Genomic DNA, 72,089 nt, shown 5'->3' with positions numbered 1-72,089 from the left:
AACTATCTGCCCATGCTTTCAGTAAGCAAATGGTTTCTGAATGAAGTCTTCAGAAGAAATACAAGAGAGGCAGCTGTGCAAGGAAGCTGTTTGACTCTCCAGCAGGAGCACCCAGCACACAGAGCCCTGTTCTGGCTGAACAAGATTTATTCCAGAGGCACACACGGCCGCTCAGAAAAGCAAAGTGTGTGTGCACGTACACACTCACACGTATGCACACACACACACACACACACACGCACACACACACATCCCCCCTGGGTACTTTTTAGATCCACCCTCTTCTGTTACTGCATTACTGTTGGGATTATAAACAGGAAAAGATTACAGCATTAACCCCTCGCAAGATTGCGTCTACTCATGTCTCTGCATTATTTCTCAGAGTCAGCCTGTTAGGTCACAGCCTATAAATGAGACTCATCAAGTGAGGAGAGTGATAAATCTGTCTCTCAATTAACATTTAAAATGGTAACAGTTGCTTAATAAAAGGGCAGAGAAGAGAAAAACATAATGAAGATTTTGCATTCCTTACATGGAAATGATTCTTGTCTTCATATTTTTCAGAGTAAACGGAAGATAGGGTAGACTCAGAAAAATAAAAGCAGCTACATTTATCTCAATTGGCGAAGTGCTAGTTTCCTGTGAAAATCCTGTACGTGTCTGACCCAAACCCCAGCAAGTAAATAGAAAAACTCACTAATTTCACTTAGTGGATCAAATCTTATGAAAGTATATTAGAATTGTCAGTTAATATAAGCAGAAGTCTATACATTTCCTCTGTGCAAGAACTTGACAAACTTGATAAACCTGATAAATCGTGGCACATTAGTTATACACCAGAAAAAGAAAAACACAAAGATCTTGATGGCTTAGAAGTTCTGCTTTTTAAATAAACATCAGCCTCACTGGTCTTTTCACAAAGTCATGGGCTTTTACTTTCCAGTATATAGCTTGTTTATGGCCAGAAATATAAATTAATATTAGAAATTAATCTCTACTATAACTGAATGAAAAACTAATTTCACATTTTTAAATCCCTTCTGCTTAAAAGCAGAGCAGTAACAGGTTCTTTATAACAAATCCTGACCCCTCAAAGCTGATACACACAGATTGGAAAGCCTGGCTTTCTTTTCCAGTCTTGCCAGCTTTGCTTTATAGAATGAATAATGGGAATAGGTATGTAGGAAAGTAGACTGAAAAGTCAGGTTGAAAGTTCTAATTTCTCAATTATACTTTGCACCTCTGGGAGTCCTGGATGCAGCTGGCCATCAGTGGCCCACAGCACTGCATGGTCCCACTGACCACCCTGCTCTCAGGGTGTGAGAGGCTGGCCAGGGCTGAGATTAACACTGGGAAGACAGTGCAGGTCTCTCGTGTCAGTCTCAAAGATATGTTGGACAGGACGAAGCACCAGCTTCCCCAGGACAGCAGGAGCCCCTCACTGAGCCCCAGCCCAAGGCAAGGGCCCACTTCAGTGTCAAGATATGCTTGCTAAGCACATGCAAGATGGGTGAAGCCAATGAGGCCAGCAGCCACAATTGGAGGCTTCACGGAGTCGGCAAAAAGGCAAACTGACCCAGGCTGCACTGGACACAGCTCTCCTTGTGTGCTGTGCAGGCAGCAAAGGAGCTGGATCACAGTGGTAGGAGACAGCAGGTGCAGCACAGGCTTGAAGAGCTGAAGGATAAGTAGTGAGCCATGACTAACTCTAGGAGGTACTAATTTCAACCAAAAGTAAGAGCAGAATGTGTGAGGGAATGACATTCTGTGCAAATCCCAGCAACTGTGGAGTTAGTGTTCAAAACAAAGTGGATCACCTTGTTCACATACTCAGGACTCCGAATGTATAAGGTGAAGCTTTCCGCTACAAATTTGTCCAGAGATTTTTATCTGTTATTAGAGTTCTCATTAGTTTTCCATCTCTGAAAGCCAGACTTACAGACTGGCTCACAATTCCAAGGGTTTAGTTCCCCTGGAGTCCTTTTTAAACATTGGCATCCCATTTACACAATTTTTTTTTCCTGGCAACAACATATTTCTAAACAATAGATTGCACATCATAGTTAATAATTTTACTATTTCCTTTAGAAGTTCTGGATGGATACCATCTGGTCCTGGGCTGAGCTTGATTCAGCATCTGCTAGTTAAATTGCCAGAGCAAATGAGGAAGAATTTGCTATGAACTCTTGACTCCCATTTTGGAGTGGATTTCTGCATGAAATGTATCGAGATCAAAGAGTTTTGTTTTTCTAGGCTTTTATTTTGCATAGATTTACTCAAATGTACAGCCAATAGTCCTCATGTTTGAACAGTTCTGAGTTGCCTTTATAATATAATTTCTCTCCACTACATTTAGCTAACTGCTTCATAGATCACTCTCCATGCAGATCAGTCTCATCTCATTCTCTCCCTGCAAGTTTCAGGAGAGACAAAAAAGGAGGCTTTAACAAAATGCTTGCTCATTGCAGATGTAATGTTATCATTTAGGAGAAACAAAAACCCTGTCTGTCTGTCCACTTGTACTTAATCATGCATTATTTGGGATGTTGAAAGTTTTAGGCAAGAACTTCTCTGGAGCTGGCTGTTTTATTACCAACACTGATTTATTAATAAAATTGGTTTTTAATTAAGAAATAATTTAGGTATCTTAATATGATTGCATTGATAGTTTGGAAAAAAGTATACCAAAATATTTTTCCATATATTGGAAGGAGGTTTGCTAATCCATGATAACAAAAGAATCTGCCTCTTTTAATTCTAGTCTTAATCCTTTACTCCCCTGTAATGTCATATACTGAACACACTGCCCTTGCAGCCAAAACAGTTGTTGTGCTCTGCCATTTCCTGCTATCTATATGTATATTTTCTCATCCAAAATGAAACCACATCAATTTACAGTCACCACAATCTTTTTTTTCCCTGAAGAATACTCTGTTCTGTTTTTTCATTAATTTGACAAAGATCTTAAATAGAAAATGCACTTGTAAAATGATTAATTTGGAAAAGCATATTTGTATCTGGTGTCAAATTACAAATAGGTTTAGGTTTACCTTAGGTTAGACCTTACCAGGTCTTTTTTGTCCTGACAAGTGAAATTAAATAAAACAATTAGAAAAAAACATATATGGAAAATCATGGTCTACTTCTGTTCAGATCATATTGATTTGAACTAAATAATATAAGGATGAAATTTACTTCTGAGCATCTTGTTGTACTATTAGTGATTTCTAAAATGCCATTCAGCAACCACAGATAGGATCAAAGGCAAACAAGGTGCTCCTGCTGCCCCTGCAGTGCTTCTGCAAAGTAATAGGTATTACATGGTACGTTCTTTAATTAATCTCTGGAAGATTCCACAGGTCTTCAATAATGAAATTCTTGTATTTGGGTCACGTTATTATCAAGACACATCTCAAGGTATCTTTTAAATTATTTGGGGGTGACCACTTTTCATCGTTTTGAAGTGCAAATTCATAGTGTTTGAACTTCCTGGATATTTGCAGTACCATTGACCTGACCTACCTGTGAGATGCAACACAGGTGGTCCTGACGCCTTCATGGGCATCCAGGCAGCCTGTCCTACCACCTTCCTCAGAAGGGAGGAAATGAGACCTCCGAGGGGATGGCTGTGAGTTCTGTACGGTGTTCAAGGCTCTCTGATGAATGGGATGAATAAAGCATATTGTCTCTGTAAATCCTCAGGTCCAATTTCATAATCATGGTAAAGTTTCTACGGGCTTCTAGGGTGCAAAAGGGATTTCTGCTCCAGAGATTTCTATGCAAGTTCTATCTACAATTTAGGGAAACTGCTTCAAAAAAATATGCATAAATCACTTGTCCAGTGTAACATAAGTTCTTGTAACAATCCTTCTGACACCCTGTGATATTACTCAAGTCTGGGATCAGTCATGTTCCACTCATTCCACCCAAATGGTTCACCATGCATGCTGCTACTCATGTTGGCACTTCTCAGAGTGTCACTGAGCTCAGCTGCATCTCCACTCCCCACACACCTGGCCCCCTAACTATTAAAAACTGAGGGCAATGCTCTCTGAACAGCTGAAGATGATACTTTTCCTTTTTGTGTCTTATCATAAAGGATTCATAAGTGCTATAAGGAATGAATACACACCCAAGAAAGAGGAATACAGATATTTTTTAAAGGTGTTTGTTTCTTTTGCAGGCTATACATGATGTAGTATAACCCTTTTTGTCCCTTCACCCTGTGAATATTAATTAGTTCAGGATTTAAGCTAGAGATGTAAGTGAATAGCCCTGCACACCCTTATACTGTGGGTATATTATGTGCTAGAGCTGCATGCCAAGTAAACTGCACCAACACATGGCCCAGGAGATCACTTTTTTGAATTATATTAGCACTATCAAATATTGGTACCATTAATGTTCTCGTTTGAGCCAACCTTTGCATATTAGACCAACATCAGTCAAAGCCAAAATCCATCACATGTTCTAAGGTACTGGTCACTGAGGTACAGTCATGGCATGGTTTGTAAAAAACAGATAAAAGATCAGGGATTGCCACCAGAAACAACCCCAATAGGTTATAACATCAGCAACAAAATGGTACAACTGTTCTTGACAGTACTCAACTCCCTAAGAAAGCTCAAAACAGCAACAGGCTGCTAAATAAAGCCCCACCTGTAACAACTGAGAACCATCGTCTTTGATTTTAAGATTTCAGTTAGGCACATAATAAAGAGTCACAACTATTTTCCCACAAGAGATTTTCATTTGCATATCTAAGAGAGGTATATTGATGAAATTAGTTATGTTAACTGCAGCTGCTATGAGTTTCAATTTAAAGACGAAAAAACAAAGCAAGTATTTGGCACAGGCCACTCCGTGGGGGAGTGGAAGACTTGGGAAAAGCAAGGAAGTCTTTTCAGACTGCTGCTGTCTGATACTTTGCTCTCAAAAGAAGCCACGGTATCCTCATGATGTTAAGATCAAATGGATTTCCACATTTCCACAGAATTAGATACAGAGATGTTAGTTTCACAACACCAACTAAGTAATTTAGAGAGTGGCTGTGCAATTAGCAGGGAGGAAATGGAGAAGGTCAGCTGATGTATTATTGGGTGAATTGGTACCAGCATGTCTGAAGCCAGGGCTTCAGTTTGTGTGTCTTACTATGTACAGAGAGAAATTAGTGTTCCATAGCATCTCATCTAACATCAACATTTTTAGAGGAGTATCAGTGTCTGTTGATAATAAATTCCCTTAAGGTAATACTACTGAACTTTGTTTACTGACATCTGAGTTCCCAGGAGTCTTCTAATCCTTGTTTGTAGAGAACCCAAGATATGGGAATCAAGAGAGGTATTGTCTCTATTAGAAAAATACTGAAAATTACACTTACACAAAATGAATCAATTTAATCAGCAATAGTCATTCTTTAAAGTTTCAGGTTTTTTATAGGAAACATAAACTTCCTATGAGCAGTCATCTGACTTGACATAAATTTGCACAAGTCTGCACAAGAAATAGAACATACAATTTATAATATTTTGATGAATTCTCTGTTATTCAGTACCGAAGAGGGGCACATAGCCTCAGATTTTAAAGAGTAACTAACTGGCTAAAACTTTTCTCAACAACCGATATCTGAGTATGCATTTTAGTAATTTGAAACAATTCAAACCATGAAGTGAGGGTAAAGAGCAAAAATTTTAGAAGATATTGCAAAATGCCTCTCCGCTAAAAGACCTATCATTACTGCTGGTACAACACAGACAGCTACTGTACTCTATAAAACCCTGTCAGCAAAGCCCACAAGGAAAGGACACTCCTTGAAAGTATGTAACCAATGTAGGATTCTGATCTAATAAATAGAAAAGCAGAAGACTGTGGGTTGTCTAGAATTTTGCTGGTTTCCCATTGCCATGATTTTGTATTGAAAGGTAGTCAGACAGCAAGATGACAGGTTGTCCCCTTCAAATTATGGGCTTATATAATGAAAGTAAGATTTCAAATTAGGCTCATGGCCTGTGTTCTGTTGTACACAATTAAGTATTTTATCGTTTGACTCTTGCTCTCTTACTGTGATAATCTCCAGGCCATTTTTTCAGTTAAATGGAACTCTGATAGCTGGCACTTTGGACTAATTATTGAACACAATAAGAGGAGGCACAGGGAGACCCTCAGGAGCAAAGACAGTTTACCCCAGCTGAAGTTTTCTTCCAGGTCTTAATTTCTGGGAAGTTTAGCTTTATTTGTAAATTAGCTAAATGCTCTTTGCATTTTGGACTTTGATTGGTATAATGCCATCCAATAACTGTTCAAGGAAAGTTGTCAGTTATAATTTTCTGAGAAACTGGGGGAGGCAGGTCAAGTCCATAGTGACAAAAAATACTCTAATTTATTTCAATTATTGTGCTAAGCAGTCCTGGAAGTATTTGATAGCAATTTCAAAACTCTATTAAAATACTGAAACACTGAAAAGAATACTTTCCAGAGTTTCAGCACAGATGAGCTGTTAAATGATGGTATTGTTGGCCTTACTTGCCAGGCTTTTGTCTATATAATCCTTAAGAAAATATATTCTGAGGAACAATTGCTGTAGTTAGTTTGGACTATTTGCTCATGTTTATATGGTATTACATAGTGCAGGGAGTTAATGTGACTGAAAGTATGTAAGTTTTAAATTAACTTTCATTGTTTAGTCTTTGCTTACATTACAAAACTGTTTTAAATCTGCCAAGAAGTCTCAGCTCTCAAAAGAAGGGAGAATCAAAACTCCAAGGACAAACTCAGCTCTGAATTCTCTACACTCACTTTTTGACAGAATCAGATTCAGTCAGGCTGCTGTGGTGTGTCCAAATATCCAAGATTTATAAATTAAGCATATCAGAAGTTGGATCTTGTGGATGTAATCCTTATATATAGAAAAGTTATGTGCCACACTCTTGGTTTTGGTTGTTTTTATTTTATGGGCATTTAAAAATTTGCAGTATATTAACTGCAATTAACTGGGTGATTTTTTTTCCTAATATTTTTGTGTGTGTGCCTGAAGCCATTATCTCATATTTGCAATTTCATGCCATTCTGCTTTGGCCCTTTCCGGAACCAACTGCTGTGGTGTTAAGTGTGCTCTGTACAGAAAAATCAGTGCAAAGGAGTCACAGATCACACCCACATTCTGGCTACTGTGTCTCTTCTTGGATACCTTACCTCTTCACAATGTTCTCAATGCATTCATTTTGCAATCCTGCAATGTGGGAAAAATGAATAAATTGAAGAAAGAAAAGTATTTCTGATTAGATAATGACAAAAGATCAGTGACATTTTGTGTTTTGCATTTACAAGCTTTGCTGACTCAAGTTCCTGGAGCAAGCAAAGAGTTTTCAAAATATTCTAAGCAATACACGAGTTAAATACTCCCAGTTTACACTGTCACCCACTCTGGTTTTAAACCCAGTGGTACTTAAAGTATAATCCTGCTCAAACCATAGTCTAACAGTGATCTTATCTCTTTAATTTCAATTTACATTTCTGTTAGAAAGTTAGAATTGCCAGCTGCGATTTTATACTTTGTAGAGACAGACGTCCCCACAGTCTTCACTTAATTCTCAAAGACTGTTCATGAATGTTATTAGGTGTCAAATGGGAATGCTCTGGCAAAAAAATAAATCATTATTTCATTAGCTGTTAAACTGAGCCATTTCATACCAGAATATCTTTTTCACAAGACCTTATAAAGAGAATAATAAAAATTTAAAATTGGATTCTGTGAGAAATATTCAAATAAATTCTAAAAAATCAGATCATTATATAAATTGGTAAATAAGTTTTCATCTTCTGTTTCAAGAGGAGTAGATGGTAGGTGACATACCATATTATCCAACCTAAAATAATTGGAAACTTTTATTCCTGTAGTCTGAAGTGTTACTAAACAGCCAAGGCCTTACAGATTTAACACTGTTTGAGAAGAAACTGGAAGTACAAATTGCTAGTTTTTGATGAAATCCAGCCTAATTATTTATTGTCAAGAAGACAATAAATTTCATTTCCCTTAATAGTACAGGGGAATGAGAAAAAAACCCCAGGATTTTTCATTGCTTACACTTTTCCCATCACCCTGACACAGTGGCTCATTTAGTTAAGTGACATGATAACAACTTCTTCTGTTCCTTCTTCAGTGCATCCTCATCAGTGGTTCTTTACTTATTGCTCATCCTATTTGTGTGTAGTTTTCTCCTGCGTTAGGCCAGCTTAACCAAAACTGTGAATTTGAGAATGACACCTTGAGTCTGGAGTGTTCATCCCTTAGGCAATCCAGGTGAGCTGGGTTCAGTACCTCCAACTGGTGTTATTTCCAGTTCTAAGGAGGAAATAAATGGTTAAGTCTCAAAGACTTGTGCCTCTCAGATAAGATTATGAAAGCTAGTAGTATCTATTTTAAATATTTATCCCATCCATAGTCTTGCTGCAAACCTCACAGATATATCTGGAAACAGAAAAACAACCCTTCATTTTAAAAGTAGCTTCCTTGAAAGAGTCAGTGCCATGAATGTGTCAGAGGAGCTTTAAGTTGGATATCAGGAAGAGGTGCCTCACCCAGAGGGAGGTTGGGCACTGGAACAGGCTCCCCAGGGAAGTGGCACATCCCCAACCTGGCGGAGTTCAAGGAAGTGTTTGGACAACAGTCCCAGGCACAAGGTGTGACTCTTGGGGATTGTGCTGTGCAGGGTCTGGAGCTGGAGCTGATGATCCTGAGGTCCCTTCCAACTCAGGATATTCTCTGCTTCTGTGATGATCTCATGCTCTTATCTCCCTGTATGCCAATACATACGTGGGGGCCAAGCTTATGTAGCACACCTTTGATCTAAAATATTATTATGCTGCTTTTGTTATGAGCCTAATTTTGCCAAAATGAAAAGCCCTTCTGCTGTTGAACAACTCCAATAAGGTATTTTAATTCCATATTTTAGGTTGATGCTATACGTTATCCAGCAGGAATCCACACAGCTCTACTCTCTGTGACTGCAAGCCTCAATTCAGTCTCAGATAAAGACCAGGAAATATGTATTTTTATTTAAGCTCATAGCACATTTTATCCCATCTGCTGTGGAAAATGTGTCCTTTGCTTAACAGTGGGTAGGAATGTTGGGTACCGGAGTCCTTCCTATGAAGAACAAAAGTGATCAGTGATAAATTGCATTGCTATAGGACTGCTTATTCATATTAATGACTGATAGTCTCAGACAGGCTGTACAGTTTTTGGTTTATCAGTTTCATACCTTGTCTCTGTTTTTTTTTTTTTTTTTTTTGCAATAAATACAATTTATTTCAACCCTTCCTGAGCCCTTTAGCACATTCACTTTTGTGCATGTTTTCTAATTTTCCTTCCTGGTCTTTCTGGGAGCATGCTGCAATATAGATTGTAAGATTCAAGCCTGTATCCTGTAATTAACAAAATAATACAATTTTTTAGGTACTACCTCTGTCCTTTTTTTGATTTAGCAAATTTGTTGTGCATTTGAAAGATTTCTTTACAGACCTCTAAACAGTGATGCAAAACAGAAAACCTAACTGCATTTTTATATTTAAAATTTTTGGTTTCAATGTGCAGAGCTTCATCTGAAATCAAATCATTTGGGTTTGTTTGTGCTCCCTAGAGCTGTGTATAATATTTTGGTGTAATTTTTCCTTTAAGCAGATCCGTATATTAATTTGTATGTTTTGGGTTAGTGAAAGCAGGGTAGTCTGCTGCTCAGTGGCTCTGAATCCAGCCTGCAGAGCTGTGCTTCTCATATGTGTGTTCTTCCACTGTTCCACTCTTTTTTGGGTGAATTTTTGAGCATGTTGTTGTAATGAACTTATTTCCACAGTAAAAGTTTGATCATCTAGTTGTGCTTCATATATGCACAACAATTCCTGTAACAGGCAGTATTAGAAATCAATGTTTCAGACAAATTTCTGCAATAATGCATTCCTGTATATGAACAGAGAAACAGTAGAAATTTAGAAATTAGGGTTCAGTTTTTCATTTTGACTTAATCTCTTTTGAACTAATACAGGACAACTCCAACTGTTTCAACATAGGATTCTTTAGGCCCCCACTTATGGCCTGAGATGTGTCAGAGAAGATTCTTTTCCATAGTTGGTGATGATATTTAATCAGTGCACGGTGCTCCCTTTCAATGATACATGGCATTTATTTGTCCATGCAGGGAAAGGAAAGCATCATCACCGAAGAAAAAAACTATGAGAAACTTATGAAGGTTTGCCTGCTATCCTCTGCTCATCCAGGATTTCCTTTTTGCTGCACTTCCAACTGTCTTTCCAACCAGAGCAGACATCAAGTTAAGGAAGCGGAAATCAAGGTAAAGGATATGTGAAAAATCCTTGTAACGGAAGTAAAAATCTCCCTGACTGAAACTAGATTGTTTTTTTGAACAGCTACAGTAGCTGGTGAACCATAACTGTGGTTGTTTCTGGGGTCCCCATCGAAGGAAGGAAATTGATTTATCTGACTCCATGTTCTTAGAAGGCTAATTTATTATTTTATGACATTATTATATTAAAGAATACTTAAACTAAAACTGTACTATACTACAGAATACAAAAAGGATACAAACAAAAGGCTACAAAGAATGATAATGAAAACTTGTGACTTCTTCCAAAGTCCTGACATAGCCTGACCATGTTTGGTCATTAAGTCAAAGCAATTCACATGAAACCAATCAAACATGCACCTGTTGGTAAAAAAATGTCCAAACCACATTCTAAAGCAACAAAGCACAGGAGAAGCAAAATCAGATAATTATTGTTTTCCTTTTCCTCTGAGGCTTCTCAGCCTCCCAGGAGAAAATCCCGGGCAAAGAGATTTTTTCAGAAAATATGACAATGACACCATAACTATTACAAAAACCCTTCAAGAGTTTCTAGTTCCTTTTGGTTTATTCTCCACTTTTGATTCTTCTATTTGAAAATTTATCAAACAAGGAAATGAAACAATGGAATAATCCTTCACATAAAAAAGGCAGAGAAGAGAAAGGATTAATCAACTTTGTCATCAAATCTTAATCAGAAAAATAAAGTGCACTCAAGAAGAGATCCTTGCTCTGCCAGCTGAAGTTTATGATTACCTCTTAATGATTAAGGAGAAGGCAGCTATGATCTAGACACCACATAATGTATCCAAGGTGGTCTGCTGGTTGTTGAAGGCTTGCAACACGCACTGATATGACTCTGTAGTAAATTGTATATATTCCAGACAGTGAACAGACGTATAACAGACTACCTTAAAACATTTATTACACTTTCCACAGAAGACAAAATTCGCCTACTGCAATAAGGAGGATATAGCATCAAGAAGCTATTTCAGTGGAGTAATGCTCAATATTGTGTAACAAACAGAGAATGAGAGGGTTTGATATTTTTCAAAAGTAGATATTAAAATATCATCACGGATATGTTTTTAGATATTTTCATAGCATCATGGAAAGGTTTGGATTGGAAGGAACCTTAAAGATCATCTAGTTCCAATCCCCCCCCTCCAAGGCAGGGATGCCAGCCACTAGATCAGATTGTTTCTATTTTTAAAAACAGCATAGTTCTTGTGACAGACAGGACCCAAGTCCTGCTTGTATTTACATCACATAGACTCACTGGAGTCAATGGGCTTGAAAAGAACATAAAATCTCACCCTAGCACACCCACACACCAGCAAACTCTGACATGGAGATGTTAACTAGGAATCCACTGACACAGTTCTTTTTACTGCTTTTCTCCCTTATAGACCAATTGGTTAAAGAGAGAAAAAGGTTTGTAAAAACTTTAAAAGAAATAGCTAAAGTAAGCTGCTATGTATGACCTGAGAAAATGCTTGTTCATGAATGCTGAATCATGTCTTTTAAAAGGTTTGGCTAAGTACAATAGTTGTATTTTCCAATAGACTTGCTCTCAGGTGAATATACAATTTAAAGAAACAAAATATACATGCCATGTGTGAAGTGCATAAACTACTCAGTGTATCAACTGTATTTGTGATTCAGCATGTGTTTCTCTTCAGTGTGTACCCAGATGGACTCCATTTCTGCCTTAAATCCATTAAATCCTGCATTGGCATTATTACATCTTCATGCATGGCAAGTGCACACATGGGATTTTACCAACCAGAAGATACAGAATATTACTGCTAAAACCCATGTCACTTGACTAATAATAGAACATATGAAAAATTGACTAAATCTAATAACACAATAAAAACTAGGGACTGTGTGCTTGTTAGTTTTGTTACATATCCGATAACTCACAGTTCCGGCTATGACTCAGAAATGCTACAAAAAAGTACCACTAACAGATATTATGATCTGAAATACATGGTCCTCTCTAGGGAGGCTTACACTATCTAAAGCCAAGGTTTGGCAAGAAATTACCTAAAATCAAGAACTGGAGCAACATGAAACTCCTAAGACTAGACTGATAATCCTTGACTGGTAGTCTAAGTCTAGCTCTCAAGTTCAGCCACATATTAGAGAAAATATATTACTTCTCATGGACAACATTCTGCAATAAGAGATGTTTTCTGCTCTGATAAGTGAAGATACACCATCTAAACTTCCTACATTCTTCAGATTGCATCAGTGGTATTGGGGCAAAAAAAAAATCTCATTACTCCACAGGAACTGATTATTTTGAAGAAAGTATTGAAACTTGTCAAAATACACACTGTCACTTTTTGGTAATTTGAATAAAGTTTGAAAGTCAGAAGGGTGAGTCACTGACAGATCTTTCTTCTTTTGTCATACATCTGTTATCAGCTCCAAACAATATATCATGATTCAGACTGCACAAGGAAACCAGTGGATGTTATAAAGAGGAGCTTGCAGGATTGGCCCATAATAGAGATTAAAGTTTAATATACATTTGTCTAATATAAAGAGTGAGCACACTGAATAAAAGACTGAATATGATGTTCTCTGAAAGTATCTGCTTGGATGAGAAATCTATTGGAACTTGACACTTTAGTTCACAGGTGAAGTTCTGATAATGGCTTGAAATGAAGGAGTGGGGTAATGGATTTTAAGCCCCCATGAATTAAAGTGGTTCCAAGTGGAGAAAGAAGAAATGAAATTTTGTACAGGAGTAGCTCTTTAGATGAAAAAAACCCACTAACTAACTACACAAAAAATCCAATTTATCTGAGTAAGGTTAAAAGTACCCTGTCTGAAGAAAGGTGAATTTGGAGTTTTGGGGGTTAAGGGAGGATGTGTGTGGCTTTTGTTTGAGTTTGTTACGGTTTTTTCCTCTAATGTCTTATCCTTTTGTTTTGGCAGAAAATAGAAAGTTGTTTCGTTGGGTTGCTGTTGGTTTTTTGGTTTTTTTTTTTTTGTTTGTTTGTTTGTTTTTGTTTTTTTTCCTAAACCTGGGTTTCTGTGGCACTTGGCTGATTTGGGACAATGCCATCCTTACACCTGATCCAGACTGCCACTGGGGTTTGCCTACACTGTCATCCTTCTGGTAGCACAAAGGAAAAAGGGAATAACCTAGAGAGCTACACAGCACTTACGATGCATTATCAGGCTGGATGCATTATGTAGCTCTGCCTGGATAGCATTAACCCCCTTGGCACTCAGGATGCAAAGGAAAGGGAAGTGGCTCGCCCACAGCAGTCAGTCCCAGTGATTGCACACTTAGTCCTGCTCTGCACCACACCTTGCTCCCTTTTCCTGCCAGCACTGAGTGCAGCAAGGCACCCACCCTCAGCACAGGTAAGGGGGCAGTGCTCCCACTCCAGCCCCTCTGCACCCCTGTTCCCCCAGCAGGGACAGCAGCCCTAAGAGGAGACTTCATGATCTGGCATTTCCCACAGCCACAGAATGAAAGGTGAAGGTGGGATCAGGGCAGCGTGGGTGTTGTGAATGGCTGAGGCAGAGTGTCTGAGGAGCAGCTGACTGGATGTGCTGGGATTTTATTGACTGCTGGGATTTTGTGACTGGGACTGTTGGGATTTTATTGACCTTGCTGGTATTCTGTTGTCTTCCCTCACCCATTATCTGTCACACAACACCACTGCCTCCTTTGGTGATACCTGCAGACAGCTTAGATTGATATTAGTTCAACTACCAGATTATATGGAAAAAGCCAAGCTGACTGACTGTAATTTTTACTTTCTGTTTCCAGATTCTCGGTGCTTTCTGGACCTGATGTGGCAGATTAATAAAAGACACTTGGGATACCAGTATCAATACAGTTAAGTGAAGTAACTTGACACAAAACACAGTAAACTGAGGTATAACACTGTAGAGCACTGCAGTGGAAAGGAGGAGGAATACAAAGGGAAGACAATTGGTGTTCAAGGTTGTAAGACTGAGACACCGAGAAGGAAAGACCAACAACCCATAATAAAAAAATGATGACATCTACACCAGACCTCCTAATAAAACCAACAAGCTACCTCTGGTATGTGGTACTGGACATCATAAAACCACTCTATGCTGACTGTACTGCAGTTGCTTATTTGCAATTTAAAAGTAAATCATGATAAAAAAGCTGTAAGTGTCAAAAACTTATCACAGGAACCAAGTTAAACCAGTTGTGTGATAGCAGGGGGATAGGCTAAAGCATTAGTTGGGATTTCTGCCAATGCCTATTATTTAGGTGATACTTTCTAATAAAGACCATGTATTTCTCAAGCTGCTATGCAGTACACTCCTTGTAAGGAAACAAAAAAGAAGCACACACTTAAGCAAGAGATTTCTAACTAGATATGGTAGGGATACACAAGAAGCTGTTAACAGCCCTTGGTAAGATTCTGTAGATTATTTCTTTATATTGCCCTACTTTTAAGCTTGGACTGGCATTTACAAGAAGTAAGTTTTCCTACCCATACTGGAGATGTAACTGACCAAAGAGAAATGCAGTGGACAGAAACCAGGCTGGAAACAGCCTAAAAAAAAAACAGGGAATGAAGACTGACAGATGTGCATAGGCAGAGGGTTATAAAGGCAACCTCGGAGCAGAGATACTATTTTGGAAATGCTGGAAATTATTCATCAGCAGCTGACATTAATTTTTGTCCTGTTTTTCTTGACCTGTAGTGATCAGAATGGCTTTTGCAGACCTGCAAAGTCTTGTGCATTGCACAAGAAACTCACCTGACGTATGGTTTCCCCATGCTCCCCAGTAGCAGGGAGTAACACACACTTCTAACCAACAAGGTGTTGTGGCTTCTGTCTCACTCCATGACCTGCCCTGTGGCCAAATGTGGTGCCTGCAGATCCCAAGGAAAGCAGCTAGAGACCCTCTTGTGCTACCAGCAGGAATGCACCCAGCCCCTGAGTCCTCACATACCAAGTTGCCCTGACAAATAACACGCCCACCAAACACAACATATGCCTCCCATCCCTGTGGCACTCCGAAGGTTTGCTCACAAACTGGAAGGGAAAACGCTGCTGAGGACTGTGCCAGGCAAGGAGGGAGGGTTTTCTCTCCCACTTGCAGCTGAAATGTGAAACTCTGCACTTCAGCTATTGACCTACAGAGCTCATGGTCACGCTCCAGCTTTCTGCAAGTGCTTTCCTTAGCAGGTGAAGTTCCCACACAAATAATCCTCATTTAAAAAAACCAAAAACAAAACAACAAACAACCCAAAATGCGGTGAGGTACTCTCTGTATGGAACATTTTGCAGACTTTTTTAATGAACTAGCACAGAAAGTTATTACACCTTGTATGCTTGTTCAGTTGGGAATGTAGATAAAAATATCATTAACTCTCTCAATACTCAGGAAAAAAAAAAGTGTTTATTGTTGCCCCTAATATCATACATGCACGTGAGAAAAGAAGTGACAGAAAACCTGATGTAAATCGGAATAGATATTCAAGGCACTGGTAGGCTACTGGGTGCTTCATTTCCCCATGCTCTCCCCATGAACTGAGAAGAAACCTCTCCCTTAGTATTTTGATTAGCATAAGTGACTTTTTCAGGTTTCTCTACAGTTCATTAAAGAACTTAATCTCTCTGACCTTCTATTACTATTCTTCTTTCAACTTCATCTTATCAAGAAATGCTCACAGATAAGTCAAAACTGGCTTCAGACAAATGAGTTCAGGTGCACTTTTTATACCTATTATAGGCATAATTATTTTCTTTTGATGAAACTGTTAACATCTATCATTTCCTCATATCTGTCACTCCCAACAGTGAAAAATTTACTCCCGAGGTTCCAGAATCTTGAAACATTCTTGGTTTTACAGAGGTCATCCTCAGAGCTGAAAATGGGTCCTAATGCTTTAGAGGTCAATCATGAGCTTTTCCATGTTACCTCCTCTCTTAGCTTATTTCTGAATCCTTCTGGGACTTTAAAAATGGGTATTTTGACATAGTAAATAAGTTTATTAAGTACAAACTTGATGACATGGTTCTGTTACTGAGGCAGGCAGGAGCAGATTTTCCCAGAGAGGTTAACAGTGCCAGTTCCTGGCAGGTGCTTCACACCGGGCCCTGCTCGGCCCAAGGACAGCGCCGGCCCCGGCACCGAGCCTGAACCGCGCCGGGCAGACGAGGAAAAATATCCAAACATGCTACAAAACTTCCCATCAATACGGGCCGACTTGTATCCCTGGGGAAGCAAGAGAAGCGTGTCTTGGGGCTGGACAAAGCGCTCCATAAGGAGGAGCCAGCGCAGGGCCCGGGCACCCCAGCGGCGGAATCGCTGCGCTGGGACCAGCACCCGTCATCTCTTTCCCTTCCTTTCTGTGCCTATATAGGAGGTCAGGGCAATACAATTTCCACTAATCTTCTAGTAATACTTTCTGACTGTTTGCGGACTCTGTGACTTTTCCCGCTCCTTTCCCTCGGGAGCACCTGCGGCCCCGGGGCGCGTCCCTCCCCTTCAGGGCGGTGCGGCCGGCCCGCGGAACCTTCCCGCGCGGCGCCGCTTCCCGCCCGGACGCAGCCGCGGGCCGGCGCGCGGCCNCGGCCGCCGTTGCCGGGTAACGCGGCGGCGCAGGCGGCCCGGCCGCGCAGGGGCCGCGATGCTGGAGCCGGACCGCGGGCTGTCCCTCACCATCGCCAGGGTCGTGCAGCGCCTGCAGGGCTCCAGCCTCCACGCGCAGCTGGAGCGACAGGCCCGGGTGAGCCCTGACGGGCCGCTGTGCCCCCACGCACGCCTCCCTTCCGCGCTGCCCCACCCCGGCGCTTTGTTCCCGGCCGTCGCCCGCGGCTCCTGGGCAGCGGGTCCGGGCCCCCGGCGCCCCGCGTCCCCTCCCTCTTCTCCTCCTTGTCCCGCTCCTCTCCGTCCTCCACGCAGAGCGGCGTGTTTGGTTTCTAGAGCCGTGTTTGTGGTGTTTCCCCTTGGGACCCAGGGATTTCGTAGTGAATATGAAGACTACCCGTCTGAAATCTCAGTGCCTCAAATATAGGTCCTGAAACGAATTGCTGTTTTAATCTTTAATTTGGAGAGCTTTAAATTCCACCCACCCTCCCCCGCTCCCCTAGTGTCCCTGAGAAAATGAGGATTTGGTGAAAGGAATAGAAAATAAATGAAAAAAATACTCATGGAAGTAAATTTTAGTAGCTGAGATAAGAGTTGCCTTTTCTTAAATATATGTATTTAATAACTTATCTTCACTTGGAGCCAGATTTTCATATTTTAGCTGAATTTAATTTCGGATGTTTCAGATTAATATTGCATCAATTGTCATGATCATAATAACCTAGTCATGGTGCTGCAACAAATATTGTGCATTACTGAAATATTTTGGATGGGGTTCTGTAAAATCTTGTGCTTTCAGTTTTGGGGTATTTTTTCAAATGCTGCTTAAAATTTTACAGGATGGGTTTTTTCTTTGTTTGTTTTGGTTTTTGGATTTTTTTTAGGATACCATGTCCATTAGTTTTGTTGCATTTTTAAATGAAACATGATTTTTCTCTTTGAATGTCCCCGAAGCTTTCTATTACAAGTGACATCACTGTCACACTGTCTGTTTCTTGTTTGTTTTGTATTTAAATGTACTGATTTGGTCTCTGAATGCTTTTGTAAATGTGTGTCTGCCTTGCTTCTGTTGACAGGGCTTTCTAAATATTTGCATAAGCCAATGCACATGACTTGAAGGGGGCTGGAATTATGAAGGAGTGTAGAGGCTGGGTTCTGCTAAATGTTGGGAAATTGAGTATCCAAAAAAAGCTGGCACGAGGAGTGGAGAGTCAGACCTTGTCCTCAGACAGGGTGGAAGGGTGGTGAACAGGGCTCTGTTCCTGTTTCTGACAAACCTGAATGCACTCCCTTCCACGGGATTCTTTTACCCCTGTCTCTGGCAGGGCCTGATTTCAGTAGTTTGGTTCTTTGCATGGGCTTTTTGAGGCAGGAGGAAGCTTGGTGTCCTCAGGACTTGGCTGGGTGTTTAGAAGCTGCTAAACTGGGTGGGTGGCTTTGGTTTGGTGGAGCCATTTTGTGCAGGTGGGCACTGAGAACGTGAGCAGTGCCCTCCCAAGGTGGGGTTTGGAGTCTGAAAGGGCAGTGAGGTGCCCAAATCCCTGCTGGACACAAGCATCTATCTCCTATGATGGCTTTTCAGGGCGTTTTACAGATTTCTTGGAGAAGAAAGAAAAAGTGCTTGTATAGGTCATGATCATTCTAGTCATATGAAATGCTAAGGGGAAAGAAAAGAAAGCAACAAATATTCAAGCTGATTCTTAGAGTTGTGTTTGAAGGGTTTATAATAGCAGGTTACATCAGAGCTGTAGTTTAGTGTAGTGATCTCAAAGTTTATAGATACGTCAACAATGGGATTTCTCAATCGAATGAATTATCTCTTGGAGACTGTAGTTTAAATCAGTAGGGCCAAATGTACAGTGTGTTTGCCAGGAATCTGTGTGTTCCTGATAGAGGAAGCTTTTTTATTGACCTTGCATGCATTTATGTTCTTTCATGTACAGAAGACTTGCTTTGTTTATAAAGCTTGGACAGTCATGTTAGTGCAGTACTGTGCAGTTGCAAGGGCCCCTCAGACAGTGGCTGGTCTGCTGGTCATCCCTGAGCACCTGTACAGAATTCTGAAAGTTTCTGAATTTTGCTTCACTCTGTATTAAGCTAATGCTTGATATTCCTTCCACTACATGGGGTATTGCTGGAGTTGCAAATAGGGAATCTTTGCTATTGCTGTGCATCACTCCTGAACTCCAGTTTATTGGTAGGGTGTGATGGAGTTTTTTGTCTGCTGTTAACAATGCTGGGCCTGCACAAGTTGTGATTTTGAAGGGTGGTCCCTTTTTTAGGGGATTTTAAACTATTTTGGGAGATGCACACTGTATTTTGAGATGTCTTTGAAATGAGTGCATCAGAGTGAAACTTACTTTTGTTTTGGATATTTATACTGCAGTTATAGTTCACAAATATTCTTCACCTCTTAGTGTAGAAAATGATGTTAGTCTTTGTTTCTCAAAAATATATGCTGTCTCTGAAAACATTACAGTCAAAATGGATCCTAAGGTCCATTATAATATTGCCTGAAATTTTGAGAGAACATGCAGTCTCACAAACAGTATTTTAGCTGTTAGAAAAGATGTGTTTTGTAAATTTGTCTCTTATTTTATTTTCTAGGAAGTAGAACTCAGAATGAACAGTTTCATTGATGAGTTAATAGAATTTTGGGGAAAACACAATATCCTGACATTATTTGTGAGTGGTGATAGAGCAGCCCTGTGGTTATGAACTGATCAAACCAGTGCTTTGCTTGGCTGTCACTGGGAGCCTGAGCTGGTGTCACGGGCTGTGATACACAATCTCTTTGAAATAACTTTGGCATGGGCATCAAATGATTTGCTGTCAGAGCTTGACCTCTGGGGATACCGAGATAATCACAATTTTATCCCAAGGATTGAAGTAGAGGTAGTGTCATGTAAGTGATGAATGAATAAATAAATAAATGTTAGGTTGATTTTTGTAGGTTGAGTTTTGATATATTGATATATTACTGCAGTTAATAGGAGAGATTAATGTGGGTAAGAGTGCTAATGTGCCTATCACTTTGGAATTTCTTCTGAGCATGCTTTGTAGTGTCTTTGAAAGGAAAAAGTAACAGTGACAAAGAGCCAAAATATTAGGTAGTACCTTTTCAACAGGTAGAATTGCTGCTGGCGTTAGTGGGGTAGCAGAGAAGAGACTTAATTTTCTGGGCACAAATTGACTGTGCAAGTTTGTAATCAAATTTGCTTGGTTTTGTCTTAACTTTTCCCCTTCTGAATTGTAAATGTTTTTAAGGTAGAGATTCGAGGTGTTTAGAAAAACTAAAACATGGACATCTCAAGGACAAAATGCAGTTTTAAAACAAATTATTTTGTGAAATCTTGCTAAAATTCTGCTCTAGGGAAAATCTATGTCAGTGAACAGACAATAAAAATGAAACCGTTGAGAGACATGAAAAAGTGCTACATTTTTAGCACATTTTCACTTGCAGCCAATTCAGAAACTGCATTTTTCATGATCTTTGAAAATCTTTGAGTTGGGCTTTATTAATCAGTTGAGATTAATCAATCTTAATTTTTGTCCCATGCAAACTGCAAATGACAAAGTTTTAAAAATACCCAACAAAACCAACCAACAAACAAAAGCTTCAGTAGTTCATTCCTAAAGAAGTTTTCTAAAACAGGAGGTGACAATAAAATGAAAGGTTCCAAATTGAAGATAAAGGTTCTAAATTATGTTTTAAATGGAACAAGAAAGACTCACAGTGCAAGATGTTTCTTGTAGGTATGGCTGGAGTGGGGCAATCTGAGGGGAACTTGTAACAAAGCAGGATAAGCGCTGTTAGAGTAGGCTAAAAGGGGTAATCTAAGTGTAAAAATCAGGCCTGATACCCCATCCCACCCCCCTGTAGCAATTAAGTTTGGGAGTGAGAATACACTGGTGGAGGTACCCGAAGGTACGGAGAAGGGTGGAGAGGAGATGTCATGGTCAGAAACACTGTCCAGGGGAGGGGAGCCTGCCACCATTCTTTGGTAGAACCTGTGACAGAACCAGAAGGCTTTAAAGACACTATTGGTCAGAGGAAGAGGTAAAGGTCTTTACAAGACTTCAGATGGAGCAAAGGAGGAGGGGACTTTGGGAACACTAGGAACCTCGGAGCTGGAGTAGTGCCTGAGTGTGCTTCTAAAGAAAGGGGAGGTAAATAAGCTTAGAATAATTTATGTGGAGTGAATGGTTTGGAAGATGTCTCAGCATATTGTTTTCATGATATTTTTTGCCAGTTAAAAAAAGAAAAATTGATACCAATCTCAACTTATATAAAAGATCAAATTAAGAAAGAGAATGTTTCTGTGCAATGTAGCATTTATTTAATAAAAATTAGCAAACAAATGTAGGCCCATGAGTCATCATGGATAATTAATGGTTCATTTTCATGCATTGTATTTGGCAAATGATTTACTATGCCTGCTTATAGAGCTTGTGCCTTTGTTTTAAGTGGCTGAGCAGTAATATTTGCATTATAGTGAATTTTAAATTGAATGCGGTGTTAATCGGATGATGGAGTTCAGAAGCAATGCAAGCTTAATTGGCAGAGTAGTACTTTTTTAGTAATGTGCACTCTGGTTTTTAGCTTGTGTGTGTATTTTATTTTCAGGACTAATTTTATATTCCAAACCTAGAAAATTTATTAAACATTAAAATTACGTGATTAAAATATAACCTTATATCTTGTACCACATTTGAAGCTATTTACTTCTATATGAGGCTGATTGAAGCTGTCTGTATCTGCTAGGTTATTTTTACTTGTATAAGAAAGTTCACAATATTTTTTCCCTTATTGTAGTTCATGTAGAAATGTAGAAGGCTTGGAAAATTGTCATTGTAATCAGGGTTTCACACTTACTGAAATTTGTTTACTTAGGCTCAGAATGAGTCTTCTTTCTGTTACAGAAATTTACAACCCAAACTAAAATCTCTCCCTTGAAGTTGCAGGGGTTTAAGTTTTTAGTGAGTGTTTATGTTGAAATTGTTGTGGTTGTGCTTGAAGTGGTTTTTACCAAGTCATCTTGGTTCTGATAAAGTCCAGTTATGATACAATGAAGTACATAAAGAAAGCTTAATATTTATTAGCTTTCATTGAACTTACTTCTTCTAAAGATGGGTTATATTTGGGGATTCTGTTTTATTGTAATTTGGGAAATAATAGCAATAAAACTGAAAAACATTGTGCACTTGTGCAAAAACATACTGAACAGTAATAAATGCTTTGAGAGGGTACATGTTTATCTAAACAAAAAAGGCTTTGAATAGAAATTCTGGTTGATAGCCTGTAAAAATATTAGGATTGTGTAAAGTTATTTGCAGAACTGTTTGCAACAGGATAAAAATATGTGTTCACCTGATGCAATTCCACATTTCAGTATAGTTGGATCACTTCTCTGCAGTGTTTATTCTTGTTGAAAAAAGAAATAGTACAGGAGTTATGCTGGAACACTTTGTTCTGTCAAGCCTCCTCTTAGTAGTATGTTGCTGGTCCTTTAGTTATTTTCCTATACTTCCTTGAGTGCTGTGATTGATGGATCATCTCTTGCATGATCAGTTCTGCCCCAGTCATGATCACTGAATTCCACTTCCAAATTTAGATGCTAATTTGGAAATAGGTTGAGCTCTGTGTTCAGTTCCTCTGTGAATCAATTTCCCATTTCCACCAAATTTATTATTTTACTGTTGTGTTATCCTTTTGCTTCCTTTCAGCCACATCAGTGTCGAGTGTCTGGGTTTTCTTCCATCTTGGCATCCGGGTACAGAGGGAGTACATTTAGAGTATCACTTCTGAAGGTGACTGCCCAGATCTCAGCAGGATACCTTGCCTTGATTTTGATCAAAGACATACACACAAGATTGTTAGTGGTACCTTAGGCACCAGCAAATTTGGCAAAATTTTAAAGTTCCTGAACTACCCTACTGTTCTGTGCAGCTGAAGAATGAGGGGTGCTAAGAAATGATGTAATTATAGCTTGTTTTATGAAGGAATGTGGAAGGGACAGATGTGTCTCGATTCACAGGAAGCTGACCAAGACTGTAGAGGAACATAGACATCCCACATCTGGACCTCTGTGCCCTATCCATAAGATTATGCACAATGCTAGTTTTACAGGGGAAAGCTGTTAGGCATTATCATTTATTAAAAATAATTTGTTATTTCTTGCTGAAATGTTTGACTTTCATCCCTATTTCCTTTCAGGGTTCTATATTTCCCTGACTCAGCCTCTGAATATTTGACTTTTTCTCTGTTCTAGCTGTCAGCCTTTGCTTTCATGGATTGTTCCCCTATATTGCTCACTCTCTAATACCCTGCATATTATAGTCTCCTTATAGTAACGGATAGATAGAAGTAAGATACTCTTTCATCAAAATGTGTGTTGAAATTGATAGTTCTACCTGGGTGTTTGCTGTTTTTTGATAATGCAGGGAATTGGTTCAGTTCATGAGTACAAATCTCATTAATGTGGGGTTTTCTCTCAATAAATCTCAGGCAGGCATTTTTATCTATGTAAAGGTGTAGTAATGCATTTTTATAGAAATAAAATTTTGTCAACATATTTTTTTTTATTCTACCAAAAAATCAGAGGAGAAAAAAATGCAAATGAGACTTAGTCAGTATGTTGTACTGAGCAGTTTAAAACAAACCAACCCTACCTAAAATATAAATACCTAAATGTATTTTCCAACGTGGTACAACACAGAAATAAGTTAAATCAGTTAATCCAAAGGAAAAATGAGATTATGTGGGAGACCTGGTTTACTAATCTTGGAACATCAGCTCTGCTAAGTCCCCTTGATTCCTCAAATAATTCATAAACACCCATATGAATTCTAAAGAGGTACCATACTGTTAAGTTACAACAAAACAGTTCTGAAGAGATTTCCTTTCACTTGCCAAGATGAGTATTTTGCCTTGTTGTGTTATACAGAGCTGGAATATGGTTTGGTTTAGAGCTGGCTGTAGCTGCCAGCTGAACTGTTTGCCACATTCTCAAGTATCTAATTTCTGATTTGAAAACTGATCAGCAATCCAGTGGGCAATGAGTGGCTCTCTTGTTCTGCTTAGCACTTAGGAATGTATTGATTGTAGTACACAGTAAACAAAAGGAAAAGTGTAAATGGGAGGAGGCTTTTGCAACTGATTTCTGAATTGATAAAAGTGGAAACAAAAGTGCCCCCATAATTGGGGGGGGCGGGGGTGCAATTTTCACATTTCTTATGTGAAAATTTGTCTCAGAGATTTTTTCAGTGGAGAGAAGAAAAAGGACACAGGAAAGGTGCTAAAGATGAATGTTTTGAAAAGTTAAAGATTAGCCTAAGAATATTGGCTGCATCAGGGCTAGGAATAATAAAATAATGCCTGACTGAATACTTGGGCATAAAGAGGTGAAGGTAACCAGTGCAGGTTGATGCACTGATGTAATCCTTGGGGAGAATTTTCCCCTACGGGCTGTCCTGTTTCCTTTTTGACTGCCTTTCTGCTGCATAGAGGAGAGTCAGTGGGTTTTATGTTCTGCAGCTGGGGAACAGGCTCTGTTGGGAACAGCAGTGTGGATAGATAGAATGTAGGAGAATAGAGATAGTGGTGAAGGTAATCTCACCCCTAAGGAGTTACAGCTGTGCCAATTATCAAGCATTAAGAACAAACCTGCCCTTAATAGGCCACAGCTGGACCCAATTAGGAGGGATATTGTAAAAGAGCAGGTTGGCTGGTCGAGATGTAAGATGGAGTTTGTTGGCTGTGCAGAGGAGGAGAAGGTGTCAGTGCTGTGAGGAGCTGCCTATGAGAAATCCTCAAGAAGGTATGAAACCTTTGCAACAAGATGGCAACACAGCAGTTTACAAGAAAGACCTCTGTTTTTCTTTTGGCCTGACAGGGAAAATGGGAAGTAGTCTGTGGACTGAACTCCTTAATGCCTTTTAATGTGCTATGTTGTATCAATTTCCAAAATTTCCAGGAATCTCCAGAAAAAGTCCTGTTGTTGTCAATAGGCGTGTCAGATACTCCTTAATAAGCCAAGAGCTCACAGGTGTGTGAACACCAGAGAATTAAAACACTGTTCTGATTGCACTTGCATAATTTCTTGTACTGTTTCCAGTGTCAAGGTAATTAGCCCATTGTATAGCAGATTGTACAGGAGCTTTCTTTTCTTTGTGTGATTTATTATCTGTCAATGAATTGTATTTGTGAGGGGATTTATTTGCATATCTAAAATGTGTGCCAGACCTGACAGGTAAACACCCCATGGACCTTGAGATTAGCATTAGCTATATTTAACTCAAAGACAAAGCTGAACATTTACAAAAGGGTGCACAAAAACTTCTAAGGAACAGTATGGCAAAATCTGCCCTGCTTGATGTGTGTTACTTTATTTAAAATTTCTACAATAGACACACAAAATCACTGCCTTGCAGCAGAGAAAACCCTCAGCCTGACATATATCCAAAAAGGACATAGGACTTTCCATCAAAGTAGCTTCAAAATGAATTCATCATAAAATCCTCCTTGAGGTTTTTGCTTAAAAGGATATTTTGTGATCTGCCCATGAACGCACATAAAAATCTTTATTTCCCAGATATTAGTAACCATTTGCTAGCTTTTAGCATTGTGCTGGATGGAATATGTGTCTGTCATTGGACATGAGAGTTATGCAACTCACCACACCTTCTGGTCTGTGCTTATGATGACCTTTCTTTCTCAGAAGCATGCTGAGAAATAGTCTCTTTGCTATTGTAGTTAATAAACCAAATATAAATGCCATTACAGGCAAGGGGACTTGAAATGCTGATGCTGTTATTCCCTCCATTATTGTCCATTCCTCTTTTCATGTGGGGGAAAAAGGAAAGATTTTCTTGAAATTCTGCCTTGTGAATTCACCTAGACCAGCTTTTCCTGTGCAGAAACACCCTTTTCTATGTATAAACTGTAAGGCAAAGTACAAGATTTTGGAATTTTAGTTGTGTGCCATGGACTTAAAGCATGCCATGCTGTCAGCAGTGCTGTTAGGGCTGGAAGGCTGCACAAGTTGGTGAAAGATTATTTTTAATGAAATAATAATTAAAATTCTGTTGTAGCAGGAAAGCTTGCTGCAATAGAATCGGTAGCTGATATGCCTACGGCATATTGTTGAGTAGCTTTTGGTGAGAGATGTCTCACATTTCTATGTACATGATATGGCCATATGTTTCTAACATATACCTGGAACTGTCATGGCTGTGGGCACACAGATCTTGTGTTATTTTCAAGTTAGCATGCAGCATTGCTTTTTTTTCCTCTAAACTTTTAGCTTTGTTATCTGATGTTAATCAGCTGTTGCCATGTACCATGCTTAGGAAAATATGTCTTAGAATGCACTTCAGAGAAACTTCTGAGTTTCTGCTTGTTGTCCTTTTGGACCTTTGTGCTATGTTGGTTTTCTCCTCTTGGTCTAGCTGCAGAAGAATGAGATGCTGTAACAGCTGGTCCTGCTGTTGCTGAAAGATGTGCAGCACCATCTGTGTGCTTATGTTTTGGATTGGTTGTAAAGCTGGTTAGTGCTGGTTAGTGAGTTGAGTGCATTTCATTGTCAAGAGGTCATATATGCCCTGTAGTCACAGCTGAAGTGGGGAATGTTTGGTGCACAGTCTTTTTTTTTTTTTTTTTTGTTTGAAAATGGCATTTCTTACCTAGAAGAGGTGAACTGTGGGAGGTTAAGTGAAAAATTATGGAATGTTTTCAGTTTTAATTCTTTCATGTGAAATACAGGGGTTAGCTTCTAGTTTTTTCCATGTGTACCTTATGACCAATTCCTTAATGTGTATAGTCTAGCACTTGGGCTAAGTATGTATGTTTATATGCATTCATTGCATATTTTACTCCTTTTTTTTTCTCTTCTTCTCCACATACACCTTTTAGCATTCATTAAAAAGGTGAAGGCATTTGAATCAGAAAAAAGTTATCTGATATTTTTGACTGCTGTTGCTCAAGGAAGGAATTTGTTTTGGGTGTGTAACCTTAAGCATGTTCATTACTTCTTTAATAACTTGAATAATGTCATTTCTCTTTAGTTTTTGATGCTTATTTATTTATTTTCATATTAGGTTAGCCTACACAAACCAGAAATTAAGCTGGAATCTCTAAAAGAGGATATTAAGGATTTTCTGAAGACATCAGGTTTGTAATACTTCATTGATATATTTGTGAATAAGATAGATCTATGTGATATAAGTGATGAACATAAGAACATATGTGATATAAGTGATGAAAACAGTAGTTTGTGGAGCTTGGTGTCTTGTCACTGACAGTAGCCAGAAGCAGACATTCAGTGATTCCAGATTATTAAGTCAGATAAAGAAAATTTAAAAGGGAAAGTGCTGTTGGATTCCATCAGCATTTTGAAAAACATACTATGCAAAGTGATTTTATAATTTTAGAAGATACTGGTGATTTTTTTGAAAGTTCTGAGTGGAATGAGAGTTCAGTCATTTCTGAAAATGGAAATTAACTTCCATGGAGACACTCTTGAAAATTTTACCTTTAGTTAAATTTCCAATTTGCATTGAAAGTTGTAGGCTATGTTACTATAATGTGAGGATTTTATGATAAATGATCTTACATTTATAATCATCAGGAACACTGTCTCTGTTAATATTAATTGTAGGTTTAATAAAATGATGGCTTTAAGAAATAGAATGTAAATTTTTTAGCCAAAACTATATTGTAATTATTTGAACAGCAGATGGAAATAAAGGATATTTGGTCTCTATAGAGGTTTCAATTGGCAGTTTTCCTATCTTAATTAGGTTAAGGATTCTTTGTCTCCTCTTGTCTCTCTGGTAGGTAGACATGAACCGAGACCAGACATAAAATTCCAGTGACTGCAAAGCAACCTCTGATTGCTGTTCTATTAGTATTAATTCCTAATGTTCTCTTCTGGTTGTTTTTTTATTTTAACAGGTTGGGAAAAGAAGCTTCAGAATGCTGTTTATAGTGAACTCAATGTGTGAGTTTATTTAGTATTTTCACTTAATGAGTTCTACTCACATGATTTACTTTAGTTCCATTTGTTTATAGAGGTGTATGGTGTGTTACTGTAATCTGCAACATCTGTCATAGCAAGGGTACCTGCTTAGTTTCTGTTTTTAAAGTGCCATTATTTCTTTTTCATCCTAATGAAAATACTGAGCTCAAGTGCATTTTAAAGAATAAATGAAACAAATATCACCACATTTTGTAGTTACTTTAGTATTTTCCTTTTGGCTTTATTTCCAAAGGTGCCAAGGGGAATAATATAATTATGTAAATGAGGTAGTTGCCGCAAATGATTTTAATTGAGGTATTGGTCACAGCATTGCATGTACTTTTTGTATTAATTATTTTTAAAAAATCTTCAAGATACTGGATCTCTAGGTTTCTCAGGTCAGTGCTCATCATGCTTGGGATATTGTTATAAATGCAGTCAAATCGGCCAAGTTTCCTTTTTATTATTGTTCAGTAAGCTTTGGATTAGACTTCTGGGGAGCATAATTTTTCTTTACATTCTGGCACCGTGGAAAGGTGAATTTCATAACAGATACAGCCATGAATGCAACTATAAAATAAGAAATGTATATGCAAATCTATTTGTGCTAATGTAAATAAGCTTGTTAGAGTTACCAGTTTAGCACAATGTATATTTAGTAGTATGAGTGACTTCTGCAAAATGCTTCTGTCTGTTAGCAAGCATTCATCTTCATTGTATCTTTCCAGGGAAAAATATTTACCTGTCTCTAGGGCTAATGCACGGAAATAAGCAGCAAAATAACAAAATTTGCTCTTGAAAATTGAAATTAACTGTGAACACCATGATTTCATGAGCATTGTGGAAAAGCCAAAAACCAGCATTTCTGAAATCTGTTGATATTGATTCTATTTACACATTGGAACAGAATAGTCCATAACAAATTTGCAACAAGTACATGAATGATCTTATCCGTTAAAAATGGAAAGAAATTTAGGGAGAGTTTCCCAAAAACATGTGATAGGAACTGATTGAATGCATTCAAACAAATGAAAATTCAGGCTAACTATTAGAGAAGCTATGGGTAAATTTTGTTTCCTGAAAGATGTTTGAGACACTTAAAATTAAACTGGATGTAATGTTTGGCAAAAACTCGCTGGAAATAACCTACACTACTGAAAGATAAATTAGTGTTTTGGTTTAGTTTTTTATTTTTGTTCCAGCTTTTGTATTTTGTCATAATGCAGTTTGAGTGGATATTCAACTTAGCTTAAGTCAACACCTCACTCAAAATTCTAATTGCTTTGAATATGTACATGTTCACTACTGATTTTTAAAAGAAGACCCTCAAAAAAAAAATATTGTCTCTTGAAAAAATATGATGACTTGGAGAGGGAAAGTTCCAGGGAATCGTAAAGATAACATGATGTGAAGAGAATACACTTTTAAAATACCTGATTTGTTAATGTAATTATTTTATTTTATAAATATGTAAAATTATAAGGGAGTGTTATTTTTAATAGAAGAACTCATCTTGAAATGTTATTAATTCTTGCATATTGTTATTATATTTGTATCCATAGAATGGATGAGGAAAAAATACTTCTAAAAATAATACTCAGTTTTGATCAACATGCACTTGTGTTTTTCCTAGTGCTCTCATGAAAGAAGTTATACTTAGGTTTACAAATATGGGATTAATTAAGCAAAATAAAACAAATTAAGCAAAATAAAACATCAGGATATTTAAGTTTACCATATTTTCTTCTTAAGGTTTCCTTCACCCTGTCATCCTGCAGCACCACCTGAACATATTAAAGAACCTTTAGCCTATATGAGGAAAGCACAGGTTGGTGGTTATCAATTTTACCATTCCTATCAGAGCTTTAATTAGACTATTTGAGATTTACTCTGTAAAATGTTATTGTGTTTCTAGGTTTTATATCTTAGAAAAAGTACAGATTTGTAGTTGCATCAAATTAATAGTAATATTGTATACGTGATATTTTACATACATACAGAAAATGCACAAGTAATTCTCCAGCCATGAAGGAAATAGGATATAGTGGCAGATAGGTGAAAAATATAGAATAGGGATTATGTCAGTATGTCAAAGAAGAGAATTTGGTTTCATTGAGAAGTAAAAAAAAAAAGGGGTAGCTATAGGTCATTTCCTTAGGGTTACAATATATTTTTTTGGAGGGACACAGGCAGTTTCATGATGAAAGATAACAGGCTGCAGAGATAGTGAGATCTTTAGAAAGAAGAGATATATTTAGTACTTAAAAATGTGAAAGGAAGATGAAAAATCTAGAGCTAAGGAGCTTAAGACATATTGAAGGAGAATAAGAGAAACTGGACTGTAAAGATTAAACAAGGATTTTTGGTGTCAGGAAAAAATACTTTTGCTTGTTTAATTATTGGCCAATGTATGCCATTTGAAATAAACAAAAAAAAACCCCACATAAAATGTAAATGCAAAAAGAAAAAACAAGCTTCAAGAATAAGGTCTAACAAAAACATCTGAGGTAGGGATAAAGGTGTATTTAACTCCGCTGTGCCTGGAAATACATTGCAGCATTTTTTTACAAAATACTCAACAAATTGTGTTACCTTTACAATCATATTGTTGTTTATTCCCTTAAGTCTTATCTCTCTGTCGTGGGTTTCAGTCTTTAGAATTTGGGGGTAATGATTGCTTTAATCAGTTTTTCTTGTGTGGTGTGAAATGTAATGCCACAATTTGCTGCCTGAAAAAAATCACTCTTACTAGTTTATTAATGCAAAAACCAGAGAGATATATCTATATGCATTTTTGTCTGAACCAGTTTCATGGGTTATTATTTTACAAAAGTGTGTGTCATACTTGCAGTGTTTTTAGCTGTAGGTAGAAAGGCCGTTTAAACCAGTAGTTTAAAACTGAGCAGGAGAAGTCCTGTCTTTGCTGGTTTCAAAATTTGATTCCCTATTTCAATGAGTATTAGTCATCCATGTCCTCCAGGTGGGTTGACCCTGGTAGGCAGCTCAGACACTCACTCACTTTCCCCAGGGAAGCAGGAGAGAATCAAAAGGGCAAAAGTGAGAAATCGTGTTACAGAGAGTTTAATTGGCAAAGCAAAAGCTACATGTCAACAAAGTAAAATAGGAATACATTCATTACTTTCCATCACCAGGCAACTTTTGTCCCAGCTTCTTTATTTGGAACATGATGTTGTGTGGTCTGGGATATCCCATTGCTCACTGGGGGTCAGCTGTCCTAGCTCAGTCTCCTCCCAAATTCTTGTGCACTCCCAGCCTCCTTGCCATTGGGGAAGCATTACAGAAGACCTTGAACTTCTCAGCAGTAGCTAAAACATTGGTGTTTTATCAGCATCCTTTTGGTCACAAATCCAAAAGAGAGCACCATACCAACTACTGTGAAGAAAGATAACTCTGTCCCAGCCAAACCAGTAGATGCTCTTTCAAACCCTTTCTTGAAGTACAGCTCTTTGATAAAGACTTGTAAACCCTTTCCATAGAGAAATACAGGTAAATTAAGGTAGTTGTGAAATAATAAAAAAATACACAGGTAGAAAACTAACATTATCTTTTCTAAAACAACTGAGATACATGCAAGTGTTTGATTTTCAAGATGACACAATTTATCACTGTAGATAAATGCCTGTAAGAAAACAAGCATCGTCAGAACAGTTGAATCACAACTAGGTACTGTTTGTTTATTTAATCAAAAAGATTAACAAATGTGAAAAGCTTACAAAGTCAGTGATTCAATGATTTTGTTTGTTTAAAATATTTGGAAGTAGCTAAAATACAAGTGTACAGATTGCTAATACCTTTTGGGCGAGAGATAAAAGTGAAAACTATTTACTTCCACAGATATTGAAAATCTAATGTTTTGACAGTATATACTGGGGTTTTTTTATTTGTAGGTAGATTTTTTTTTTATTTTTACTTTATTTTCATTTAGCATCACAGCAGTTGGAAAAAAGTACTTTGGTGCTATCATCAAAATTTGCCCCCATATAAAAATCTTCTGCATATAAGTCATATTTGTCATATTCTATTTTTATTAGATACAGTCACCATTTAAGTTGCTGTTTCCATTGTTATAAGTTTGTTGACAATTTCTTTATCCTTTTCTATCTTAATTAATTTTGTTCTACTTCAGAATTCTGGAAATAAGGGTATTACTCCCAGAAAACCATCTCTGATAGTTACTGGAATGACTTTGAGTCAGTGATTAAAGCGATATTAATATTTTTTTCTGGAGTAGATACTAAAATGTTCATAATTAACCCCTTTTCTGCTCACATTGGTTCTGTTTTCTCATAGATGGCAGACTGAAGTTTTTATATTGCTTTCGTTTCCTACCTCAAAAAAACTCCCCAGGTTTCAAGAAAGGATAGAGCATTAATGGCAATGAGTAGTAATGCTGTAAGTCATAGAATGGTTGGGGTTGGAAGGGACCTTAAAGATCTGGTTTCAACCTTCCCTTGCAAGAATTCCTCCCACTGGATCAGGGTGCTCAAAGCCCCATCCAACCTGTCCTTGAACACTTTCAGGCATAGGGATCCCCAGCTTCTCTGGGCAACCTGTTCAGTGTCTCACCACCCTCACAGTAAAGAATTTCTTCATCCTATCTCATGTAAACCTACCCTTTCAGTTTAAATCAATTTCCCCTTGTTCTATTGCTACATGTCCTTTTTAATAATCCTTTTCCCTCCCTTCAGGTGTGGTCTTTAGGTGTTGGAAACCATTCTGTGATGCTATGAAATTGTTTCCAAATTGCAGTACTACCTTTTTCAGTTTCGTTTTTTTTACTGAATAATTGTAGCCATAGCAGTCCTAATAGTGTGTTTTCTCAGTGTTGAATTTCTTTGTAAGACTAGAGGAATCATCTTGTTAAATGTATTGTTCCCATCAATAAAATGACTTTATGACTTCTCCCTTTGCTTTTTATTTCGGTCAAGAACAGTGCATTCTGTTTCTACTCAGGTCAGGTACCTGCTGTCCTGGAGAGTATTTTGCTTGGAAAGGCTGTATAACCCTCCCTTTGGTTTTGTCTTTTTTGCATTTATTTGAATATCTTTTACTGGGTCTTGAAAGATTAAGTATGTCACAGTTTATAAGTGTCACTGCGTATAAGTGGTTTATTACCAACATGTTGCTTCCCCAGTGCAATAAGTGGATTCATGTCTGGTATGGCAGTTGTAAGTCAGACCAAGTGTGTTGACCTCCATTGCTCTTTGGAATTAGATGGTTCTTGGTCTTGCAAAGCTGCATTCTGTCTCCTCTTCTTTTGTAGCTTTCATATCTTTAAGCACATCTCTGCTATTCCCCTCTCTATGCCCCTTCCACCTGTCCTCCCTTCATTTTAATGGTATCATGAAGTGATGGTGCCAATGGTACCAAACCAAGTGGAGAAGTGGTTGCATCAGAAGGGGGAGTCACTGTGCAGAAAAACTTGGATATGCTGGAAGAGGGGGCTAACAAGAGACTTATGATGTAAAAACACAAATGTAAGGTCTGGCATGTGGGAAAATATGATCCAGAGTACAGCACAGCCTTGGATCTACCTGGCTGGGGAGCAGCCTGAAGGAGATGAACCTGAAGGGATAGCAAGCTTCATATGAGTGCACAATGTGCTGCTGCATCAAAAGCAGCAGGATGCTGGGCTGCATCAGTGTAGGCATCACCAGCAGAGATAAAGAAGTCATCATCCCACTTTACTTAACACTTGTCAGGTCACATCTGGAGTACTGTGTTCAGGTTTGGTCCCCACTGTGCAGTAAAGGATGTGGACAGACTGGAGAGGGTCCAGAGAAGGGCCACAAAGAACTGGGAAGCCTGACATGTGAGGAAAGGCTGAGAGAGCTGGGTTTGTTCAGCCTTGAGAACTGGAGGCTTAGGGGAGACCTTGTTCCAGTAGTTCAAGAGTGGCTACAGAGAAAATGGAGACTCTATTTTACAAGAGTCATGTGGAAAAGATGAGAAGTAATGGGTACAGCTTACTCCTGGGGATATTCTGATTGAACAGAAGAGGAAAAATTTTCACATGGGGAACAATCAGCCATTGGAATAATCTCCTTAGAGAGACAACATTGGACACTTAAGATTTGTCTGGGCTGTCTGATCTAGACCACGCTTTTGCCAAAAAAGATTTTTACCTTTAACTTGTTTTTTGCTACTACAACCACCTGTGTATTCTCCTTTCCACTTTCTTATCCTATATGGCCTAGTTATCTTCATGTTCTCTCACTTATTTCTCCAGCAACAAAACTTCACTTCTTAGCAAAATAGTAAATGCTCAATACTACTACTTTGTGAGACATAAACCAGTTTGTGGCATAGTATTGTGTAGCTGCAGCATTTGAAAGGAATTTAAATATGGGAATACAGTTAAAGAAAAATACTTTTATCATACAGAGTATGATAAAAAGTATGCAGTTTGGAAAACATACCTTACATTCTGAACTTAGATCTGTTTTGTTCATACAAAAGGAAGTGAAGGGATGGCTTGATTGTCAGGAATAATTGTGAGGAAGAATTTCTGGTGAAAGATAGCAAGTTTTTGATGGAAAAAGGTATGAGAGGATCTTGTAAATGATCTTGTAAGTGAAAACTAAAATGAAACAATTATAGACAAGATTTATTTTTTTTTAACTGTCCTTCCTTTCATTTGCTTCCTGTCTAATAAGGAAGCCTCTTTTGGAGAGAACTTTGAGGAGCATGGTTAAACAGTAACTAACTGTTGTAAAATTTGTGTCTAGAGCAAATTACAAGCAATAAATAGAACTAAATTAAATTTAGAGGAGTCTTTGCATTCATGTGATCAAGGTCTGGCTTGTCATCCACAGAAAACTAAATTAAGTATAAAACCCACCAGCAGTGCTGTAATCACAGAAGCAAAGTACCAAGTCCATTGACAAGAAAGTCATTACTAGTTGGCATTAACTTCATAGGTGTTAGCCATGGAGTAGGCACTATTGAAGCCTAATGCAGTTGTCAGAAGAATCTGGTTGCTTTTTAAGCTGTCCACTGGTCACTGAGATACTTTCTACCTCTGTTCTCTCTGATTAGACAGCTATTTCCTGAGCATTGTGTTAGAAGAACTATTTTTTTAAGCATTACAGAGTATCAGATTTCTAACTTTCCTTAATTTCTGACAGCATCTAAGATACTTTTTGTGGAGAGAGACTGCCAATCTCTTCAGGCTCCAAAGTGGAGAAGGTGTTTGCTATGCACAGTTGATTTACCTATTAGAATTGCTTGAAAAATTTGTTAAATGTTGATCTATAAAGAAACTTGATCATTAAATATATATAAAACTCAGTAATTGTGAAATAAATGCTTTTTAAAAGATCTGAAATATGAACAAGTAAATTTTCTGGTTCTTTTTTGTGTTGTAAAGAATGAAATCTGTTTGATCTATTGTTTCAATGTAAAGAAGCCTGTAAATATTCCCTTCATATGTTTGCAGATGTCAGTCAGTGACTCTTGCTATCTTTTGATGTATATCTGGCTTCAAAAAATGGCTTGTTATTGCATAGTAAATTCAGTTTTTGGGAAAAAGAAATTCCTTATAATTTATCGTCTGTGTGTATTTTAGGGAAGCTGGGAGAAGCGAATTCTGAAAAGTCTGAACAGCATGTGCACAGAACTTAATATCCCACTAGCACAGAAGGTAAATGTATTGTTAATTTTCTGTTTTCAAACTGACTTTTTTTCTGAAATTAAGCCTTGTCTTGCACACTTGTGATGTAATTTTCATTTTAGACATGGTTATCAAGAGCTGCAGGTTCAGTATCTAAATAATTTTAATGCAGAGTAATTTTCAGACGTGGTGGCAATGAATGTGTCAGCTCAGCTTGGAAGATGAAGGTTCTAGGTAGATTTTCCTCTTTGCTGTTGCAGTACTTATCCTCTTGAGGAAGCAGCATGTTGGAAAGCTAATTACTGTCTTCATTGCTCTTAACAGAGTATTTTGTGTGCAGACTCAACTGCATAAGTTGTGCAACCTGTGTGCAATACAGATGTGCTTTGTGTGCACAGAAGGCTGTAGATGAACTGGTACATGAGGAGAGAGATACTGGTACATTGCTGATTTTGTTTATCATTCATTCTGGTCTGTTTTTTTGTTTTTGTTTTTTTTTAATTAATATAGAGGCTTTAATTTTAAAGGTAATGAAAGTAGGGACTAACATTAGAATGTTTTGTTCATTCCCCTGTTTTACCTCTGTGATAGGTGGCAGAACCTCTATGGTTCATCATGAGCTAAAGGATGCTGCTACATTTGGTTTTCATGACTGTCAGGGACAGGAATTTGATAGAGTCCAACAGCTCTATGGAAGGGGCAGTAAATCTTCAGTAATACAAAATTGAGTACTAAATATCCTAAATTAATTTCTAATCACCTGAAACTATTTAATGGGCTTCTTTCCTTCTGGGAACTGGAATTTGGGCTTTCTGCAGTGTAATGTACCTTCAGGCTAGGGATTATTTGTTAGCAAATAAGTTTGCATTGCTATTTTGTAAAACATTGTATTAATGTATAGTTGAAATGAATACATATTTGAAATAAGCATGTTTTTATTCATTCTGTTAAAAAACAGAAATACACTTTTTTATGTATTTCAGAGGCCTGCAAATGAACAAAAAGAGCTGCTTAATAAATGGAATGAAATGGGAACTGATGAGCCAGGTAAGGTCAACTAAATTTACATGCATTAAATTTTTGTACATAGAAAGGCAGGATACACATCTTAGTTACCAGTCAAAGGTTAATCTAATCTCTTCAAGGCAAATTGATTTAGATCTTTCATTGGTAATATGTCATTTTGCATAAATAAATACTTATTTCCTTGTTATTTTGTTTCAAGTTATTGTACTAACATTGAATCATTACTGAGAGGTTAGTTATTGTGTCATATTCCATATTCCAATGCTTTAGAGATTTATTCAACTAGGAAACAGCTCCTCTTATTGTAAACTCAGGCTAACATAAAATGTTCAGAACTATGGATAATTAAGCTCAGATGTTTTCTTGACAAAAGATAAAAATAACTCTTGAACAGAATAATCAGTGATATTTTACTTGGAGAAAGCAAGGCTAACTCCCATGCTAGTTCATAACCAAGTTCCTTAAAACGGATTTTGTAGAGGTGCTGGTTTGTATCACACTACCAGCTCTCTGATGCCAAACACTTTTCATGGGTTTTTTAGTACTGCTCTCCAGTTTTCATTTGACAGCAGTATGTAATTCAACAATCTAAGTGGTTAAAAAATACCCTGCTTTTGAAAATCTAATTCTTAAGTCTAAGAGTGATTCAGTCTAAACACTTACGAGGATTAAGTAGAAGCTTCCTGTGACTACTGTTCTCTTCATAGAATCATAGAATGGTTTGGTCTGCAAGGGACCTTGAAGAACACTCTCCTCTTTATTTATCTGGGGCTTAAAAAAACAAGGCAATTATCAGTAGCATAAGCATGACTGAATATGTGGTAGTTGTTGGCCTGATATTTGTGGTGATATTATTTTGATCTTTGCTCTTATCGGTTATTTAAATTGCTAGACTGTGTTATAAATATGGCACATGTGTTTTTGATCTTTTGGTTTTAACATAGTGTCATTGAAATCTTACTTCAGATCTAAGTCTTTTCCGGCCTGTTTATGCACCTAAAGATTTCCTTGAGGTAAGCCTCTATGAAACAATACTCAGCCATTGGCTCGTATCCATTATAGTCTTTTATATGAAGTGGGAAAAATAATTGCTAAGTTTATTTCATACTAGTTTTTATTTGTAGCAAGTGAAATTTGGCATGGTTTTTATGAATCCATGTTTGGTTTATGGAACAAAACACTATTGTCCCTTTTCTATTTTTTAACTGCAGTTTTAAATTGAACTGTGATAAACTTCTCTAAAGCATAGTCTGGGCCCAACTTTTTTTCCTTGGAGAGCAATTCTCAAGTGATTTTGTAAACCATTTTACATTTTAAATTCCAATATATTAAGCTCGTAAATCACAATATGTGAAGCTAATAGACTGTTTGATAGTAGGTTGCAGACTTGTATGCAGTTGCAATTGGAGGTCATCTAGGAAGGTTTTAAATCAAACATGAAACTGGGCTGTGTGGAATTTCATAGCTTTTGTTTGTAATCAAACTGGACCATTAAAAAATTGGTGACTGTGGAATCTTTAAAGCCTTAAATGTCAGTATTATTCATCATTTTCTGTGACTCAAGCACAGAACATCCTAGTAAATCAGTACTTACTACATATAACTCCTTTTGTTCAGTTAATCAAAATAATGTTGAAAATGTTTTATTTATTTTGTTTTCCATCATTGTAGTAACAGACGTATTGTATTTTTAATCTGGGATCTATAAATAATCTGTCAATTTTTTAGCTTTATTCAGTGACCCTCATGATCACTCTCTTTTTCTTTTATGTGTTTTCTTTCCAGAGTTTGCAGTTTCTTTAAATTAACAAATCTGACAGTGAGATTATATGGTATTAGAATACTTACAAGAGTGAGAACTGTAGAGGTACAGTGTTATGAGAGAGTTTCATAAGAGCTGGAAATTCATGTTAAAAAGAATCTTTGCAGTTCAACATCATATCAAAATCTATACCTTGGAATAACAGTATGTAAGAGACTGTAAATTCCTTCATAGATTGCAGTTACTTACCTTGAGATGATTCCTTGTCCTTTAAATTATATTTGCTTTAAGTTTTCAATTCTGTAATTTATGTTTCTTATATGAAAGAAGATATTTTGATATATTGTTATTTAGTAAAGAATTCTTTTAGTAGCAAATTATGTAGCACTTTTATTGGAAGCTCTTTAAGATTTCCATTGTAAGAAGATGGATAAAAATTCTTTCAGAGAAAAGTAATGCTGAAGAATATCCTGGATACTGTAGCCATCACAAATATGTTGTTGGTATAGCTTAAATGAGGAAGTAAGTTTTAGTCAAGACATTACTATGTAGCCAGCACTTATTGTGTATATTAAAAATTATTTCTGCTTCTTTATTGAGCTGACTTTTCAAAGTAGACTATGTTAGCTTCCTTAAAAATGTCAATACTTTTTGATTTTGAAAATATTGAGATATAATTTGATCATTTGTGTGTATATATATAAGTTGTGGGAAATGATTTTATGCTGAATGCACTCTTTGTAATAATGCTGATAATGTTGAGAAGAGTTCTGAATGTAAGCAAGAAATAACAGAGCTACAATTTTTAAGGTACTGATGAATCTTCGAAACCCAAATTATGAAAATGGAGAGCAGCCTAGTTTCCGAAATCATCTGGGACTAATTCAGGTTCCCTTAAAAGTTAAAGATATTCCAGAATTGGTAAGTATATTTTTTTTTCTTATAAGAGGTTTCTGTAAGAGGTTTTTTTCCTTTCTGATGAAAATTATTTTAACTAATAAAAATGAATATTAGTATCATAATAAATTTTTACTTTTCAAAGTGCAAATCAATCTAAAGATGTAGGTAAAATACAGAGTGTAAAGAAGTTCTATGAAAAAATATTTTTAATGAAAAATAAAACATAAACAGTAAAATTTCTGCCAGTAGAGAAGTTTTTATTTTATGCCACACAAGTTTAATTTGTGCCAAAAATACACTTCTGTACCTGTTATTCACTTAATCATTTTTCTTCTGTGCAAGAAATTTCAAATTTGTAGCACATCTCAATTCTGCAGATTCTGTACAAGATCAGTAGCCTGACAATGAGTTAGCTTCTGACTTTGTTCTCAATATAATTTGAAATCCCTTTATTGTCAGGTTGTAAATGAAATGTTTGAGTACTAGTGAATTATATAGGAGAGTTTTTCTAAATGCTTCACTGATGAGGCTCTTGCACGTTATATGCTAGTAGAAAAACCTTCACCTGGGTTGGAAAGAGAGATGGGAATTAGAGATCCTTAACCTGATCTTTCATTCACCACTTCACTGCATCCAGGTGTAGCTCATACTTGACATGCAAACTGGGGCTTATAACTATAACTAGAGTAAGGATTGATGTGAGATTCTATTTCAAATGTGTGCATTTAGAAGAACTTAATTTGGTTCAGAAAATACTCACATTAAGCCTTTCAGAAGAAATCTCAAGTGATTTAGAGAATTAAACATATTAATTACTTTGTTATGGTTCTGTTCCTTTACAGAAAGAAGACTTTAGTGAACTAGGCTTAAACATAGGACAGCTAGGTATTGATGATTCAGCACAAGTGCCTCCTGGTAAGATAATGCCATGCTCCGGTCATTCAAACAGAACACTAATGAGTAGAATCCTTTGAAATTATAAAAAAAATTCTGTATTTTCCCATAGTAAACTATAAATATTTGTTCTGTAACTATGATTGTAGTGATTTTCATAGTAAAATACAGCTAATAATAGAAAACATTGCATATATAAAGAGTCAGATTTGGAGAAGTTTTAAAGTCATCACCTTAAGTAGAGAATACATTAATTTCAATATGTTTGAACACTTCAGGATCTATAGAACCACATTGGCTGTTTCCAAAAATACAGAAATTATCAGTAAATATTAATCCAGCTAACAGGTGTATTTATATATATATACACACACACATACATACAAATATACATACAAAGATTTAAGATAACTGTTGTCAATATATTACAGGACATATCCATCTATTAATATTCAGTAACTTAAATAGTGTATAATCTCTATTGGTTTTCCATGTATGCACCTATTGCTGTAGGAAGAGGTTTTAAAATGGTCTTTCCACATAAAAATGGAATTCACTATAGTATCACAAAATTTTTCTTTTTAAATGGAAACTTGCCTAGTTGAAAATCATGTAGTATAGTGCTCCTTTGATATTTGTGTTTTTGAAACACAAAATTAGTTTTTGAAAAAGAACTTTGACTCTGCAGGTTAACTTTTAGTGATGTTAGCAGTAAATAGCAACTGAATGTAATGATGTATCTTAAAAATATGAAATATGTTATCAGCTGGGATGTCTTTTTCATTAATTTTTTGCCATGCTTTTCTGTGTTTTTGTTTTCTAGAGTTCTTTGAAAATGAACATGTACGTGTTGGGCAGAAAGGTATGGATCTGTTTTTTTCTGTAATAAACTGTGAGTAGTTAGGAATGCATTTAGTAAATTTGTATTTGCATGTACCTCTTAGAATTTTAAGAACTCAGACTAGCACAAAGCATTATCAGTAATACCTTTGTAATTTAGACAGGCAATCACTAATAGTGTTGTCATTTAGATAGGGACAGAAATTGAAACATTTGCAGTCTACCAGTAGCTACCAGATAAAAAGCTCCACAGGTATTTAAATAAAAACAAAATAGGAAACACAGACATCTTTTTGGTGGCAACTTAACTTATTCCACTACTGAATTTCAGTTTAAAATCAAAATTCTGTGCAGTCCCTTCTCTGCACACAAAAATCTCATTATTTTGTGTGATAATGAGATCACACATAGATCTATGATCTTACATGTTTACAAAATTTTTAGTCTTTGAATGTAGGAAAAACTAAGGCATTCCCTAGAATAGAGCTGGTTTTTTCCCATTCTTCCAAATAAACTATATTTTCTGCACTTCTTGAGCCATTCATTCAACTCCACATTGTCATCGTATTAGTCATATATATATATATATATACATACATATATATGTCATATTGTCTATACCAAGCAGCTCTATTCTAGGGAATGCCTTAGTTTTTCCTATATTCAAAGACTAAAAATTTTGTAAATGTGTAAGTGCCTTGACCAAAAAACAAAATCCCTTTCCATTCAATGGGAGTCCTGCTGCATGCTCTAACAAGTGTTAGCTATGACTTTGTTTGCCACTGTGGTATCAATTTTGCTTTTATATTAGATGTATTGCCAAGTCTGAGTATTTTATTTTATGGTGTTTAGTAAAACCCATCTTGTATATACCAAAGCTATTTCTTAATACTTTCTGTATCAGTAAGAAAAATAAGGTAAATACTCATGGACACCAAGATGAATCACAGTATTTCTGAAGTTCTGTGGGCAATGTAGGAATGGGGGTTTTTTTGCCCTCTTCATTCAGGAACAAAGGATCACAGAGATGTCTGTTAGAGCTCTGCAAGTTAAACAAAAATATGGTGAGCTGGTTTATTCAGTATTTAAGCAAAAAGGGAAGGAATGAACAATCAATTAGATATTTCCAAACCTCATCCTTCCTTTAAGTAGTGAATGAGATAATCTGCTCTATGATACATAGAGTACTGTATTTAGCATGAGGCCCTTGTGACAGAGTAGCCTAAAGCTTCACAACTGTGACCCAAATAAGCAAACCTGTCAGCAGTAGAGTATTTGTTTTATGTCAATATGAAGGCAAACCAACATCTTTTGAGGTCTTTATCCTCTAGAGTAAGTACACCAATAATGAGAGAACATGACAGTACATTCTGGAATGGAAAATTCTGGCCCCACAGTTATCTGTGAAGATACTCATATAGTTAACATGGAAAGAAGGAAGACACGAAAAAAAGCCAGAATGAGTGGCAATCTCGTATTTGAACTGAGATACCACTCATAGTTAAACCAGGAGTATTTTGTGGCTATAAATGGCTGCTTGTTCTGCATGATGCCAGCTTAGTAGCTGCAACTAGCCTTGATATAATCATGTGTACACACTAAATGCTATTTTATGACAAAATGTAGTACAGCCTTGCTGATTAATACCAATTACCTTGTTTCCCAAGGAATTACTTAAAAATTGCAGTGTGGAAACGAGATCTTTTCAGTATTTTCCCATACGCTAATGCTTACAGCATGGTAAGCCAGTTTTTAAAGTTAAAAATTAAGGTATTTGATAGAAGTCTTACACTACATCAACTCTTTACCTGCTTTGTTTCTTACAGTTTTAGCAGAGCAAGATAGTGCTGCAGCTCAGCAGTATGTTCGTCAGGGATGTCCAACAGCACTCCGAGCTGATCTGTGGGCCCTCATTCTTAACGTTTCTAATCAGCCAGAGGTAAGTAGTGAAGGGAGAGTAAAATGTGAAGACTAGGTAAGAACACAAAAGTGCAAGCACGTATCTTCTAGTGATGTTTTTTCCAAAATAGAAATGCTTTACTGAGTTGTCACAGAAACTGATAAGCATTTTGTGATTTAAAAAGCTCTGTGCTGTGGTGAAGTCTTTGCCCCTCTTCCTAATTTTTAGTAGATATGTGAGCAAAATACTGTAAAAAAAATTATTAAATTGATCTGACTGTCTCCTGAGATTTTCCTATATGATGCTGATTTTTTTAGAAGGGACAAGAAAAAATACCTGGGAAGAAGACTGAACTGCTCATATCTTTGCTAAGCTTTATAAAAAGATGTGTTATATGTTTTTCCTGGTTGTTTGACCCTGTCATCATATGCACTTACTTATCTTATAAATTGCTTTATGTATTATGGCATATACTCTGCATAGGTACAATCAAAAAGACTGAGAGGAGCTAATGAGATGTGTGTTGTTTCTGTGTTGCCTTGTACTGCAACAGTTTTTAATCGTACCTTATATTTGAAGCAAGTCCTCAACAATGAAATTTTTGCAGTATCTGAAGCCATGCCATAGTTCTTATATTTAATACACCTTTAAAAGGATAAATCCCTTTTTAAGGTCTTTGCATAATTGGGGAAACTTTGATGTGAGGCTTTTATATGTACATAATAATTTACCTTGTGATAATTTTTTACACACTTAGGAAATGATACTTGTCAGCTATAGATGCAAAAGAAAAATAAACTATTTTAAACATGGACATTATTCTGGGACTGAGTGCAGTAGAAATTTTCATTTAAGAGACATCCTGCCAGATCCAGAGCCTTGAGACTGAACTGAGTGGATTGTGTGCAAGGATTTAGTGGTGAGACAGTACTTTGTGATGACACTGAAGGAACTCTAGAAAGATGAGGACAAGTGGCTAGAAAATGGTAATCATAACATTTAGACAAAGTGGTAAGAGCAGATAAAGTGATGCAGATTGGGAAATTAGTCTGCTGCTTTGAGATTGTTGAAATAAAGGATTGAAAAACTGTGAAATACAAAATGCCCCCTCAGTCCCTATAGAAAACAGAGATCATCAAGTTGGGACAAGATACATTATGTTGAAGGAAATAATTTAAGCTGTGAGGTAAGTGCATGTAAATGTTTTTCTTCATGCAAAACTGAAACTGTTCTTCTAATGTAACAGCTGTCATAATCTCTCTTCTTTTCCAAGACTATTTTTGCGTAGCATTTTTTATCCTGAGTTCTAAGTTAAAGTTGTTTTATGGACTTTGAGTACATGAATTTAAAAGATCAATTTTCTGAATGAGACCTAGCAGGCTGCCTGTGGATCAGGTAGACTAGCACGTGGATTACCACAGTTGTGTTATAACCTGAGTAGCCATGGTTCAGTTTAAGCACTTCATTAACTGATGTTTCTTACACAGAAGTAAGATGTGACTACTGCCAAAATGCTAACACCCTGAGATGTTCTTCTTGCATAGAATGAATACATGGCTTTATTTTTTGTGAAGTATAGCATAGCAGTTTCCATATACATGTAGCTGTTTTATGATCTGCTGAATTTCATATAGACTTTATGGATTTATCTAACACTACTTTTCTCTATATATGAATATAGAGAATAGTCTTGTGAATAGTTTCTCTGCTGGAGTTGAGTTGTCTGCAGACATTTCTTGCTGTAATATTTCTGATTTGCAATTTAGGTTTTATTACATTTATAGCTGTATGAATCTCTAAATCACATGAACTGTGAATTTCCTTTCTTTGATGTGAAACATTATGAGGGTTTGGTGTGGGCAGCACTGTGTGTGCTAGCATCCACTATTGTTGTTTGGACAATTTTATTCAGTAAAGCTCAGCCTCTGCATAAAGCTAATATACAGCCAAGCAAGGAATGATGCTAACAGTCTAGCATTGTAATAATAAAAATGATAAACTGTGAGCTCGGTATGCAGGATTATTTGGAAATGTTTAAACACATTGCCTGACAATGAATTGTTTCTCAGTTTTCATTTGTAATGGTACACTTTACAGGAACTGTGTTAAAAGAGCCTTTTTAAGGTTGCAAAGACAAGCATTTGAAGGTGAACAGTGTCACAGTTAATATTGTCAGTGTAAACAGTCCAATTTGCTGTATATATATTTTAATCATATGGCCTTGAATCACAGAATCACACTTATTTCCTGTGGGATGTCTGTCTCATTGCATGAAATGGATGGCACACGCTTACTGAGAATCTGTTTAATTTTTTTTCCTTCTATTCACAGTGTTACAGAATTGTTTAGTCTCTGCATGCTACTGAAACAGTGCTTAGGAAAGAAGTTTGTTCATTATTTGATAGGCTTTTTCTTCCCCCTCTAAGTGTTTTGAGTTACTGGGTGGAAAATTTAATTCTGAAAATTCCAGCATGGAAAAATCAGTAATGCTGTACTTTGCTATAGGTATTACAGAATGTAGTTTCCAAAGTTTAAAAACTTAATAAATAGGTGAGGTGGTAAGTTCATGATGAGACATTATGTATATCTGCCTTATCAGAAGGTTTTTGAGATTAGGATCAATAGCCAAAGGTCCCCACTGTATCATTGAAACAGCAGAAAACCCAGTTACAGTAACAGACTGTAACAGACAGTCATCATCTTTGACTGAGGAAGGATGTACTTTACAAGCAGATTTCACAGATCTCTGGCAAAAGGAGAATAAGCTTTGGACCTTCTTCAAGAATTCACTGGGAGGGTCTTCCTTTAACTCTTTTGTCTGTTTTCTCTTTATGTAATCTGATTAGGTATTTGTTTTATCCTTGTTACATTGAGAGGCAAGTGCAATACTGCAATCACATGGTGAGGGTGACTAAAAATGGGTCATGAACTGCCAACAGTTCATCAGTGAGAGTGTAGCTCTAGTGCCAGGGATGTCATGACAGGACACAGGTGGACTGTGCTGGCACAGAGGTTGCCAAGTAATCCAGACCTTTATTTCAGAGAAGGTGAATATCCAGTTTCTGCTTAAAGTAGCTTTGCTGGGTTCTGCTGAGCTGTTTTCTCTTGCCCATGAGCTCCCTTATGCTCTCAAGTGGATACAATATGAATGTTTTGGGATGTGGCTTTGTAAGGTCAAGAAGGCTTTTCACTGCAGTCCTGAAGTGAATTTCAGTTTAGAAATTTCAGTTTAGAAAGATAAGTATATTTGGAGGTGTGGTATAAAAGTATATAATTTTCAGAAAAGCTGCAGTCTATATAAAAATGCAATGTATTTTTGAAAGAGAAAAAGTTTACAAATCAATGTTACATGAAAATTCGGCAGACAAAGAAGAAATGTTGAATCAGATGAAAATAGTAAGATTTTTGTTTTATAACCAAAAAAATTTTAAATAATGTAAAAAATGTAATACGCTTTTGGACACTCCTGAAACTTGCCAGTAGTGGAATATCTCATATAGAGAAAGAAATGCAGCCAGTAAATAGTAAAAGAAGACTTGAATAATTTTTAAGGCTGAGTGAGGCCTTTTTAAAGGCTGAATGAGGAATATTTAAAAAAATTAATATTTCTCATTGTCTAAGTGAGAGACTGATCACCAGAGAGTCTTGTGTCTTGAAAGTAATTCAGATCTAAGGAATAAATCTTTTAATACAGCATCAAACACAAGCCTCTTGTCTTACCAAGAGACATGGGCAAGATCCTCTTATAGCCAAGTTGATTCTGGAAACCTTGCATGATTCCCAAGCCCAGCTTCATTTTGCATTACAGTAATCACAACTGAAGAGAGAATGAATGGCAAGGAGTTAAAACCTTTATTCCTAGAATAGATATAATTTTGTTAGATTTGCAAGTCCTTTTTTAATAATTAATAATTTGTTTCCTAAACTTTTTTTTGCATGAGTTCTGTTTCAAGTGAACAGCTTGTCCTTCTGGTCTTAGAATCGTAGAATAGTTTGGGTTGGAAGGGGCCTTAAAGATCATCTTGTTCCAAATCCCTGATCATAGGTTTTGGTTTTGTGGTTTCTTTGGTTTTGGTTGTTTTGTTTTTTTTTTAATATTAGCTTCTTGTGTTTTAATATAGATAGTCATTGGAGATGGAAAAAAATGTTATTCATTTGGCAGTGTCATACTTGATTAAACTACAGCATTGATGCTTTAAAATGATGACATGAGTATTCGAGTAGTTCTTCATAGCTTTGAAGAACAGAATACTATGTTCATACTGCAGATACTTCGCATTTAGTAAATATTTATGTCTGATCCTTCCTAAAGAAATAGTCTAATATTTATACCTTCCCTTTATTTCTCAAAAGGAAAAATTTAAATATTTTCTCTGTGGGAGGCACCAGTACTTAGTAAATACAGCTTTTGTCCTAATTACAACTTAGCAGTTTAGTAATATGTTATAGAAATTGTTATTCAGTTGTAGGTGTAATGGCAGAGAGATATTTAAGAGTTTGGGAGTTATGGAATGACAGTGCGATATTTAATTCTGGGGTTTTTTTGCGAGCTCTTTCTAAGAAGGAAGGGATAGGATAAGTAAAGCAGAGAAGTTTGTTCTGATTCTTCCCCATTGTTTCACCTGTAAGTTCTGTAGACATTCAGGACATAATTGGAGTTTAAAAATAGATCCTAGTTTTTTGTATTCTTCATCAGTTTTTAATGTATATTTGTCATTTAGTCTGCACAAATTTAACCTGTTTGCAGGTTCATACTAGTTCAATGTCAAATATTTGCAGCAACTCACTAATGCTTAAAGACAGAACCTAGTGGTGGAGAGGTGCATGAAAATAGAGGGTAACAAAGAAATAAAACATAATGATTTTGACCATTGAAAAGATTTTAGGTGTAGAGAGAACCAAAGATTGGAAGATAGGGGTCTTTGGTTTGAACTAGTCCCTTCATTCTCATTTTATTACTTATCTGAAGGTGAAGTAATTTTATAATGTTTCAAATCTCAATTCTTAGGACTTAAAAGCATTATGATAGATGCTTCATAAATATACAGTGCTTTTTTCAGTTGAGTATATTATTTTTTTTTCAATTGCTGAAAATTAATTTTTTTAATTTAAATATAAATTCGGGTCATGTCGCAGACAGATGATGGTAATATTCTTAATTTTAGGACATCTTGTATTATGAACAGCTTAAGTCAAATGTGATTCAACACGACCTTTTAGTGGACAGCCTGATTTACAAAGTAAGTAATTCACTAAACAGTGAGTGATTTATGTGCTTATCACACTCGCATCTTCTGTTGGTTTTTTTAACAAAGAAAATACTAGATGGTTTGGTTTTGAGGAGTGTAAAAATAATTAGTGTGAACTTATTATTGTGAACTTATTCCTTGTGCCTGTGTTGTCTCTCATGTAAGACCTTTGAGTTGAACTGTTAAGTTATAAAGGAGTGGTATCTTCATTTGAAGGAGTAACTGGGTTTGTGAGAAAGAACCAGCAGGGTATGATTGCTTCCATTTCAAGTTTTGACTCTGAATAATTAATCATCAAGTTAATACAGCATTTTTCAATTTTAAAATTTTGAGTCTGAGCTTAACTATAGTTCCTTGAATGCAAGTGAAACAGTGTCTTTATCACCATGTTAAGTTTGGCCTCCTTGGGAGTGTGAAGAGAGGTCTTTTGGCTTCAAAGTCTTGTATTTTTTTTATTGCAGGATGTAAAGCTGACAGCAAGCAATGATGACTACTATTTTGTGTTTGAGGATTATTTATATCAGGTATGTAACTATTTTTTGGTTAGAAAACCTAGGAGGTATACTTCTGTGGGATTGTATCATCTTTGGAGAGATAACTGCCTTTGTAAGGCAGAGTACAGTGGGAGAGATACATCTGTTCACTGCATATACTTTCTGTTCTGAATAGCAATGTCGCACACTTAAGCAGATTAAGCAGGGCAGACTTCAAAAACTCCTGCTATGAAGGACCATACACAAGGCCTGGGTGCAGGATATTACCGAGAGACTCCCTGGGCTGATTTGGCCCCCTCTGATTATTACGCCCTGCTGATACTCTAGGCTGGCAGTGATGAGATTCAAAAGAGGAGTGTCAGGGCAATTAAAAGGGACTTTAGGGCACTGGGTCAAGTGGTTGATGGGGCAAGAGCACAGGTAGTGTTCTGCTCAGTCCCTCTGGTGGCAAGAGAAAAATGATGAAAGGAATAGGAGAGCTCATATTACCAACAAGTGGCTCAAGGGTTGGTGTCATCAGCAGAATTTGGGGTTCTTTGATCATGGGGCAACTTTTTTGGCGCCTAGAACTGGATGGGCTCCATATCTTTGTTAAGGGCAGAAGGATTTTAGCTCATGAACTGGTGGAACTCATTGAGAAGGCTTTCAACTGGGTTTGAAGGGGAAAGGGTATGCATCTGGGCTGTCTGGAAGCAGGCCCAAGGGTGGTAAGCCTGAGTTAGGGATGAAATCAGTAGCCCAGCTGAGGGACATGTACACTAACGCGCACAACATGGGTAGCAAAAGGGAAGATCTAGAAGCCGTGGTACAGCAGCAAAGGTACGATGTAGTTGCCATCATGGAAACGTGGTGGGATGACTCACATAACTGAAGCGCTCCTCTGGATGGCTACAAGCTCTTCAGAAGAGACTGGAAAGGGAGAAGAGGTGGAGGGGTGGCCCTTTATATTAGGGATGTTTTTGATGCCATGGGTATTGAAACTAATGACGATGAAGTTGAGGCGCTATGGGTAAGAATTAAGGCCAACAAGGCTGACATTCTGCTGGGACTGTTATTGTCCACCCAATCAGGAAGAAGAGGTGGACAACTTATTCCATAAGCAGTTGGAGAATGTTTCAGGATCACCAGCCCTTGTTCTTGTAGGTGACTTTTAACTTACCAGACATCTGCTGGGAACTTAATACAGCAGAAAAGAGGCAGTCCAGGAAGTTTAAAGAGTGTGTGGTGGACAGCTTTTTGTCACAGCTGGTGAGCGAGCCCACCAGGGGAAGGACTATGTTAGACCTGTTATTTGCAAATAGAAATGGGCTGGTGAGAGCTGTGGTGGTTGGAGGTCACTTGGGGCATAGAGATCATGAAATTATAGAGCTCTCGATGTTTGGTGAAATGAGAAGGAGCATCAGTAAGACTTTCACACTGGTCTTCTGGAGGACATACTTTGGCATATTTAGGAGACTTATTCAGAGAGTTCCTTGGGAAGCAGCCCTTAAAAACAAAGGAGTCCAGGAAAGGTAAGCATGCCTCAAACAGATTTTGAGGGCACAGGGACAGTCTGTTCCTGTGTGCCCATAGATGAATTGATGAGGTAGACATCCAGCCTGGATGGGCAACAAGGTTTTGAAGGAATTTAGGAATAAAAAATGGATTTATCATTTTTGGAAGGAGGGTCAGGGTCTCAGGAAGTATTTAAGGGGGTTGCTAGTGCATGTAGGAAAAAAATTTGAGAGGCTAAAGCTCAGTTTGAATTTAATTTTGCAACTTTTGTAAAGGATTATAAAAAATGTTTTTATAAATATATTAACGGCAAAAGGAAGGGTAAGACCAACCTTTATTCTCTACTGGATGGGAAGGAACTCAGTAACTGCAGATGAGGAGAAGGCAGAAGTGCTTAATGCCTTCTTTGTCTTAGTCTTTAGTGATGGCTTGTCCTCAGGACAGCAGTCCTCCTGGGTTGGTAGATGGTGTCAGGGAGCAGAATGGTCCCCAGGTTATCCAAGAGGAGGCAGTCAGAGAACTGCTGAGCTGCTTGGATGTTCATAAATCTATGGGACAAGATGGGATCAATCCCAGGGTGATGAGGGAGATGCAGACAAAGCTGCTCTCCATCATTTACCAACAGTCCTGGCTGACTGGTGAGGTTCCAGATGGCTGGAAGCTGGCCAATGTGACACCCATTCACAAAAAGGGTGGAAGGAGGATCCTGGTGATTATAGACGAGTTAGCCTGACCTCTGTACCTGGTAAGGTAATGGAGCAGTTTATGTTGAATGTCATCACACAGCACTTACAGGATGGCCAGGGTATCAGACCCAGCTGACGCCGGCAGTTTATATACAGACACGAACAGAACAAGACCTTATCCCTCTCTACAGCTCCCTGAAAGGTGGCTCTGCTCAGGTGGGGGTTGGTCTCTTTCTCCAAGAAGCAACTGACAGAACCAGAAGACACAGCCTTAGGCTGTGCCAAGGGAAGTTTAGGTTAGATATTAGGAAAAAGTTTTTTATGGAAAGAGTGATAAAGTACTGGAATGGCCTGCCTGGGGAGGTGGTGGAGTCACCATCCCTGGATGTTTTAAAAAAAAACTGGATGTGGCACTCAGTGCCATGGTTTAGTTGATGTGTTAGGGCATGGGTTAGACTCTATGATCCTGAAGATCTCTTCCAGCCTAGTGATTCTGTGAAATTTGCAAACTGTCTGAATAATGTCAACTCAAACATTGATATTTGTTCACGAAATATTTACATGTGAGAGTTTTTCTTGATTTAATTGTCAAAGATGATCTTCATTGTTGTTTACGCTGTGTCTTCATCTTGGGATGTGAAAATATGGTTCCTATTTATTTTTCATTTGTTATGTAGACTACCATGGCATTAATTAGTCATTAACTGACACTTGCAGTAGACAGGATGTTGTAAACTATGAAGAGGTATGAACTAGTATATTATATAATCTTTTGTTTTAAGACCGTCAGAAATACATTTCGCACATCATTCTCAATATATAAACCAGTGGAATGTTTTCCTTTTTTATATCTCTACTCACTAAAAGAATAGCTGCAGAATGAAAATCATTAAAAAGACTAAACTGTCTTTAATAGTTTGAAGGAGACTCACCAAATATCTTTGAAAAATTATGTAGCTAGTTTTACTGCAGGGCTTTGAAGCAGAGAATATCTCAAACTTCTAATTATTTGTTGCTCTAGTTTTGATTGCTATTTTGTGGTATTCTTCAGACTCTGCTCTAGAAAAAAGTTATCCATTTTCCTTGATAATTTCCTCTTCCAACCTAATTTGCAAATGCTTTACTGCCGAATTATTTTGTTCTATAGCCCCTGGAAAAATTTGTAGCATGAGTCATTGTGATATGGGATATTATTTATTGATTTAATATGATAAATGGAATTAAATATTGGCTAAATAAGATAGATAATGAAAATGTTAGTTTAAAACAGATACATTATTTCTGGGTTTGCACTGGGTTTATGGCTTTTTTTCATGACTAGTTACTGCCTCTTAAATTTTCCAAGTCATTGACTAGAGTGTCTCTTTTGTGTGTTGAGGAATAGATGAAATGTCCAGCAAAACAAAATTTGGGGTTAAAATAATGATGAGGATGTTGGTACCTCTTCAGTAGCATACAACTGTTTTCAGACAAAACACTGTGAAATTATGTAATTTATTTCCTTTAATGTCTTTGCTTTTTTCCCCCCCAAAGTTTGTTTATTTTTATTACTTCTTCATAACTGTTGAAATAAAATACAGGTACATTAAAGTAATTTTTTTTGATAAAAGTTTGGCTTTGGGTTTTTTTCTTTCCCTCAATGATTTGAATTCAGTGGTTTTCTTTTCACTTGGATTATAAATATCCAATAATTTTATTAATATTTCTGTACTTGAAAATAAGTTTCTGCCATTGTTTTCTTTAGCACTATCATTTTGTTAGTGAGGAAAATAACATATGGATTAGTAAACTTGTAAATTCTTTAATTCAGTCCAGAAGTTCAATTTGAATACTTTAGTCTTGCATCCTGCAGAATGAATACGTGCAAAGAACCTTGCCCAGAATTTTTTGGGTGTAGTCATAACTTTGGTTTGAGCTAGTGTCTATCGCTTATAAAGATGCAGAGTCTTCATTTAAAGATTTCCAGATACTGGTACTGGACACTGTATTCCTAAAAAAGAGGGCCTCAAATGAAGGTTACATTCTTTCCTCTATGAGAGAACATAGTTTATGTCCTGTTCAGATCAGTTTCTCTTTCGTTCACCTCAGTTAACATACACATAGAATTACATTTGCCTGTGCATTGTTATTGTCAGTGATATTTTGGCAGCTATGAACATGATTGTGTATTGCACAAAAAAAAATATTTAGCTTAAACTGTTTGAGATAAAGAAAGTATTATTCATTTTTAAAAGATGTTTGTATTTGAGAAATAGTTTTGAGGTTCAAAAAAATAGTCTCAAAATAGTACCTGCTTTCCATTAAAAAAAAAATTAAAGCAATCATAGTCAGATGTGTCATTTTTCTTGTTTCTATTTGACAGACGCTGATATATGGAATATGTTTGCATCAATTAGTGGAAGGAAAAATGCATTCATTTTTATTCACAATAAATTATGTAGTGAAACATTTCCTCCTTTTACACCTTGACTACAGTTAAAATAAACTCTTAAAATCTTCAAGAGCAGAGTGTCCTGGGTTCAGCTAGGGTAGAGTTTATTTCTTCTCAGTAGCTGTTACAGTGCTGTGTTTTGGATTGGGAATGAGAGTGATGTTGATAACACACTGATATTTTAGAGTATTGCTAAGTTGTGTTTATCCTAAGGACTTTTTCCTTGTCTCATGCTCTGCCAGTGAGAAGGTGCACAAAAGAAACTGGGAGGGCTCATAGCCAGGACTGATGAAAGGGGTATTCCACACCACAGAATGTAATGCCTGGTAGAGAAACTGGGGGGAGTTACCCGGAATCGGGTTTGGGAAGGGTCTGGCATTAGCCTTTTTTTGTCGTTATTATTATCTTTTGGCAATATTCCCTTACTAAACTGTTCTTATCTCAGCCTACAAGTTTTACTTTGATTCTTGTCCCCACTCCACCGGGGTGGAGAAGGGAGAGGGAGGGGGTGGAGCGAATGTCTGAATGATGCTCGGTTTCCAGCTGGGCTTAAACCCCAACAGAGAGGAATTCAGGTGTGCAAAAGTCAGCAGTGAGTTGAAGTCTGCCTTATGTCTGCCCTCTCGTGTGCATTCTTCATAGTGCAGTCTTTCAGTGCATGAAAACATGAAGATTTTAAAGTACAGTACTAATTACTAGCATTTTTACAACTCCAGGTAGGGTGAGATTCTTTATTGTGTGTTTTTTTTTCTATGAATGCTTTTACTGCTTAATTTTATACAATAAACCCCAAATGTACTTTAGAGTATACTTATGTGCATTTTGATCTTTGGGATACAAGGTAAGCATTATAATCTGTTTTTTGAAAGAGCTGAATTGCATGCAAACATTCTGTAAAGATCCTGGGAATGAAAGCAAATGTACTGCAGAGCTGCACACATTCAAGAGTGTAAATGATTAGTTTGCTTATTCACTTACAAGGACATCCCCAGGTCATAGTAACTGAGTTGAAAAACAGTCTAAAAGATGTAAGGTACACTAATGTTGTGACAGAAAGGGAAGAACACCTGCTGCGGGGAAGGAAGAAGGGTTGAAGAATGTGGATATAAAACTGATAACAAATGAAGGTGAATGTAAAATCATAGCAAGTTCAAAGTGAGCCTGGAAATTTGAGCAGGAGAACAAACTAAGGTGGTGAAGAGCTTTCAACCTTATTGGCTCTCTTAAATAGCATCTGATAAGTGCTAATTAAGACATTACATTTGTTTGACATTGCTTTGATCTAGTTAATCAGCTGACTTTCTTTTCTGCAGGTGTTGCTGTGTTTTTCCCGAGATACTTCTGTACTGGAGCACTTTACTTACAGTAGCGCCACCCCACCCAAATCATACATACAAGGTAAAAAAAGTTGTTTTTAAAAAGATCATGTAGATTTTTGTTAACTGATGCACTAATACAGTACATGAATTTGCTTTGTGACCATTACGCCTAGTAGATTACCCTTTAAAAATATTAATAAAAATGTATCCAGCTGACTTCTGCATAGATTGTTATGATAGTTTAGAAGCTGATCACAGATTGCAATGTTGTTCTTTTACTCCACTTTCTTGTATATAGTTCTGCACTGTTTTACCAGGAGAAATTAAAAACAACTATGACAATAAGGTAAAATCATGACAATGCCTGTCTTCATCAGAGCTAGACATTTAAATAGACAATATTGTCCTCTGCAACTCCAATAAATTTAGCAACTGGAAGTTGTTATAGAATGTTGTTTATACTAAGCAGTGAGTTTTGTAAATATTTGTAGACAGGAGCAGAACATGTTGCTAAATAACTGTGGGCTCTGTTCAATTGTGTGGGAGAGTAGAGCTTTACCAAGTATATTTAGCACTGATTTTTTTTTTTTTATAAAAGAATGGCATCTTCCAGAGTATTAGCTTATTTTTGGATATTCTTTGACTTGAGGTCTCATTATTTTTCTTAACCATCTTTAGATTTCTTGATTCAGTCCGCTTGCCTTCTCTGCCAGCTTCTCATGCCATTCTACTGGATGTTTCCATGCTTCTTAGAACCTCACTTGCCTTGATTTTACCTAGGGGTTCTTAATTTTGCCTTTCTTCTTGAGTCATTCAGTAATCCAATCACTTTTTTTTCTCTTGCACCTTCATCTTCTACATTCCCATTGATTTCCTTGGTCCTGGTGCTTGTGTATTTAGCCAAATATGATCCCTAAGTACTTTTTTTGCACGGGACCTCTGCTGAGAGTTTTCATCTTGCTGCTTCTTATGTCGCTATAAGTAATGTTTTTCTAATTTTTTAATTCCTTTTTTATTGCTTTTTTTACTGTCTTCCACTGAATTATGGAGTTTTCTTTACCTACTCCCTGAAATAAGCAAAGGGCTCACCTGAGAGCAAAACAGCAGTGGGATCCCAGGTCTCACTTCAGACACAGAGCCGTAGCAGCCCAGAAACACAGCAATGGAGAACATCCTGCATATTCCTAGACAAATCCTGGGGAATGATGTTGCTGATACCTAAATCTGTGCAGTGCAAATCCAAAAGGCTTGTATGTCCTATTTTTAGCTGATTTTCCAAGAGATGTGCTTTATGCTAAAAATACTCATCCTCCCAGATTATAATTCCTGACTGTGCAACAAGCAAACTGTTGAAAGGAAAGAAAGAAGATAATTTTTCGTTTCATGAAGCAACTTATTTGTATAATTGGAAAACACTGGATTTTGCTTTCATAGGGTAGTAGGCAGGAATTTTGCAGGTTAATTCTTGTTTTAGGTTAGTCAGTTCATGCTATAGGAAACTATCAAGGTCCAGATTCCATTGAACCTGACAAAAGTTCAATGTGTTAAATTCTATTGTGAAGAGTAAATAGAGTACACAGAATATTCTATAAATTTTCACGTAATTAATTAAAATTTTAGTTAAATGTTCTCATTTTAGAACTAAAATAATTTTAAGTTTTAATTACTTGTAATTATATTTAATAGCACTTCTGTATTTCTAAATAAATTGTTAACTTTTATTAATAGATTTTTGATTATTAATTTATATAGTTAAAATATGGTTTAATAATACATTGTGTTCATTTTGCAGAGAAGATAAAAAAGTTATACCATCAGTGTATATGATCAGTGATTTTCTTGACTTAATTAAGTCTCTTGTATCCAGCGGATTACTTAAATATTTGTTGGTTATATCAGAACGTCCCTCTTCCTCTGTTGCAGACCTAATGGTGCCTTGAATATTTTTTATCTGTGGTTATATCTGTTTGAAGGCCTTCCCTGTCCCTTGGTCTGTCTGCCCTTATTCCCTCCTAGAGCTTCACTGTCTCCCAGGTCTGCAGCAAACACCTTTAGAGCTCCTAAGACACCCCCAGATAGAATGTCAATGGAACAACATTGCTGAAATTTTCCTCTTCTTTTTTGTTGTTTGTCATCCTTCTTTATTGGTGCTGCATTTCAGTTTTATATCTGACATTGTACCTGTCCCATTGCATTGCTTGCCACATTTTAGACTATGTCAGATGGTCAATAATGTAATTAGTTATGATTTTTGTAATTGTAACTTAAAATCCACTTTTTAATTTAAATTGTTAAATCTTTATACCTTTTTACAGCTTAATGACATTTTCTTTGTGGTTTGATGGTTCACAGGAAAACTCGGAATGGAAGAATATGCTGTTTTCTATCCTCCAAATGGTATGAATTATACTATTGCCTCCTCTAGTGGTAGTTTGGAAATATTTTTTTTCTCAAATACATATTTTGTTTTTCTATTACAAGTTATGTTTTGCTATTATTCTGTGAAATTTATTAATTTAAAGGAGTAAGCTGGATGGAAGCTACTCCAAACCCACATTCAGCCTGGTGTTAGTGATCACAAACGGAGTTTGTCTGTATGTGTGTGGGAAGAAGAAGGAAAACAACTTGTGATATAGCAGTTGGTATTCAGTCTTGTATCAGCACTTAGAGGATTTGAATGATGAATGCTGAAACTGGCTGACCTCCCAGCTTTTCAGTACTTAACAAACCACACCCTAAAGTCTTCTCCTTTCAAAATGTGTGTTGACACAACAGGTCTATGTAATTTTAATATCATTGCTGTTGTTATAACTTCAGTTATTAAAATTGATTTTTTCAGCTCTTGCCTTGACCATTTCAATCCCTTATTGAATCCTTTCCCTCCATTTGTATTTCAAGTTCAAGCTCTTTCCTCTTGTTCCAAGGCCTTACGTCAGCAATTTTAAATCTGCGTCTCTGGCCTTGTCTTTTATGTCTTCTGTATTTCAGTATAGTCAGTTGCAGTATATGCTTTTGTTTCACTTTTTTCTGTTTGCCTCTGCAATTCTTGCAGCTTTGTAGCCATGAAGCATTGTTCTTAAGATCTTTTGCCAAATCAGCCACCTCTTACCAGTCTTATATAAAATCTAGTGAATGGGAGCTAAGATCAGCTGGGAAGGAGGAGCGAGCTGTCATGCTACAACTGCCAAGTACTGTGGATGTTCTATCTGAGTACTACATGAATTACTAGAGTTCTTGGCCTCCTTTTTTTTCCTACTCCATTCTTGTTAGTGCATGGCATTTATGGGTTGTCATTTATCTGAAATTAGATTCTGATATCAGCAAAGCCAGTGTAACAACTTCACGGAAACTGAGCTGTACTTGAGTTTCTAGGAACTGTAGTTTGTGTTTAAGCATGTCATTGGTTGTACTGACATAGGTAATACTGTACTTACATTTGTACAAGATGGAGATCTGTGCAAGTGTGATAACAAGAAATACTTTATTCCCTATGTAGGCAGAATACAATTTGATAATGTGAGGGGGAATATTATTTTTTGCATGCATAAAGAAGATTATGAAAGAACAAAAAAAGGAATATTTTTGTTTTGCAGGTGTAATTCCTTTTCATGGCTTTTCTATGTATGGTAAGTGTGACTCTCATAAGCTAAAACCTCAGAACTGCTTTTCCTCATATTGTAGTTTAAAACTGTATATACTTTTCTGCAACTTTTAAACTTGGATATGTATGTGCTTTTATGGGGTTTTTTTTTTGTGTATGAAGATTGTTGAATATAATTTTTAAAATTTCAGGCTGTTTCATTTACTTATATTACACCTTGCTGCCATGTGGGAATTCCTTCTTTGAGAGCTAATAACTGAGCTAAGCTACACATCTTCATGTATATGAATAGAGGGATAAAGTTTAGCAACAAAGTGCTCTTTCCTTGTGTTTCACTTCTGGGTAGACCAAGTTACCCATGAAAACAGTTCTTATAAACAGTGTGAAAGGCCTGTTGCTCTCTACATTTACCCACAAGAGATGTTAAAAGAGCATTACATAATATAATGCTTTCTAATTTACTGCACAGAGGAAAGCATAAATATCAATAAGATTTTTAGAAAAAAAAAGCAGAAAAATCTCCTGGAGTTACAGACATATTGCAGCTATTGCAGATGTGAGATTAGATGTTATGGCTTTTCAGTTTTTTCTTTTGGTTTATCAAAGGTGTTTGTAGCATCACAGGGCAAGTAGATTGTAAGACTATACTTAAAATACTATGTTTTGCTAATAATGAAGTTTAATGATCACACACAATCATTAAAATAATGGAATTGAAATATGAAATGCAGATTTGAACCTGAGTAGGGAATCCAGAGTCTTTGGAGTGATGAGCACTTAAGTTACAAACTATTCCTTAGGGACTCACTTAGAGACATTCACTTGTTCTGTGTGAACTGCTTTTTTCAAAATGTTTGGATTTGACTCTGCCCTTGAGAACAGCATCTCCCAAACGGAGATGTGAGTTTTCCTGCCTCCCTCCCGTCCTCGCTCTTTGCACAGGCTCAGAATATGCTGGCTCTGAGAAGGAGGAAGGGTGAAAAAAGCAAGGCAGTAGAAGGCTGTGGCCAAGCAGAGCATCTGCTGTATTCCATGCTGTGCTGCTCTGTGAGGAAGTGTCTGGGTCCTTATGAAAATCCTATACCCTTTTTCCTGTTTGCATGCATTCACTGTCAGGGTGCCAGCTGTCAGAGGCTGTTCTGTTACCCTCCTGGCCGTTATGTACATGTGCACACTGACAAGTTTTCCACCTCCATCTTCAAGCATTGAAAACATGAGCATGGGTAACACCCTTTGCTTTTCTGGCCCCTACTGAAATACATGTTTCTGTGAACATCTCACCCTACCTTAGCACCCCACCTCTCATACACAGACACCATTTTTGTTATTAAGCCACATTTTCTAATACTTAGATAAGAAGAAAAAAATTCACATGTGCATATATCCGTATATATATTAAAAAATGTACATATATCTATGTGTGTATGTGTACATACATACACAGTCAATATATCCATGTCCCTAGCTTAGTATAAATAAACTGGAGGGGAAGGTAAATGTAGAGATAGAAACTATGAGTGTGTTAAAATGTAAACTGACAGCTAAAATAATTAAACCTGTAAAGTGAAGCAGTCATCATGATGACGGGACAGATCAAAAGGCTGTTCACAAATAGGTATGACAACTGTCTGTGAGAATGCATTGAGTGTATGGACTGTCAGTCTCAAGGAGTGATGGTTATGTTTGAGCAGCACTACACATAACAGATTTATCTATATGTTAGATTTTTATGAAACAAGCAGAGTTTCAGAGCTGCTGTTTTACAGATGTAATCAATTATTTTGAATCAGGTCTAGTAGAAGACTTCTAAAGAGTAAACTACCAAATGTCCATGGTTTACAGATCTTGTAAGAAATGTATCTATGAGTTTGTCATACTTAGTGATGTTGTTGTGGCAACCGAAAGCTGTTCTTTTAATGTTTTCATTTTCACAATATCTGTCTTCAAGCTGTGTTACAAATAGGGCATCAATTTGGAGCTGGTCACTGGCCCCAGGGCACACTGAAATTTAGAGACAGTTTAATTAAAAACTTGCACTGTTCACGTTGCTCTACACCTTAGGGATGCTTTCCTTACAGCATATTTCTCATGGTTCAGAAGCCAGGTCTATAGTAAGCAGATTCTAATTGGTTTAGCTTCTTGAAATATGTAGGAATAATATCTAGAATGTATCATACTTCCTTTTTTGACTTTTTGCATTAAATGATAAACTGTGATTGAATACTTCTTTCTCAATAATTGGTTTGGTACTGTTTTTGTAAATTGGGGTACTATGAATTACCTGGCTTTTTCTCATACTTCATGCGCTTAATCATTGAACCCTTTTAGCACTTTACAGTGTTGAGTCAATTATAATTCTTTTATCCTTTCAGTTGCACCACTTTGTTTTCTGTACCATGAACCTTCCAAATTGTATCAGATATTCCGTGAGATGTATGTGCGTTTTTTCTTCAGACTCCATTCCATCTCTTCTCATCCCTCTGTAAGTTCATTAGGAATTAAATCCACTCACTTGATATCCTGTTTGCTGCAGAACAATAATATACAGTAGCATGGTTTTCTGTGTGATTGAAATGTATCCTTTTAAATATACTAAAATATTTCGGGCAAGCTTGGAAAAATTATTAGGTAATTCCCATCTGGATATTGTTGTTTTCTATGTCAGTGTTAGTCTTTGCTATCGTGTACCTTATTAAAATAGTAAGTTCTCATTTCATGAGGGTATGGAGTCTTTTATAAGAGTGAAGTTTTTTAATCCAATAGATTTTTCAGATCAAAGAGTCACACTAATTTGCTTTCATTAAAGGTACGTAAATGGACTCCGAAATAGTCTGGGGTAAAGGGACTGAAATATATGTACAGAGATATTGTTTCTGTTATACTAATTTAGTGTCTGTTTCTTTAACTGAAGAATCTTGGTATGACAGCACATGCTTTTTAGTACTATGAGATGAGTTTAAATAATTTGTCTGTTTGTGACCAGGATCAACTTTCTTGAATGTACAAGAGTTGTACAAATTGGCTTGTCTTCTATTTGTGAAGAATAAAACAGAGTAGCTATTTCTTTTTTCCTTCAAAAAGTGCTGAAGAGTTAAATTTCTTTTTGAAAATATTTCCTGGTTAAAAGAAAATCCTATCCTTGGTATACCATTTCAAGGCTATGTATTGTGCTTTTCATGTTTAATGGCAGAGAAAAGGGTCAAACAAGAATCTATTCATTTCCGTGGTAATTTTTTGAAACAATTTTTAAAATGTGTGTATGTTTAACTATTTTTGTAGTTATCTCTATTGCTGTTTGGTTTTACTTATCAGAGAGATACTTCTTCTCACATCCTTTATTTTTTAGTGCAACTAAGGTCTGTTTCATCAAAGTGGAAATATTTCAAGTAGGTTATGTTTTCAACCCTGATATACAAACACCATAAGTAACTCAGACTTGCAAAGGACTATCAGAACATACCATGTTGCTAATACATACATGGAATTGCAGGAGCAAGGGTTTGGTGACTGAAGGTATTAGAATTGCTTGTGCCTTTCTCACCTGACTTGAATACTGTATCATTAATGTTTTATTGCTTGAATTAAAAATTCATGAACACTTACATGCTGCTACTGTTTTCCCAGATTTGACAGGATGAGTGTTAGTATTCATGATATGATCTTGTTTCTTTAGGGCATTGTATCATTGTGTTTGCTTTTTGAAACTCTTCTACAAACCCATCTGCCCCAGCTCTTCTATCACCTCAGAGAAATTGGAGCTCAGCCGTAAGTACTTCTTTCTGACTTGTTACAAATATTGCACGTTCATTATTCTGAAAATGCTCTTCTGTAGTGTTTTAATTGAAGATCTGTAGAAAATAAATAAAAAATTAAAAAAGCATAAAATAAATGCATTTATTAGACAAAAGCATAACCATCAGTGCTCCATTTTTTCTTGAGAGTCAGATGGAGTGCTTTGTCTAACCTGTGTATCTGTGCTTTGTGCATTTCTTCTGTATGCTCTGTGAAAAGAGAGAGAATTGCTCTGTGAGAAATGCTCTGTGCTGCATTATTCAGCTAAGTTTCAGTAATTCATGTTGTATCTGATGGAACTAAGTGATGTATTTCCTAGGGGACAGAAGACACAGAGATGTGTTAGTTGCAGCAGAAGGTACTGGAAGAGGCAAGAGAGCAAGAGTCATTCAATAGTGAATTCATGGCGCCAGGCACAAGAGAACCTGAAAACTGTTTTGTCTTAATTGGTATCCATCTTAATAGCATAATAGCAGAAAGGATGAAACATTGAATAGCTGAAGATCACTCTAATGTGATTGTTTGATCAGAATGATTATGAGAATGATATTAGTACTTTATCAAATGAGATGCTAAATAATTTTATGATGACTATTGCAAATTAAAATATCGATTATTACTGCAGCAAGAGAAAATGCTTTTTCTTCCTGGAAGAGAAGAGAAATGCAGAAAGATAATGAAATATTTTCAATTTACAGACAATCTGATCATTATGGGAGGCAGAAATATAATAACCACTGTTTGTCACTTATTTGCAGGCTACGAATTTCATTTAAATGGATGGTACGAGCATTTTCTGGTTATTTAGCTACAGACCAGCTCTTGCTTCTGTGGGACAGAATCCTGGGATACAATTCTCTAGAAATTCTTGCTGGTAATAGAATTATTTTTACAAAACGTGTGAAGTCTTTGTGAATGTAAGGCAAATACTCATTAGCTTCATTGTATTTTGTGATGAGAAGAAAATAGTTGCTCTTTGACAACCTGCTGACAGCAGGTTACATACATGTCGAAGCATATATCAGCTGGAAAAATGGAATTGCATGAATACTGCATCTTTAATAAAAAATATGTCAGATAATTTTTTTAATGGCAATACTAAAAAAATGCCAAGTGCTCTCTGAACAGAACACAGGCTGTTCTCCCAGCTGTACTGGGAGTGGTGAATGAATTCATCACCTTTCAAAAAAGTACAAGATTCATGTTATTTATGGCAACTACCTCTACAGTACTTGCAATTGAGAGTTCCCCTGATTTTGCTGGATTTCTGCCTTTGAAGTGGCATCTTTTAAGACACTTTGAAAGTTTTTTAGCTAAATAATGTCCTCATGTTTAGGAAGGTTTAAGATGGATGTTTTAAAGAAAACATGTATCTTTAGTTGGGTCAGTTTTTAAATAGAAAGTAGGTGAATAGAAGATAAAAGGTTTTGGTTTCATTTGTACATGTAAGACAGCTTGTCCCTTTTAATTAAAAGCTATTAATCTTAAACTGAGGCATTTTCACTCAGACTTTCCTGAAAGAATATTACGTTTTTCCTCTCTATTTAAAAGAGCAGTCAAAGAAACTCAAACATGGCCACCTGTTGTATATTATTCTTCAGAATCAAAATAATTAAACTATGTGACAACTGGTATTTTATATCAAGATTAATTCTAACCACTACTTACCAGGTCAGAAACCTAAATATTGGACATTTTCTTTCAGTCCTGGCAGCTGCTGTGTTTGCTTTCCGAGCAGTCAACCTGATGGAGGTGACATCACTGGCTGCAGCTGAAGTAAGGATAAGTTTCACTTAGAGGAGATTGAAATAGTTTCTGATGCTTTGCCAGTAAGAGTAACTTAAGCTTCACATGGCACATGATGCATAGTGCAAATCTTTCTGTCTAAATTCTTACCTTAGATAAAAAATAAGGAAACTGTGAGCATGCAGTACATAATGCTGCTTTTCTGGAGAAAAAGGAAATAAAGCATATTTGCTATAAAAATGCAGTGTTACAAAATTATTTTTTACAGTTAAGTTTTTTTTAAATATATAATCTGTGTTAGTGGGATATATTGTTTTTGAAATATTGCAGAGGTTTGTACCCTTTTCCTCAGTACATTTTAGTTGCTTCTGTTCTACAAAGTACAAAAATATTACAAGCTTATTTTGTCAGTGTGAATCTGAAATTTCACTGTGCATACTACCATAGGAAATGAAGAAAATGAAGTTATTAGCATGAAGATTATTATTATTATATATAGTCACTTGTTAATTTATTTTTTTTTTCAAAAATACAGTGATGGATTTTTTCAGATTTAGAGAGTTTGTGATCACTTTCTTTGGCTTTCTTAAAAACATACTTCCATGAGAAGACACTGATTATTTGAGGCATTACATTGGACTTAGTTCACAAGTACTAGCCAAGCCACAGGATAAGGATTCTTAATTCCCAATTATTTTTAGAAACAGGTTGAAATGTTAGACTCCTTATTCACCCATGATGCAGTGTATATTTGAAGTAAGGCTAAAGGCTAAAATAAAGTTACTTAGGTAATATACATTGGGTATACCTGTTTTTTCTTTGAAATGTTAGAATAAAAAATTAGGCCATACAGTACTAACATAAACCAGTATAATTTGTTTCTAGCCATGTCTATATCTGATTATTTGCAGTATTATAGGCAGGATTTAAATCTTTTCCTGACTTCTTAACTTGCTTTAAGGAAATTTGATTCAAATGTCAAATTTAACAAGGCTTTTTGATTTTCATCCTAGGCTGTACTTGCTGACCTTTCAACCCTGAAAGTTATGCCTCTTCTTCAAATCTTCTTGTTTGCTACTGTCACTTGATCTGTTTCAACAATAGTGGTACCACATCCCAGTCTTTCTGGAGAAGCTAAGCATCAACTATGCAATGTCTGCATAAAGCCAAAATTAAACTCCATGTATAAAATCATTTTAGAAATAATTACCTTGATATTTTCTAACTGGAAAAAATAACTTTGCACACAATTGTGTGAAGTGCATGCTAATGAATTCCACTGTAAAAGCAATGGTTATTACTTGTATATTGAGAATGACTACTTGTGCAAGTAAATAATGTGAATCACTGTCTAAAATGCATGTAATATTAAATAAAGTAAATGTAATTAGTGATCTGAGTTTTGTGATGTTATTGTCAGAGTTGTAAAAGCTTTTATTCTTTTAATATGAAATTACTTTTTCAGGCTCACAGCTTAGAGGATATCATCTCCAATGCTGTCAGGTGAGAAAATAAAGATATTTGCAAGATTATTTTTTCTTGTTTTCTAAGGAAAAGGTGGGATCATACATCACTTTTGTTGTCCCTATCTTATTTATTCTTTTCACAGAAAATTTCTCCATGTTCTGTCTCACTGCTCCTGTTGATTTTTTTCATACACAGAGATGTAGTCACACATTCCCCATTTATCTTTGGTTAGGTCTAGAGCTGTCTCAGGCATCTTCTGAACTCCTCCCTGGAATCCCATCAAAGGCACAAAATGGGTTCCCTGCAGAGAAGGCGTGAGCACAGCTTCCTTCAGAACTTGTTGGAGCCGGTCTTTGCGTGAGACAAAATATTGTCCTGAGAATGATGCCAAGAGTCCTTCTGCTGTGCCCCACACCCTCTCTGGGAGGGCAGTGCTATGCCTGTGACTGTTTTCCAGCCTCTGTGGTTCATGTCTCAGGCTTTAGTGCAAGAGCCCTGCCCATATTGATGTGTGATGGATTGTCACTACAGTCAGGCTGGCATCATCTGTTAGCTCTCATACCTTTCTTGTGAGGTCTTCCTCACAAAATTTGTTTGATTTGTTTAATACCAAAGTTGGAATCAATAATCTGATTTGATTGAGTGTATCTTTTGGCTTAGAGCCTTTTTCAGGTGTTAAAATGATAATGGATTATATAGTTACTGCATTTGCAATAGAACTTTTGTCATCGTGTGGTTTATGAACATGCTTATGTACATGTAGTTGTCATTATTTGCCATACTGAATGTATGTCAGTGAAACATGAATCCTTCATACCTTGCTCAAAATTTGACAAGTGAACTAAGCTGTAGTCTCTGGTAGGGGTATGAGCTGTATGTCTCTGAATCTTGTTGTATCTGTCATGATAATGTAGGAACTTACTGAACTAGTAAATTTATAAGGCTAATTTAAAAAGAGGTTTAGTTGTGGACTTGGTGGTATCACTTCCTATATGAAGAATCAAACTGCTTAGCAGATACAATATTTGAGAACATTTGGGGAAATTTTGCCCTGGATAACAGAGAAAATGGATGTTTTCCTTAATATTTGCAAGAAGTTGTTTTAAATGTTTAACTAGAGGTTTTTCTGTGACACTTGTTTTTTAAAAAGAGTGATAGCTTTTATCCTTTACAGCAAGTATTACCTTGTTTTATATATGGGAAATGAAGGCACAGAAAGATTAACTGATTTGCTAAAGATTACAGAGTAGATTCCGCAAGGAGGCGAGCAGTCCTCTTCTCTTGAATTTGTTTGCCTTTCTGGATACTCAGTTTGTGTATAAACCACAAGATCTTTTTTCATCTTCAGATCTACATCTGAAAATATAGCATTTTGCAGTTTTTAAAATCCATAAATTGGGTAGCAGTTTAGAAATTATAATGTTACAAAGCAGTCACAAGAATTGTGGCTGATTCAGGTCATTACAAGGTTACCGTGGCATTATAAAGAATTTAAAGTATTTACTGAATAGCAAGGGACATCCCCTACAGACCTGCTGACCCTCTAATTTCCTTTGCTTTGTGCTTGTATGTGGTGCAGAATCTGAACAACACCTTAACTTTTCCACATTAGGATTTTTGAGCAGCATCTTCTCTTCTTTTTAATTTTCAATAAATTTGGAAATGCTATAAACAGGCAGAGATAGAGAGACTGTTGGATTCTTGTTTGAACAAGCAGTTCCATGACTAACAGAATATGGTCTGTTTTTATCTCCCATCTCCCTTGCATCCCCTCCATCTTCCCCACTGGGGCGCTTAAATTGTGCCTGACCTGCACCAGTGTCTCTCCTGGTGACTGGAAGGGAATCTTGTGCTCTGGAGCTCATGAGGGTGCCCACAGATCTTCTTGTGTACAGGAATACTGAGGGTAAGTGCATTAAAATGAGATTAGGATGAGATTAAAAACTGAACTAGATCCTCACCTTGAGCTTCAACTATACTGTTAGATTTATTTTTTTTTAATTCTATTTTAAAATGTCATTTTTACTGAAGTGGTGTTGTTTTCATGTTCCCCTCAGTTACTCATTTAGTCCCAGCAAAATATTCTGTTTCAGATTCTGGCTGATACTTGTATTTTTAATCTCCTTTGCTTAAATAATACTAATTTAATATTAAAATTACTGGTTTCTGTCTTGCAGCTAGATACTTCTCTTGTATACATAGGTAGTATCAGTTATGGAAGTTTTAATTCTTTTACTTTAGATATCACTTCAAACTTTTTGACATCTGTAGTCAGTCATTTGACTTCCAAATTCCTAAAACTCTTTTTAAATTTTTGCTGTTTTAGGTAATGGCCAGAAGTGATTGTAGAATCATATCTAACTTGATAATTACATTGTTTTAAACAAGCTCAGCTTAATGTCCAATGACTCAATTTAGTCAAATTGTTTTGGTCCATTCCTCCCTATCTGAAATCAATATAAACAGACTTCTCAGTACAAGAACCAGTTGTCTTCATATTTATAGATAATGATCAAATATTTTGCTCCTTACCTTAGGATTTTGGCTATGGTCTGTCAAGGGTTTCTTGTAATGTCAAATAAAGTGTTGTAAAAAATGCAAAAGTAAATAGGCTTGTCTAAAAATGTACCCAAATGTCTAAAAATGTACCCTAGTTATCTTCCTTCAGTACTTCCAAAATATGTTGAAGCTCAAATCTTGATGGCTGGATCATGGAACAACTGAATAACTCAAACAGTTTATAATTTTTAGTGGATTTTTTTTGTCATAGTAACAGATTTTATTATGAGAAATGACGAGAGTATAAAGACTGTAAAACAGTTAGATATCCCAGTAAAGGGAAAAGGTTGCAAGGAGTCTCCAGTTTTAGACACATTTCTACTTGTTGCCAGAAAACAGAAAAAAAAATGCTGAAACTTGCACCTATTTTACTATCTTCCAATGAATTTTATAAAATGCTTCCAAAAAGACGGAAGGGATTCCTTGAAACAGAATTGCTGTATAAAGATCAGTTTGGGGATAGTGATACAGTGAGCTGTTAATTAACAATAAATTAAGCATATATTAAAAGATATTGAAATAGATTGCAAAACTGAAGGGCTGTATCTTTAGTGAGGAAGAGAAAAGCCTTTCCACATATTTTAACAAATCAGTAAAATATTCTGTCCAGTATTTTATGAGAGGAAATGAGGGAGGGAGGGGACGGATGCAGCTGGGGCAGTGGGAGCTGCTGGGCGCTTCCTTTTCCCCTTTTCCCCTTTTCCTCCAGGCCGTTTGTGTCTGTGCCTGGCAGCTTGCATGTGCTGGACCAGCAGCTTCCATCCCCACAGCCCACACAGAAAGGGCAGCTAGCTGAAGCACGTATTTTTGTTGCCCAGCCAGCTCCAGCAGGTTTCCTCCAGCCCCAGGAAGCTCAGCTGCTGGGCAGGGAGTGCAGCAGGGCCAGGGCCAGGGTGAGGGCCCCTGGGAATGGCGGGCACGGGGGCATCATCCAGCCTTCCTGTTGGGCTGGGCAGCACTGCAGGAGAAACAGCCTCTGTGAATTATTCCCTCTCCAGCAGCCAAAGGAACGACAGTGGGTATCATTGTTGTGGGGGCTTTCAGAAGAAGTGCTGAAGGACAACTCCAGCACTTTGGTTTCTTCACAGCTTTAGGAGTGAGTACAGAAGGCAGAAAGTACCCTTCTGGAGGTTTCAGGCTTTTAGCACAAGGTCACACGTGTAGTGAGGGGCTGCACATCTGTGATTTGAACCATTTATTGCAGCAAATAACCATGGAATAAACCAAAATCTCTAGAACCTAGAGATTATGTGCTGCTGTTTGAAATCACTGACAGATTATTTTTCCTGTATACTTTATGCTCGGCTTTTTCAGTACCTTAACAAAATTGTTAATGCAGGGAAGGTCATTTTGATCCAGCAGTGTGACATTTATGCTCTGCTTTAAAACAGTGTTAAAATGTCTCAACTTAGTATTTTTTAAATTAGGCAATTAATAGTATACCTACCAAATTATGGCATTACTGGCCAATTATGCTTTGGAGAAGCATCTCAGGATACTTGTGCTGCACTGTCCTCCACAGAAAAGACAAGTCCCCAGTTATTAAGAGGGACAGAGTGAGTCTGTGGTTAGGACAAGATGTTTGTCTTGGGGTCATCACCATGCTTTATAAGACTGCAATGCATAAACAGTGGTACTGCCGTGTGACTGTGCTAAATAGTAACCAAGGATCAGCCTTAAAATTAATACAAAGGGAGAAATATTGCTTTTTTGCCAATTTTTTTTTTGAGTCTTTGTTTAAGCCCAGGGAGGTTCACCTGATTCTGTGTCTTGTCAGACATTGGTGGTTACAGGAAGTGAACTTGAGGTTCTCTGAAGAAAGTTGCAGAGTGGCCTCTGTGTACCCGGATTTCAAAATCAGCATGTTGTAGATGTTGGACTACTGATATGTGCAAACAATTGTCTCTAGAGAATTTGCTTTATGGAGGACCACAGTGCTTTGCCAAATGACATTGTGTTTGGCTGAACAGTTTGAACAAATTGTTTCTGTTGGAATTATGACCAAAATAAATGGAATATTTAACAAAAGAGTTAAAGACACAATTTGTGCAAGACAAAGCATGTGACCAATTTTTGTGCTTTGCTTTAAACAAAAAGTCTGTATCATGTTGCTAAGAGACAAGTTGGAATCTGATAGACAACGGCAAAATATTATGTGAATATTTTATTCACATAATATGTTTTAGTAGGTATCTGATCATTTTATTCAAGAAACATGTTCTCTGAGTGTTATATTCTATAGTTGTTTTTTTTTTCTTGAATAGCTCTATTTAGGATAGTTATACCCTAATAAGTCTCGTTATAAGTAGTAGATCAGCAGAAAATATAAAAATCAATAATATTTAATTTTCTATGTATTCAGTACTATTTCTTGTCTAATTTTTTGATAATAAGTCTGGTGTCACAACATTTTCCCTTTTCTCCCTTTTTTCCAAGTGCATCTGGGTTACAAAAACAAGCATTTCTTTGAAGCCAAATCATGGTTCGTTAAGTTAACATCAAGTTCTAACTGTGGAAAACTGGCATAGTTACAGCTTGTGAAGGAAGTTCCAGTTGCTAGCAGCACTCACATTACTGTTGAAGTTCTCTCTATCATTTCTGACCTTAAGACATAATTAGATGTTTCATTTTAGTTTGTAATACTTTCTGACCATACCCAGTTTCTTAAAGCATTTCAGCTAATTGATAGACATGGGAAAGGGGTGTTAGGAGCATTAGTGCCCCTCGTTTCCATTAACACAGAGGCAGGAGAGCCCATCTGCCACCTCTGCCTCATGCAATGCACTTCCACTGTGGGGAAAGCAATCCTTTTTTCCATTAACACAGAGGCAGGAGAGCCCATCTGCCACCTCTGCCTCACACAATCCACTTCCACTGTGGGGAAAGCAATCCTTGAAAGAAAGGGAAAAGGTGTGGAAAAAGGTGTTCAAATGCTGTAGACTGCGACCTCTGCAACACAAAAAGCAATCATTTGCAACTTGAATTTTTAACAAAGTACACTTTCTTCTACTGATTTTATATTGCATCTTTATTCAGCAATTAATTTTTTTTATTTTAAAAACTTGAGTAAGTTTTGTTAATTGTACAAAAGATAAAATGTCTTTTTGATATGTTTGTATAAATTTTGAAATTCAGATTTGTACCACTAGATTTTTCTGTTCCAGAGCTTTATCTTCTTCTCTCTTCTCTTTTTGCAGTTGTCAACAAATATCTGTACATAGTTTTGTCTAATCTGGATTTCCTGTCTATGGGAATTACAGTTTACAGTTTACAGATATTAGGAACCTTTCTGATTAGGGTTGTTCTCTTCTCCTGAGAAATGTTTCTATTCTGTTACAAAGAAATCCTGGAAAAACTTTAAAGTTGCTATCAGTCCATTCCTGCATTAAGTGGTAATAGAGATAAGGGGTAAGTATTAAAATGCAGAATTGGTTTACTGCAAGTATTATTTATTTAGGCAGCTAATCAATATTCAGTCTTGAAAACACAGTTAAAAGGTGGAAGCGGAAGATGTTTGGCTTTGCAACAATTTAGGTTAATGAAGACCTAAATAGAGGTTTGCAATCTTAGAAAGCCAAATATATCAAAGACCTTCCTGTCAGTGCAGCCCTCCAGAAACAGCAGGAAGTGATGCCCAGGGTGTTTTCTCGAACATCCTAGGTGACCATTCTAAATGCAGACACTGGAGAGCTCTGTGGGCAAAGGAAGTCCTGCATTGCCTGCCAGGATTTCAGTTAGAAGGGAGTAATGAAAGAGAAGCAGGGAAGTTGTAGGCATCATAGTAAGTGCAGATTTCCTCAGGCTGGATGATAACCTATGTGTTTAGTTAAAATTGGAAAAAACCTGTCTAAGACCTTGGCCACCTTGGCTTTGCAAGAAATCACACACACAGGAGTGTTAGGCACTAATGCAAGCAAGTAATGGAAAACATTGCCAGAAATCTCATCCCTACTACTAGACTTTGGATGAGGGAAGGGCCAAGGTGGTAGATTGTACAAATAAACTTCTTTGTTTTGTATACACTAATCTTTACACAGGATTCTAGAACATGAGACTAGGACAAAGTGAAAATACTGTTTCCAGAGAAAAGAGAATGTTAGGGTTAGCATTAGGCTTAAGTTAATCTGGCAGTCTGGGCAAAGAAAAAGCCAAGTATCATCTTGCATGGTATCTACAATAGTAATTCATAATGTTAGCATCTGGACAGTTTTTTTTCTTAGTTTGTCAGATTTTTCCTGGTCTCTGAAAAATGACGAAATCCTGCCCCGAGGTTTGTAATTTTTTTTCTTTCTTTTCTTTTTTTTTTTTTTTTT

At 36.8% G+C, this 72,089-nt stretch overlaps 1 protein-coding gene across 2 annotated transcripts; it reads left to right on the top strand.

Moving 5' to 3' along the window:
• Nucleotides 1-16,694: 16,694 nt before the first annotated feature.
• TBC1D19 (TBC1 domain family member 19) lies at nt 16,695-65,142 on the top strand. Of its 2 annotated transcripts, none has more exons than XM_039699076.1 (21): nt 16,695-16,741; nt 27,064-27,136; nt 27,920-27,965; nt 29,736-29,811; nt 35,572-35,646; nt 36,600-36,663; nt 37,609-37,655; nt 39,215-39,325; nt 40,147-40,219; nt 41,022-41,060; nt 42,865-42,977; nt 48,104-48,178; nt 48,649-48,711; nt 54,606-54,690; nt 56,964-57,008; nt 58,205-58,237; nt 60,585-60,694; nt 61,886-61,977; nt 62,763-62,878; nt 63,710-63,780; nt 64,764-65,142. In XM_039699076.1, the coding sequence occupies exons 4-21, from the start codon at nt 29,797-29,799 to the stop codon at nt 64,836-64,838; spliced, it is 1,302 nt and encodes a 433-aa protein (XP_039555010.1). In that variant the 5' UTR covers nt 16,695-16,741; nt 27,064-27,136; nt 27,920-27,965; nt 29,736-29,796; the 3' UTR covers nt 64,839-65,142. The 2 variants fall into 2 exon arrangements, with proteins under 2 accessions (XP_039555010.1, XP_039555009.1); XM_039699075.1 differs by lacking the exon at nt 16,695-16,741 and adding an exon at nt 16,954-17,104.
• The last annotated feature ends 6,947 nt before the right edge of the window (nt 65,143-72,089 follow it).

Source organism: Passer montanus, unplaced genomic scaffold, assembly GCF_014805655.1.
Source record: "Passer montanus isolate IOZ18808 unplaced genomic scaffold, ASM1480565v1 scaffold13, whole genome shotgun sequence".
In the NCBI taxonomy this organism is placed as follows: Eukaryota; Metazoa; Chordata; class Aves; order Passeriformes; family Passeridae; genus Passer; species Passer montanus.
Note: the sequence above shows the minus strand (reverse complement) of the source record. Positions and strands in the feature narration are given on the sequence as shown.

What these genes read in the sequence shown, in the direction of transcription:
- TBC1D19 (XM_039699075.1), top strand. Translation starts at nt 17,006, where the DNA reads ATGCTGGAGCCGGACCGCGGGCTGTCCCTCACCATCGCCAGGGTCGTG. An exon ending in ATATCCCACTAGCACAGAAG is followed by an intron (nt 35,647 to 36,599) that starts GTAAATGTATTG and finishes TATGTATTTCAG; the next exon opens with AGGCCTGCAAATGAACAAAA. An exon ending in TGTACGTGTTGGGCAGAAAG is followed by an intron (nt 41,061 to 42,864) that starts GTATGGATCTGT and finishes TGTTTCTTACAG; the next exon opens with TTTTAGCAGAGCAAGATAGT.